This window comes from Phalacrocorax carbo, chromosome 3 (assembly GCF_963921805.1).
Source record: "Phalacrocorax carbo chromosome 3, bPhaCar2.1, whole genome shotgun sequence".
NCBI lineage: Eukaryota > Metazoa > Chordata > Aves > Suliformes > Phalacrocoracidae > Phalacrocorax > Phalacrocorax carbo.
The window spans coordinates 10,644,187-10,705,541 of NC_087515.1; the positions used below are offsets into that span (position 1 = coordinate 10,644,187).

At 41.7% G+C, this 61,355-nt stretch overlaps 2 protein-coding genes across 2 annotated transcripts; both read left to right on the forward strand.

Moving 5' to 3' along the window:
- The first annotated feature begins 356 nt into the window (after positions 1 to 356).
- Positions 357 to 30,111, forward strand: CATSPERE (catsper channel auxiliary subunit epsilon). Its single transcript, XM_064445465.1, is given in 13 exon segments — positions 357 to 452; positions 988 to 1,065; positions 2,146 to 2,252; positions 7,019 to 7,112; positions 7,390 to 7,503; positions 7,892 to 7,936; positions 7,938 to 8,132; positions 8,135 to 8,269; positions 8,271 to 8,333; positions 8,336 to 8,380; positions 22,166 to 22,218; positions 25,416 to 25,515; positions 29,932 to 30,111. Coding segments are annotated over 13 exon segments (1,305 nt in total).
- An 8,384-nt stretch (positions 30,112 to 38,495) lies between these two features.
- On the forward strand, positions 38,496 to 54,520 carry DESI2 (desumoylating isopeptidase 2). Its single transcript, XM_064445812.1, has 5 exons — positions 38,496 to 38,630; positions 46,138 to 46,210; positions 48,095 to 48,188; positions 48,895 to 49,036; positions 50,906 to 54,520. Exons 1-5 carry the CDS (start codon positions 38,592 to 38,594, stop codon positions 51,137 to 51,139), a joined length of 582 nt encoding a protein of 193 aa, XP_064301882.1. The 5' UTR covers positions 38,496 to 38,591; the 3' UTR covers positions 51,140 to 54,520.
- The last annotated feature ends 6,835 nt before the right edge of the window (positions 54,521 to 61,355 follow it).

Consider the following 61,355-nt stretch of genomic DNA (forward strand, 5'->3'; position numbering starts at 1 on the left):
TTCCTTATTTTGTAACATCTGCCATATTTAATAAAAAGAGATGATAACATAAATTATTTTCTACCTCACCCCTTCTTTGACTCTGAGACAGACTGTGATCATGTGGGGAAATATGAAAACTTTAAATAATAAAAAAAGTGCCCTTGCTAACAAACTGAATTCATTAGTAGTTTGCAGCCTGCTAAAAATGATTGAACTTCACAGCTGTGGAAGCAAGCTTATATTCTCCCTGTGCAAGTTCTTGTTCTCAGCCACCACTGAGCAAGCAGCTGTATGATTACTCAGCTTGCCCTATTCTAAGGACGGATTGCAAGACTTTGCATTTTGATTTGAGTAGATGAATAGGAAACTGTAGGATGCGAACTATAGGATGTAAACTTGCAGCACGTCAGCTGTTTTATGGTAACTGCCTCTGTGCACATCCTTACACTGCTGTACTTTGTGAAAAGGTGGTGAGTCTGCCTCACCGAATAGTTATTCCCCTTGCATGTACCATCAGGTGGAAATACCAGGTATTTGCCTTCTTCCCCACTGAAAGAGCAGTCAGCGATGTGCCAGTCATGGAAGCATACATGATGCACATTTAAATAACACCTTTGCAACGTTTCCTTGGCAAGAGGCAAGTTCTGGTTTGTTTTAACAGTGAGTAACCCCTCTTCCTTTGCTGCAGCAGAACAGGCTGTATATAGCTGCAGAGCCCACAAGAATGGAGAGAGACAGAGGAAGGGCTTCTGAGGGAAGTATGATGGCATCAGAAGACAAAAAATTCTTTCCCTGTTTATTTCTGAGAAAAGGAGGTGTTGCTTCCCTCAGTAGTTGTTGCCTGTTCACATCAAAAAGAAACAAAGAATACAAGATCAGCTTGCAGCATTTGCATTGCCTAAGTTAATATTATATGTGTTGTCACAAGAAGAAATGCTATTGCGGTGATAGAATATTAGTGTTTGTTAGAAAGCTATCGACTTGTATCTCTTTTTTACTTGTTAGAAGTTAATTTTGTGGATATATGATCCTGAAAGTGCAGATGCTTCTGAAGTGAACCGCACTGCAATTTTTCCATTACAAGTATATTGAAATGATGCCACTTAAGAAAAAGTTTAAAATGCATGTCTTGTGAAAATTTACCTGTTGAAAGTGGAAGTGTCTTACTGAAATAAACTGCCTGCATACATCTTTACTTATTTCCTTTTATTGTGTTAAGAAAAATAAATTTGCAAGATTTTTCTCTCCTGTTAACACTGCAGTAGTAGCACAGGTATAATAAGCGAGGTGAAACCTATTGTCTATTTCATAGAGATAGAATAATTAGCAAGTTTTAGCGATTCAGTCAGATTTTAGCCTTTGTGAAAATTATATTCAGAAATTGTAGCTGGCAGAAATATGCAACAGTTAAACCAAAGACTCTTTCAGATTTCCTCATGCACCTGCATAGCAAACTGTCAGAAAAAAGTTGATGCAAAAGCATTGTGGAAGTCATGATATGTGATAAACAGGGATGTCAATTTACTGGTTTGATTTACACCTAAAATGTGACAACCTGGTGTACAAGTTGAACAGAGATTCATTCAAGAAATTATCCCACATGGATTAATATGCAGGGATTAATATGTACAAGAAATTCCCTTAAGAGTGAGTTTCTGATCTAAACAAATGGCAGAAAGTAATTGGTCATTGGTACAGTACCTGACATGAGGTATGCATGCACGGCACCACAATTTATTTTAGGGTTTTTTTATTATTACATTGCCATCACTTTATCTTTTAAAATTTTAACATTTGTTTAAAAATTGACATTACTGTCTTCAAGATTAAAATTAAACAGCAGGAAAAGGTAGGAATATTAATTGCAGTGTGAAGGCGTTTTTGTTATTAGATAACTAGATGTTAGGGAAGTGTTTTTATTTTCTGTCTGCTGCTACGGAAAGAATGCAGAGAAAACTGAACTTGGCTCTGAGTGTTGTGTATTCTGAAATGAATAGATTGAGTAAATATGATTTTAATGGTATGTCATTGTTTGAAAATGTATTTTATAATATCAAAGCTTATTCCAACTTCAGAATTTCAAAAGGGAAATGTTGTCATAAACAGCCTTGTACTAGTTGGACAAAAATATAATTAATAATAACTTTTATTTTACTTAAACAGAATTCTCAGATACTCAGAAGGCTGTTTTGGAATTTGGGACAGGAACCTGTTGTTCATACCTATTTGGAAAAAGAAAAGTATTATTCTCAGGAGCATCCAAAATTAAGGTATGGTATTTTAGTTATATTTTTTAAATGGAATGCTATTTAAAATTGTTACACTTGCGACTCTACAAACAGCTGTTGATGAGTAGAGCCGTGATGAGAGCTGTTGACAAGAGGCCCATATCTGGGCTTCTTTTTCCTGCTTTGAGATAACTTTGTGCTTCAGTAATAATTTTGCCATTTTTCCTTTTCTGTGAAGACAGCTTGTCATCTCTTAGGCAGGCTTAGCTGCCCTTTGTTTCATTCACCACAGTACTTAAAGTTAAGTAGACCTTTCTCTCAGTCCTATAAAGCTCACTGCATGTAATTGTTTTACTTCATATGTATAGAAGATCATGGAGTAGAAAGCAAGACTGGACTCAAAACCACTTAAGGAATTTTTGCTGTAAGGAATGGTCTCTGAGTCTTTGAGTCAATTGTCAAGTTGTAGGTATCAGCTCGGAGTTAAACATATCCCCTTCTTCAGGCATGCCATTCTGGAAGTTCAGAACATATGTGAGGTATTGTATCAAACACCTCATTCTCATTTAGAAAAAAATATCGGGCAGATACTCTTCTTCTCCCTGCTTTAGATTTCTAAGTAGGGGTGGCACATTTTTACTTTATGTGCTGATATTTCAAACACAATAAAAAAATAAGGTAGCTCAGGCAGAGTATCATCCAGGGTCAATTAAACTACTTCCAGTGCCTCTGCTAGCTTGTTTAGAATAAAGTTCAGGTGTCTGTGCAAAGTACCACATCTTAGACATTTTCTTTCACCTGTTGCTGAAGAAAATGCTGCTGTTCAGCATTTTCTGTGAATCAAGTCAACTATACCCTTGATGAGCTGTAGAAGGGCAATGGCCATAGTAATATGGTTCTAAACATATGTGATAAAATAATACCCAAAGTATTAATCCTTCCTTTAATGCTTGCTTATATTACAGTGATGCTTTGACAGGGGGTTTGCATGTTCTGGATAGGAAATAGAATAGCAAGGAAGTGGTTGGAAGGTGAGGGAAAAGTAAAAGGGATCCCAGAACCTCCTCATACTACAGCATCCACCATCAGGTGACATTCACAGGAGCTTTTTTTTCTTAGGAACATTGTATAGAATTCCAAAGGATGAATGAGTTTCTTTCTTTTCACAAGCAACTATTGTAAATTTTCTTAGAAATAAATAAAGGGATTGTGGTAAGATTTTGATGAGCCTGGGCAGTCACAAAAATGTAATTAATGAATCCAGACAAACCTGACCTTTGAAGAGCTTCCTGAGGCAGTGCCATCCCCTTCAATTCCTATTTTTAATGTGCTGGAGCCCCTGATGAAACTCTTCTGTGCTGTTATTTCTAGTATTTTTGACCAATAAATATTAGAACTAACATAAGGACTCTCATACTGTCATTTGCTCTACTTTTATCACTGTTTACTGCATTTGAGGGCAATGACTTCCAAGAGTGTGTAGTATTCTCCATATTTTGCAGTGTGCTGTGAAAACACAACAGGACAGCAGTGACAAAAATTTGCAGTTTTTATTTGATTGATTGATTGTGAGTTCATGAGAAAATGGAACAAACCAGTAAATAATGTCATGAGAACAAATGAGGAGTTATGCGTAGCAAAGGTATTTGTCACAAGTTTTGTGATCTGTAAAATTTTATCCTATGTAGGCCTTCAGCGAAGCTAATCCAAATACATCAGAGCTAAATTTTGTCATGGGGTAGTGAGAATGACTCTGGGTTTACATTTTACGAGGGGTTCTCAACTGCAGATGTTTCCTGCAGCATATTTGCCATCTGACCCTAACCCATTTTACAGACTCTCTTAATGCCAATTATAAGAAGTTCACTACTGTTTTGTGACTTCACCTTCTTTTTTAAAGAGTTTACTCTCAGCATGTAATTAATGCTATGTATTACACTGCAAGAAACGAGTATGACTTAATGGGGCGGGTAGTAGTGTTAATGTAGGTTTGGTTTGCTCTCTGTCGTTATCTATTGCACTTTTCTATTTTATCACTAGATGGCAACATAGCAACACTCTATATCAAAGTTGCTCTAACCAGAGATGGGCCTTTTCTATCGCATCATTCACCCCACCCCCTGAAATAGGAACATATGCATTCTGGCAATTTCAGTAAATTGTTTCTTAATGGCCTGAAATCTGGTATTACTTTTTTCTATCGTATTGGCTGCTGCTTTTTTAGACAACTGAAGTGCAGAATAATGAAGTAAAAGAAAATAAAATTGCTTTATAAATTAACAGTCTTTTTTCTTCCAAATAAGGAAGACAGTCTATTGATTCATCTGAATCATCTCACATATTGTTGGTTATTTTGTGGAAACACCTTTTATTTAAGTCAGTGGCACTTATGTTCACATCTACAATGATAGAATTTGCATCATTTTTGCCTTTCTAAATATTTAATTTACTGAGATAAGTCTGGAAGTTAATACATCTGTTGATTAAAAAAAAAAAACCTGAAGTAAGTTAAGGGTGAAACAACCTCTATCCAGTAATCATATGCAAGAGTCTCCTTAACACTGCTCTTGAGAGCACTGAGCCCACAGACTAATTCAAATTCTAGTCAGACTGGACAGGATGACTATCACTAAACAAGGTATAAAAACTGAAATTTTAAACTCAGTTTCTCAGGAGGCATATTTTTCAGTGAAATGAGAGAAAAAGAAACAAGACCAATCTTAACTCAGCTACAAGCTTCTTTTGCTCTTGGAACATTGGACAGACTCACGGTTTTGCTCAGTATTTGGTAGACAGCCACTGAGAGCTCTTAGGCTTCTTAAGTCTCCTCTCAAACTCAGCAGCAGCTTCTCAGGAAACTCAAAACAGTTTGTAAGAATAGGAATAGGCTCTTTCCTGCACCACATTTTCTCTAGAAGCCAAAACTAGAAAGCTTACATATCTCCCAGGTCTGCTTTATACTGAGCTGAATTTTTTTATTTTTAAGTTTCTGTCAGCCCTGCTGTATCTTGATATAGCGAAACAGAACTGTTTGGGCCTTGATATTTGAACAAGTCATCTTCTTCAGTGATGCTGGACTTTTGCACCCCATCAGATCCATCATTATCCTATGTATTTGATGAATGAGTTGTATTATGCCAACTGAAGTTAGGGAAGTAATATTGAAAAGCTGTGCAGCTACTATTAATAGAAATGCAACAAAAATAATTTCTCTGTCCTGATTAACTTGCATTATCCACACCCACTGTCTCCTGGGAATGTTCATCAAGGAAGTATCTTAAACTTCAAACTTTCTCTGGACTTGATGTATTAGAGCTACTACAGCTGTCTTCATATCAATGTATATCCTAATAGAGTGACAGTATGCTAGGTACCTATAATGGGGAGGAGCACACAGATTGCTGATCCCTGTAAGGAACCCATGGATGAATGGATTAGTAGAATTAATTCATAAATCAGTGGAATACACTGAGCATGGGCAAGTGAAGCATATAGTGAGGCCACACCTGGAGTACTGCATCCAGTTCAAGAAAGACAGGACTACTGGAGAGAGTCCAGCGGAGAGCTACAAAGATAATCAGAGGACTGGAGCATCTTTCTCATGAGGAAAGGCTGAGAGACCTGTGTTTGTTTAGCCTGGAGAAGACTGGGGGGGGCGGGATCTCATTAATGCTTATAAATATCTGAAGGGCGGGTGTCAAGACGATGGGACTAGACTCTTTTCAGTGGTGCCCAGTGACAGGACAAGGGGCGATGGGCACAAGGTGCAACACAGGAAAATCTCCTTCCCTGTGCGGGTGCCAGAGCAGTGGCACAGGCTGCCCAGGGAGGCTGTGGAGTCCCTTCCCTGGGGACATTCAAACCCCACCTGGATGCGTTCCTGTGCCCCCTGCTCTGGCTCAAGCAGGAGGTTTGGACAAGATGATCTCCAGAGGTGCCTTCCAACCCCTGCCATTCTGTGATTCTGTGATATAAAATTACATAATAAAATTTATTATTTTTTACCTGATTCTCTAAGTTAGTTGATCACCAAGCATACTAACATTTTCTGCTTCCAGTGCTTAGAATATCTGCATTAGGGGTGCATGTGTAACTGTCAGTGTGATGCATACATACACAGAGTATGTAACAAACTAAGAATTCTTCTTCCCAAAGACTTAGAAATTCCCAAGATTCATTACTATTTCTGCTGTCATGCTTGCTAGTCTGCATGATTTACGATAAGCCTGTTCTTACACATAGGTTATCTCGTTTAAGCTCTATTTTCTCTTATGGCTTAACAACACAACTCTTGCTGAATTATCAGCAGCCCTGAACATCATCTGCAACAGGGTTTGGTATTCTTGTTAATCTGTTTTTCTCTACACATTCCAAGTAGCTCAAAGGAGGCTGTGGGAAAGGTGGGAAGAACGTGTCTTCAGTAATAGTGAAAGCTGTATTATTCCATGGAGTTATAATGCTACAACCATTCATTTTTAACTGCAGATACTGTCTTCTCAGCTGAATCTTTCAGTCAGGTACAGTTTCTAGACAGCACTGAGATAGGAATATGCCTGGTTTTGTAAGTTTAGAAGTTAAAGTCCAGCTGCAGGCAATTATTTTACCTTTTTCTCTCTGATTAAGTTTCATCATCTATCTTCTGGAATTGGAACCGAATTTGGAAATAATTTTGTGCCACTCACTGTCGATGCAGTTGTTCTCAGCCTGTGACATTAATCATGTACCTGAATTTATTTCAGTCAGTTCAACTGACTGAAGTTTTCATCTTTCAAGTGTCTCTCTTTATCTGGTGTTTCTTCTATTTCCAGATTATGGACTGTTGATGCACCTGGAATCTCTGATGACATCATAGCAGAAATACAGGAAAAGCAAACAGTATTTCATGGATGCTTTGTTCTCCTTTTATAATTCCAAGGACCAAACAATAATTTCCTAGCGAGGAAAATTACATCTCACTCTGTTCCCCCCAAAATAGTGACCTCTCCATTAAATGGTCTGCATGTTTTCCAACAACAGCAATTTTTATTACAAAATTTTGGAACTTTCTATAAAAATGATGGATTCAAAGCTTACACAGGAATAAAAGTTCCCTCAGATGCATTGACCCAAGGCCTAAATAACAATGTAACCAATGTGGCTCTAACAGATAATGGAATCACATTTTTAATAAATGGTAATTTTCGTAAACAAGAAGCTAATAATTTTTTTAAAACTTGGAGCAGAACACAAGCTTCCTGAAAGTTAAATAACTGGAATACATTCATGTTGGTGTTCATCTGTCTATCCAGTGCAGGTAAGTTATCTGTAGTTCTCATTTGACATTTAAGATATGGATGGTCGTCATTAAATGTCTGGATGAATCTATTTTAGATCTACTTTTCATTGATGTAATGCTGGGTTTGGAACTAGAAATGACCAGACAGCAACAAGTTTATTTAAAGAACGTTTTGAAATAAGGTCTGCACACTGTCTGTGGCTTTCACTGCATGAGCTCATGCATCCATATGAAATAATTTTTAAGATCACAGCTTAAATTTGTAAATTAACTTCAGTGAAGCTCTCCTAATTACATTGGCTGAAAATGTATCCCAAAACATCTTGATTTCTTAATGTACATCCTTGATGTAAACTGTAAGAGAAGTTACTATTTACCTAATCACTGTGTCATTTACTTTTAATAGAGTGGAAAACAATGAAGTACTTTGGCAGCATGGACACCTACTGAGGTGTCCATTATATCCATTATATCTTGGATATAATGAAACATTTAATAAAACAAGAGATACAGAAAACTTAGTGAAGTTCTTAAATTTTCTAGACACTGCTTCTTTATCTATAGAGGCTGTTAGCTATGACTCAATCCAATCTGAAATTACATTGCTGCTGATCTGCAGTGGCTGCAGCTTCTCCATGCTTTTTTTGTGTGAGTGGCTGTTTATAATGAAGACAGACAATTTTGGGGCTTAAGAAATTTTTACTTACCTGTTCCTCGCCAGTCTGTTATGATGCTGATATACATAAATGCAGCATTATCAGCTGGGCTGCCATGGGATGATGTAAGCATTTACTACACCTACAAAAACCCCACAGATAATGGATATTTTCAAGTACCTGGATCAAAACTTTATCAGAAGTGTGTCATGGGAGCACTATTGAGCAGATTATTCTTTGTTAAGTATATTATATTTTAAGTAGTTATTAAGTTGGGGTTTTTTTATAATTAAGGGATAAAGTAAAAGGAATTTCAAGTAAGGCATCACTGAAGGTACCTGTTTGGAAATAATAGTAGTAGAATAATATTTATTCATTTCATTTGTCTGATAAGACTGAAAATTATTATTTTTAGAAGGACAGACATACCAAGAAGAGAGTTAGCAAACTGTTATTCTTCAGGTATTGTTAACCTGCATCCCTGTCAGTATGATTCTAATAAGAAAAGCCTGGCTTCCAGCCTTAGCATTTGTTACAGGAAGATAACTTGATTATTTTTGTCCAGTTCTGTTTGACTAGAAGTTTAATGGCATGATAGCTGTGATTTTTCTCAGAGAAAGTAACTTGAAAGGGCATAACGACAACTATTTCAGTGCATCAAAGAGAGATTATTTTGCAACTTCATGGCTTTTTGTAGCACACACTTTCAGATTATAATCACAGCATCATATTGGAAATACCTGGAATTCCCTAGTAGGACACAACTGTTATTAAGAAAAACCCTTTTATTAATTATTTCAGCCTCAGGAAACCCCATCAAGTCTTTTCCCAAGGTAGCAGCTCATCTTTAGTTGGCTGTTAAAGTAGAATTCAGCTGAGCAGGTGCCATTCACTCTACAGACAATGGTATGTCTTTGTGACTACTTGAGACACCTGGCAAATATACAAAAGTCCAATCTTAGTCCACCTCTGTAAAATTCCGTGGAGCAGTGCCTGGATACTACGACAGCCATGTGCTGCAAAATTGTTCATGAAACTTGAGAGATCTTCTTCTACAGTTTTGAGCTGTTGTTCCAATCAAAAATGCTCTGAGACTGATGGATCATACGGAAAAGCTCTCTTGGGTAAAATTCACCAGCTCCAAAGGCCATGATAAATATTTGTCGGGACCAGGATTGCAAGATGAAGCTATCAGGCTTATTGGGCACTCAGTCTTACCTGCTGATGCATTTTATGTGACATAGAGGATGGATCCTAACAAGGTAGCCTGGTAATGCCTTGAGAACCAAGCTTATCATTGCAAATTCAGCAGCAGCTGAGATACTACCCTCAAAGAACAAGAAGCAGGTAGGCAGAATATGGCATAACTGCCAGTCCAACTATTGCACAGTGCAGGCAGCCACGCCAAGGGTACTGGCAAGAAGATAAGATTTCCAAAGAGGATTTGATAAATATTTCTGCTAAAAATAACAACATCAAGGTACCATAGAAAGGCATGCTGACAATGCCATGAGAGGAGGTCAAATGATAGTACTGAAGCTGTTTCCTTGGTGGTCCTTTTTAAAGAGGTCAGGCTTATGAAGGCTCACAGAAGACTATACCCAAGTACCATTTACGTACTGACTCAGCAAGGAGAAGCATGAGAAGGAAACCCATTAATAAATCTTCCAGTGCTCTTTGTGAGAGAGAGTTTCTGCCTCATGGCCACTGCAACTTCCCTAGCCTGACTAGAGCTGATCCACAAAAGTCTTGTGTTACTGCCCCTGGCATAGGCAAGAGACAACTCTGTCCAAATGGGAAGACAGGCTGAGCCTCTGGCCTTTTTACTTGGGGGACTGTTGAATGTTTAAAATAGAAGCACTCTTTAATACACTGTAGCAGTAAACAGACCTGCATGACTCAAAATCAGGTCCAGCAACATACCCTACATGAGGTAATGATTGAGCTCAAATGCAAATCCAAAGTGTACAGGAGATGGAAGCAGGGACAAGCTACCAAGGACATGTAGGGACAGAATTGGGAAAACCTGAGCTTGGCTGGAATTTAAACTAGCAAGGGATAAGAAAGGTAACAAGAAAGGCTTCTGTAGGTGCATCAACAGCATAAGGAAGAAGAAGAAAAAGGTGGCCACTGCTGGATCAGGCTGGAGATTTACTGAATAAGGATAAAGAGAAGGCTGAAGTATTCAGTGCCTTACTCCCTCAGTCTTTATTGACAAATTCTGTCTTCGCTCTTTCAAGGTCTCCATTTACATTAGTAAATTTTGTGGGAGAGAGTTACTACGTTAAGTATCGATAGATCTAATTAGGGACTACTTAGATAAGCTGCACATGCACAGTCCACACGATGAGACAGGATACCTTTAAGACTGCTGAGGGAGCTGGCAGATGTCATTGTAAGGCCATTCTTCATGATCTTTGAATAGTTGTGGTGATCAGGGGGAAAAGACAACATCTCAGCCATCTGAAGAAGAAGAGAAGGAAGACAAGGGAGGACTATGGGCCAATCTGTCTAACCTTAGTCCGTAGGAATATTATTGATCAAATCATCCTGGAAGGCATTTCCAGTCACAGAAAGAATGAGAAAGTGATTGGAAACAGTGAGCGTGGTTCTACCAAGAAAAAATCATGCTTGACCAACCTGATCATTTTCAGTGAGAAGATGACTGACTTGGTGGACAAGAGTGTAGATATCATTTACCTTGACTTTAGCAATGTGTTTGTTATACAACGAATGACTGGAGCACAAGGCGGATGGAAAACCGGCTGACCCCAGAGGGTCAACAGTTCAAAGTCTAACTGGCAGAGGTGAGCTGATAGGCTTAACATCGTCATCAGTGGGATGAAATGCACCCTCAGCAACGAATGATGCAAAATTGGTGGAGCAGCAGCTGATAACCTGGAGACATGGAGATATCTCCTCATGACTTTGAAATGAGTAGGTCCATTTTCACAATCCCTTTCAGATTATACAGTTTAAGAGAGCCACAGCTAGTTTTCAGAAGGGAATAATCCATAACATGAAAAACAGCACCCAATACAGGGCATATAAAATGCATCTACATCCATGCTAGATACACAGTCAACAAAAACAGATACACCATTAGCAGATTTGAGAAGTAGTGTTTGAGCTATGTGGTTACGGAGAACAATATAAAAGGTAAATGAGGCTGTATTCAACCATGGATCAAAATAATAATAATGGAATGTCACTACTATTTTCTGCCACATTTTCTATTTTGCTTGCTCAGTCATTGGCTTCACCAGAGGTGACTCTCCAAGAAAAGATGATCTGATACATACCCTCAACAGTTTTGGAGAATTCAAGGCAAAACATAGCAACCATCTGGTTCTTGTGCAGAATGAAACTGTTGCCCGCAGAATAAATATTGGAGCAGTATTGTCTCAGGAGGTTCACTGACAGAAGTGCAGTCCTCAGTACTTGAGTTGGAGAAGGCTTGCTCAACTTCACAGCTCTGAGTAAAATAAATAAATAAATAAAGATCAAGGCACTAATGGTTGTTCTTCTTCCATGTGGAGTGGTCTGGAACTCATTCAAAATTTCAGTCATATCTGAATTTCAGTAGCGTTAGGAAATTAATTAATCTGTGCTCTTTCTAAACTCTCTGTAGTTTCTAGGCTGGGTTGAACAACAGACAGATAAGTGGGACCAAATTATTTAGACAAACATCTGAATGGGTTCAAATTATTTAGACAAGCTCCTTTTTTCATTCTTTCTGTATCAGAGGAATGAAAAGCACAGAAAACTCCTTACAGAGACTATTCAGCTGAATAGCCCCTCTACAGGGTTGAGTGAAAGTGCTTTCAGAGATTAAGGTATAGTAATCAGAACTGAAAAGCTTCAGACATCCACAAGCAGCCCCCTGGAGTTCCACCTACAATGCCATTGTAAAAGCATCTATGAATGATAGTGTTTCTTAGAGCACTCTTACTCTTAGAGCACGCTAACTCCACTTTAGTGCTGGATGTGAAGGGGATGCTTCTTGTTATCACTATTAGTGTGGGGTTTTGTGTATACTGACAAAGAAAAACTAAAGGGCTACTTAGTTCAAAGTTCCTTCAGATGTGTATCCCATATGCCTATTCATTTCCTGTCTCTGGAAGAGGTCCCCATAGTGCTGATTAGATCTAGAATTATGGGGTTGAGGAGACTATAGAATACATGGTGTGGTCTCCTTTATGTCCCTATGTGCAAAAAGCTGAAGCATGAGCATGCCTCATGAATATTGCTCAAACCATATGGTTGCAAGTGCTAACAGCACATGCATCCATAGTGGCAGCGTGCCTATGGGGAGTATTTCCTAAAAACTCTATCAGTGCTGAGTAGCTTATTTTCTCAGAAACGTTCCTGTATCTGAAATTTATACAATTACCACCAGGCATTTCATTATCACACCAAACATCGTGCAGTATGGTTAGTATTTTAGAGCAGATGATCATTTGATGAACTAGTTCAGCCATTGTTTTATTAAAGACACTGGTATCACCCTTCCTCATATGAGATCATACGTGGTAACACTGCCATGTCAGTAGATTGAAGTTTGTACATGTCATTAGAAGAAAATAAAGGAGTTTTCCTTCCTTCTTTAAAATGTGCTCCTTATTTCTGTATAAAGACTCATCTTCTATCCCCATGACATCCAGATTCTCAAGCAAAAGGATTCCAGCTAACAAAGCAAATGATCCTGTAAGATCCTGTGGTTTTTTCCTTTTTTTTTTTTTTTTAAGTGGGAGTGAGATTGAGAGGGCAAAAGATATGCCTGTCAGACACTAGGCAGAGCTTGTCAAAAGATTTCTCTTTAACTTGGGAATGTATATGAATGAAGTACATGTAGATATCGTATAAGAAAGGTGACAATTGTAAGAAAAATTAATTTGAAATAAATACAGTCATAGTCTTTTGTAAATTTAAATTACACAAATGTGTATTCTTTCTGCTTTTCTTCTTACAGACTACTTCGGGAGTATATGGATAAAAATGAAAAATAAAATCTTATTTGCTGCAGGAACTGGCTTGAAAGAATTAGTAAAGCTTCCTGTGTGGGTGAGTGGAAAGAAAAACATGGTCCTTTATTTGAATTCATCTGCTAATGTACATGTTATTAACTGATGGTTCTAGAATATACTGCCAGACCTATCCTTTGGAAATTTAAATATTTAGCTCCACATTTAGCTCTGAAGATTCTTACTCAATTGTAGCTTGTCAGCGTAGCATGGATTTGAATGTCTGCTCTCTGGACATGGGACATGAAGTGACATTTTGGTCTCTGATAGCTTTTGAGGAGACAGTGACTGTAAGTATATCTCTGGAAGTCTACAGGCAGACCTACTATGACTAGAAAAAATCAGCAGTTAAGAAGTTGCTCACAGAATCTGTGTTAAAAATAAGGTAAGGGGTTTTTTAAGGTTTCTTTCAAATATGAGTTTCTTCCTACTGTATTTTGTTATACATTTTCATTTTCTGCTGTATTTAGGCAATATTTGGGATAGTCCTTATGTGCATGTAGCAGTGGAGAAAGGCTTCTTTCCCTGTGCATTCACTGCTATTGAGACCCCACAGCAGAGTATATGCTCACATAGTTCATCCAGATTAATTTTCTACTAATAAAGCTATTATTTAAATTTATTTCCTGGCTTTTAAAATCAATAAAAGAAACCATTATTTAAAACTGTAAATTAAAATAGCATATTAACTAAGCGTCATCCTACCAGGTCAGCACTGTACGTCTGTAAATTAACTACACAGTTCTGCAATATTAAGAAGGCGGATTTCTTAATAAACATGAACAATTAGTTACACAACCTGGAAATCATCTGCCCTGATTTAGGTATATGGAACACTTTAAAGTATCTTTTAAGTGTCACCATTTCATCTTGATTATCTGCCCCTGTCCATTCTGCTGCTGCTTTGCTTCATGGGTGTCAACATCTGGATGTTTAATGATCTATACATATCAAAAGTGCCTCTCTCGTGTTGAACGACCTGCTAATTTAGGTGTCTCTACTGTAATCATAGCATGTTGTGAAGCAACCAGTATTTCTGAAGAGTTTAATCCTGTCACTCTCTACAAGTTCACCCTTTCCTAGGTATTTCAGAAACAGGACTCAGTCAACAAGCCCATAAATGAGGCCCACCCACTACTACAAAAACACTGATTGTTTTGGCAAGGCTTAGGACAGGTCCTGAACTAAAGAGCTAGAAAATACCACAAGTAAATGATGTAGAGGAAAAGGATCTGATGAAAGATCAGCTCTTGTTGCTTGCTGTTCATATGGCACACACCTCATCCTCCTTCTAGATGCAGCATTGTGGTTCTCACAAATGAGATGGAGTGGGTAGAGTGTTTCCAGCTCTATCACAGTGCCATGATGTATCTTTGCAGCCTTCCTTGAGACAGAGTAATTTCCAGTCACATCACAGACACCACTGTTTTCCTCCGATATATGTGAGAATGCCTGGTCATGAAGTGCAAAGTTTGTTCTTATTGTGTGTGGGAATATTGTTGAAGGAAAATTCTTGTGGTAGTCTGAGATGCTATTTCTTTCCCTGTGGTGTGCCCATAAAGAAGAGAGAGTTGAGGATTTACATAGCTATGTAATCCTGCTGTCCAGTGACCTTGGCTCCTTGCTTTTCCTTTTCCTTCCTTTGTCTTCCTCCCTTTCCAGCTCCCACCCACTCTCAGGGAATTCTAATCCTCCTCTCTGTGCTTCTGCCCCACGAGAGGCTGAGAATGGGGAACTGACCACAGTGAGTGCTGGAGTGTTTGAAGTAGTGACTGATTAGAAAAAAGGCTTTCTTTTTTCTGCTGGAGCTGACTGTGGAATGGGATTGGCATTCTGGTAGAGGTGACCAGGTGGCTACCATGCATATGATCATGTCCCCTTAAAGACAGCAAATTGGTTCGCTGCAGCAGTGTCTGCAGTAGAAGCCAGTCATCTCTCTTCTGTGACATGGGGATCTTTGAAGGAAAGCAGAATGTGTGATTCCAAAAATCAATTATGCCGAATCGCTGAGGGTGTCTATGTGACACAAGGAAAACACAGGAGACAGGAATTAGGATGCTGAATTGTGCAGTCCTTGCGAGTGCCTTGCAAGCATGACAGTGCTTTTATTTTCAGATGTTTCAGAGGGAGCTGCATTGCTTAGGATGAGAGTAGACCTCTCGGGTGTCTTTTCCAAAGGAATCTGGACAGTGTAAGAATACCGAGAGGTTGAAAGAGCACAGGCTGAGTTTTTTTGTGCCAGGGCATTTGTCTCAACTAAATGAAGGCTCCTGGTTTATGGGATGTATCTACCTGTAGTTCAGATATCTAATGTAGGGTAGATGAATCCCAGATAGGTTGCTGTTTGGGCAACCTAGAACCACATGAGTAGAAAAAAGATTCAGCCTCTCACCTAACATAGGCACTGTGGAGGATGCATACAAAATAAATGCCAGAAGCATAATTGGACATTCTTTTAGATTCCCCAGATATCACGAAGATATCTTTTTTCTCACTAGAAGCATCATTGTGGTTTAAAGATTTTTATTAATTATTGTTATTCTTTATTCTCTTTTAGACATTTACATCTTACCATCAAACTGATTATACTTTAGAATCCAATTCTGCAAAGGCATTGTGAGTATATAGTAGATGTTAATAATGTAGTTTTGATAAGTAGGAATTAAAAGTTTCTTCAGTACCATGCTAACTGCCCTGACAGTTGTTTACATAAATTAAAAAATACAGTTACTATTGCTAACGGGAAAATACTGCTTGTTGCTTCAAGACAGGCCATATGCAGCCCAAAATGGACATGAGTCGCATTAGGGAAAGCAAGTAAATTATTTATAAAATATAAAATACATAATCCTGTTACAAGGGGTTTATAAGAGTCTTATTGGCAGAAAAACCATGCACATTTTACCTAATACATAAATCTATTCCAAAGTTTCTTTTCAGTCTTTATGTTCCAGCTGACAGGCTCTTCCGCATTTGTATGTTCCTGGATGAAAATACAGCTGTTCAACAAACCTACATGCCCAGGTTATATTCACTGATGAGGATCTGGGGTTGGAGATCAATCCTAACTCTCTTATCCTCACTTTTGTTTTAGATCTGCATACAGGTTTATTCGAATCTTCTCTCCATCTCCAAAAGTGTTATTGATACTCAGGTTACTCAGGAGACAGTTCTGACCTTCTTCCATACTATTAACCAGCCTTTTTAAAAAATGCAAATGTCCCTTTGACAATCAAGATGCTATTGTCTTTTGTATGAGTGAATTCATAACAAATCGATAGCCTACCACAGGCTAAAAAATGTCTTCTCTCATTTGGTAAGCCTTTTTGCAAATATCATTGTAGAGCCTTTCCAGACTCTAAACCTGACACCTAAGAAATCAATTTGTTTCATGTTGATAAAAGAAAGTGGCCACTGCCCTCAACATTGTTGTAATGCTTGCAGCTCTGCACTAGAAAATGACTGTAATGTAATGTCAGGCTTAAGTATTCCATCAGGTATGCTGTAGGAATTCAAAAGGTATGGTTTTCCCAGTACACAATGGCCAAATTACCCTCTGTGAGGTGAAGGTGTGTTTGTTTTCATTCTCCTTTGAAGCATCTGAGTTTGAGCACAGACGAGTATGATACCAGATAGACTAAACCACTGCACTGATGTACTTGGGAGAGTGTTATTCCAGAGATGCATGGGTTGTTGGACCTCATTCTTATGTTTAAAATTAATTACAATTCTCTGTTATTTCAGAGGTTTCAAACCTTCATATGTCACAAAGTAATCACCCAAGAACTGAAATGCTTTAGTTAACTAATTCTACTGTGCTTTATTTAGAAGAATCTGGATATAACTAAAATGTCCTGAGATACTCAGAAAGCAAGAGTAGATGCCTAATAGTCCTACCTACTGTGATTTGTATGCTTTACTATCAGCTTCCCTTTATTTGTTCCCATAATTACACTCATTATATTTTTAGAAGTTATTTTGTCAGTCTCATGTGTCCCCTTAAATTGGTCTGACAACTGGTAATGAGCTCAGATTCTGTGTTGTGTGTTGTTTTGAAAAGCTTCTTTTGCTATTAGCAAAATAGCTTCCTTACATCAAGACAAGATTTTTACATTTTCAGTTAGGTGAAGTATGCATCCAAAGATCTTGGCAAATGATCCATGAAAAAAGGCTAAATACCCCAAATGGTCATTCTTCTTTGACTTTGTCTTTGAATCAGCAGTACTGCAACCCACTTTAAAATCACTGGCATCGGAGCTCTTACACCAGGATTCATTCCTTTCTTTTCATCCAGATACTCATTTGTTTACCAGGAATCATCAGAAATTGGTAATGCCTCCTTCATTTTGTTGAGGAAGCCCACCGTTACTTTAGGATATCAGATGATTTTAAAACCCTCAATAATTAGCACAGACTTTATACTTTGGTGAGCTGTCCTGTAGTCTTCTGGATTCTTCTACTATCACCCATGAGGATCTCACTGCCAAAGAATTAAACAATCTTAAATCTATCAGTAAATCTATCATTGGCAGGGCCCTACATCTTGCACCCCCATCTCCAAAGATACCAAGTCTTGGCAGAGAATACCATATTTCTCTTTATCTACAGTGGTAATCACCGATGCCACTGATAGTAACAGTGATGCATAAAAAAGCAAACACATATATTCAGTTTGCTCTGTGCACTTGGGGAGAAGGACTGTGAGGGACTGGATGCCCAGAATTAGCACACGTATTCCTCTGCCTCCTTCTAACTTGGATTAGCAAATTTATCAAGCCTACTTTATGAGCAGAAATTACTTGTGGTTTCTGAGATAAATCTGCTTGTGTTTTGCTCAAGTACCCCCATGCAGTCAAATCTGGTTGTTTTCAGGCAGGTCACTTCCCTAGTCACTTTTGTGGTGTGAATTCATCTTTGAGCCCTTCATTTAAGTATGTTTGATTATTTCAGACTTCCCTCTCTTTGCTCCCTCCCCTCAGCATGCTGTTCAGTTTCTTTTTCCGTATCAGCTTGTACCTGTACTGGTGGCAGGATCCTCAAAATGTCTATGTGGATAGCCATTCCACCATTTTTTTTCTTCCACACAAATCAGTCAAAAAGGATTGCTTCTTGGCAAGTCTCAGAATTCATGTAGCTATTTTTAGCCCAGGATTCAAGGACAAAGGTCTTTATGTTAATACACTGAAGTATAGAGCCATAAAGACCCCTATATGCATCTGATTATATCATCACTATGCTCTGCATCAAAGGACAATGTAGCCGGTTTATTCTGTTGTCAGAAATGGTTGATCTCTAAAAGTTTTGAGTCAAGCTTCCAATTCAACTCTAATATTCTCCTTCAAGGAGTGCTAAAAATGCTAGCGAACAAACCTTGCCATTTCAGATTCTCAGATCACAGATGGGAAATATGATCAGCTGTCTTCAGTACTGTTTGCAAGGACCAATGATTTTCTGAAATTGATTTCTTTATGGAAAACTACAATAGGAGCAACCAGCTAAGTATTCTGTTTTAGGGCTGCCTGAGTCAACAGTCTCTGACTTACAGAATTCAGCTTCAGTGCTACAGTAGGTTGTCTTATGCCTTCCATCTTATCTCAACACAAGCCAGAGTTCTGCAAAAATTGAATTCAGATAGGATGTCTGTAACTCTATTTCCATCTTCATAATTCCAGATTCTACTGCACCTGTTAATGGGCTCAATAATAAGCCCAAATTTCCCACAAGTGATCAACCTCTGTTTCCAGCAAAAATCGAAAACATAGTCCCATACTAGCTACTGCAAAGAAATTTAACTCTATCTCAGCTGAAACCAGGACAGTATCCACCCCTTATTCCATACCATTTACATCATGCCCAGGTTCCACACTATCCAATACAACCTTATTAACCTCCACCCCCCCTTCCCATCCTTTGATAAAATACACAGATATCATTTAGTCCATGGCTTTGGGCTCCATCTCTTCTGGTGGTCACTCAGGACAGGAGAGGTAGTGTGTTGCGCGGAGTTACTGGGCACCAAAGCCAGCTCAGGTTGGATCACTGCTGTACCTGCACTGCTTCTTGAAAGGCTTGTCCTCCATTGGTTTGGGTGGTTCCTGCTGTAGTAATTCCTATAACGTGCAACTCATATCACAGGTTACAACAATTCAAAGGTAGAACCATTACAGTCTCCACCCCTGGCCCCTTTGGGCCAGGTTATAGGATTTAACATTGCAATGAACTCCTCCCCTTGCTCCCAGCCTGGCTAGCAACAAGGGGTTTCTGCTATAGTAATTTCCATAACATGTAACTCAGATCCTGGGTTAGAACAATTTAAAGATATTTCCATTACTATCTCCACCCCTGGTTCATTTGGACCAAACTATCAGGTTTAACATTGAAATGAACTCCTCCCCTTGCCCCTGCTCTGGCTTGGACTTACCCACAGACTGTAGTCCTTTAGGGTTGTACCTACTCCAAGTGGAGCCTTACCCAGGAGCCACAGTCTCTTCATGGGTACACCTGCTGCAGCATAGACCTATCCAGAGCCACAGTCGCTTTGAGGTGCCCCTGTTCCAGTGTGGCCTTCTCCATGGGCCTCAATGCTTTCAGAGCTATACCTGCTCCAGCATGGCCTTGTCCACAGCTGCAGTCCCTCCAGAAGTAAGCCTGCTCCGTTGTGGGCTTATCCATGGCCATGCACTTTGAGGTGCTCCAGCATGACCTCATGCACAGCCACTGATGCTTCAAGGTGTACCTGCTGCAGCACGGACTTATCTACAGCCGCAGACACTTTGATGTGTACCTTCTCCAACATGGACTTATCCTTGGGCCACAGTTGCCTCAAGGTGTACCTGCTGTGGCACAGACATAACCAAGGCGACAGATGCTTCGAGATATACCTGCTCTGGCATGGGCTTATACACAGGCACGGATGCTTCGGGGTGTCCTGCTCCCACGTGGACTCATCCACAGGTCACAGTCCCTTTGACTTGAGTCCATGCTGGAGTTCCAGCCTGTCCAGTGCAGCAGCACATAAACAGCAGCAGGGCCCTGGCCATCTGCCAGCCCAGGCGCATCGCCATGGCTGTTACCAGAATGTTCCCAGGCCCGGCAGGGTAAGGGGATAAGCAGTACAGCAGTACAGCAAGCAGCGAAAGCAAAAAGCGCCACTAATGAGCACTAGACTTTAAGGCACACGGTGTCTATATACAGTAAGTCAGGCAAGCCCCATAGCAAGCACAGAAGCCTGCCAATTAATAGCTAAACAGCAATAACAGCTATAAATTCCGTCTAGCACATTCCAGTCAAATCTGTCATTATATCAAACCTTTTGTGCCCCACGTTAGGGACCAAAAAGGACTGTCGTGGCTTAGCCCCAGTCAGCAACCAAGCCCCACGCAGCCGCTCGCTCACTCCCCCCTGGTGGGATGGGGGAGAGAATCGGAAGGGTAAAAGTGAGGCAACTCACGGGTTGAGATAAAGACAGTTTAATAGGTAAAGCATAAGCTGCATGTGGAAGCAAAGCAAAACAAGGAATTCATTCACTCCTTCCCACGGGCAGGCAGGAGTTCAGCCATCCCAGGAAAGCAGGGCTCCATCACGTGTAACGGTTACTTGGGAAGACAAACGCCATCACTCCCAATGTCCCCCCTTCCTTCTGCTTCCCCCAGCTCTATACGCTGAGCATGACATCATATGGTGGGGAGTATCCCATGGGTCAGTTGGGGTCAGCTGTCCCGGCTGTGCCCCCTCCCAGCTTCCTGTGCACCCGGCAGAGCAGGGGGAGCTGAAAAAGTCCTGGATCTGTGTAAGCACTACTTAGCAACAGCCAAAACATCTCCACATTATCACCGCTGTTTCCAGCAAAAATCCAAAACATAGTCCCATACTAGCTACTATGAAGAAAATTAACTCTAGCCCAGCTGAAACCAGGACAACCTCCCACCCAAACTTGACTTTTCTTCATTTCACAATATGTTTTGTCCGCAAACTAAAAAAAAAAATCTTTCGTCTGTTCACATTTTCTAGCTGTCTTCACTACCTCACTTTAATTGGACTTATGTTTACCTATAAAGTCCCATTTCACAGCAATCATTAATCCATCCTCCCAAAGCAGAATTTATTCTACCATTCCAAGAGAACTAGTCCTGAAACTAACATTGAAAAATGTAGTCTGTCCTTGAATAGCTGCTATATTACTAAAAAATTAATCAGGAGGTCTAATAAGGTCAAACTTCTTTCTCTGGAATCAATAAGCATTTAAAAATCACTGACTGCTAGGACTGACTCTCATAGTCCCTCAAACATACACCTGTAACACCACAACAATAGCTGTATTAGTATTAGTGTATCACAGTGGGAGTAAAATGGGACGCTGACATTGTAGGTGATGTGATAATAAAATAAGAAATAATAAGTAATAATAATAGGTGCCTCTTGTCTCCAAATGAAATGACCTTGATATTGCTGCATTTCATTTCTTTGGTGTTACTGGTTTATTTCAAGATAAATTCTAACATAAATTCTTGTTTGGGGCAGGGGATTCTTTTGTAGGGAATTAACCAGTGGTGTTATGTCAGCTGAACTGCAGCCTAGCATCTTTGAAAATGCAAGTAAATTACAGCATCAGGTAGGCACTGTAGCTTGATAAGAAAAAAAAAATACAGTAACAATGCTTCTCAGATTCTTGTGAGCAAATCCTGACCCATTGCCAGGAAGGTTCCACTCCAGTTCATATCCTTCCAATTAACTAACATCATGTAAAATAATACAAACAAAGTCTAAGTAGAAATGCGGAAGAGAGGGAGTTCACAGTACAGTATTGATGAAGAAGCGTCCAAGATGAGAAAGATAAGAAACAGTTTGTGGACAAGACAGGAGCCATAGTACTGAACCAGCATGCAGAATTGGTGCAACAGCCGCTACTCCCATTCGTAGTGACCAGACTCCTCAAAGTGCGTGGATGAGGTTCACTTCTGGAAGGTTTCCTGGATAAACTGAAGTTTGTATTTTTTTCAGGTGCCTTACTTTTGTGTTGGCTGCCCTCCAGGAAGACATATCATTCTTGAGAGGTAAGTTTCAATAATTTATTTAGTTCTGGGTAACTAGTTGAAAAAAATGCTAATATAGTTGTATTTTTAGCCTCATATATATCACGTATTATATTTATAAAATGTTTATTTTGCTGCATAAATGCATAAAAATAATTGAAATGTTTATCTTTTGGAATTATGTACAGATTTATATAGCTTATAACTTCTGACAAAAATAACTAGCCATTTTTTAAAAATTAAAATATCCAACTTTCCATAATATTATAAATTCTCATTATCATCCCTGGGAAAGACAGCGTAATGTAGGTATCCTTTATCCTGTCTTGGGGCAGTGGGATAGAGAAGATGATCTGCAGTTTGTTCAGCCTTATTTTCCTATAACTCTCTGAACTGTTTACATTCATGGTTAGAAGTATAGTATTATTACTCCCATAGCCTCCTCACAGGCAAGCTAAGGAAGTGTGGGTTGGATGAGTGGACAGTGAGGTGGCCAGAGAGCTGGCTCAACAACAGAACTCAGAGGGTTGTGATCAATGGGGCAGAGTCTGGATGGAGGCCGGTCACTAGTGGTGTTCCCCAGGGGTCTGTGCTGGGTCCAGTCCTGTTCAACATAGTCATCAGTTACCTGGATGATGGGACAGAGCGTAACCTCAGCAAGTTCGCTGGTGATACCAAGCTGGGAGGGGTGGCTGATACACCAGAAGGCTGGGCTGCCATCCAGCGAGACCTGGACAGGCTGGAGAGCTGGGCCCAGGGGAACCTGATGAAATTCAACAAGAGCAAGTGCAAGGTCCTGCCCCTGGGGAGGAACAACCCCATGCACCAGTACAGGCCGGGGGCTGACCTACTGGGAAGCGGCTCTGTTGAGCAGGACCTGGGAGTGCTGGTGGACAGCAAGGTGACCCTGAGCCAGCAAAGCGCCCTTGTGGCCAAGAAGGCCAATGGTACCCTGGGGTGTATAAAAGGGAGTGTGGCCAGCAGATCAAGAGAGATTATCCTGCCCCTCTACTCTGCCCTGGTGAGACCACATTTGGAGTGATGTGTCCAGTTTTGGGCCCCCCAGTTTAAGAAGGACAGGGAAGTGCTTGAACAAGTCCAGCGGAGAGCTACAAAGATGATCAGGGGACTGGAGCATCTCCCTTATGAGGAAAGGCTGAGAGACCTGGGTTTGTTTAGCCTGGAGAAGACTTGAGGGGGGATTTCATAAATACCTATAAATACCTAAAGGGTGGGTGTCAGGACGATGGGACTAGGCTCTTTTCAGTGGTGCCCAATGACAGGACAGGGGCAATGGGCACAAGTTGGAACATGGGAAGTTCCAGCTAAACATGAGAAAAACCTTCTTTCCTGTGCGGGTGCCAGAGCAGTGGCACAGGCTGCCCAGGGAGGCTGTGGAGTCCCTTCCCTGGAGACATTCAAACCCCGCCTGGACACGTTCCTGTGCCCCCTGCTCTGGGTGTCCCTGCTCAAGCAGGGGGTTGGACAAGATGATCTCCTGAGGTCCCTTCCAACCCCTGCCATTCTGTGATTCTGTGATTAACTCAAAATTCATTCTCATACTGAGAGTTCTGACATATCAAAGAGTTCAGGAAAATAAAAGCATAAGCAATAGATCTCTTTTAGCTTTAGAATTATTTTGAAACTAGCCTAAAATTCATCCCCAAAGCTAGTTTTTCCATATTTTCTTTAAAAATTAATATCCTTAGAAAACTCAGTAACATCCTGAAATTATTGGGAAAGCATATATTTTTTGTGAATAGAGTTCAGAATACCAAAATAATAGATGAAAAATTATTGAACAAATAATGATAATTCTTAAAGCATAGAATAATGAAAAATCATTTACATGCTTGTTCAGTGCTGAAGTATTAAATGAAGCTAAATTATACAGATCTTTTTTCCTTTGTCTTTTAGACCTGTACATGTTGTCTGTGAAAAACATGATTTGACTAGCCACAAAACACCTGGGTAAGACACTGTATTAATGGCCCAAAGAAGACTAGGCATTATGGACATGCTGTCATATGAAACTGAATTGCTATATTTGGATATTTATCACTTAATATAAAATGAGGCTGTTCTGATATTAATGTTCCTGCCACCTTTTTCTTTTGTTACAGTACAGACCCATACTTATGAACTTAAACTGAACTGGTGTTTAAGTATTCTCTACCAGAATAGCCTGACTGAATCAATGCAGAAAACTATTGAAATATTTTTCTCTTTTCTCAGATTACGTCCTGAAATATCTGCAAAAGCATTATCCATACCTGATCCTAACAGGTTAATGAGGATTTGCTGTAGTTCAGCGTTCCACCCGTTGTGCTGTTAAATTAGCAGTGTAAAGAAAGTAGAGACTGCAATTTTTCTGTTACCTAAATTTTCAGTTACTAGTTTTGGGTAATGCTGATTGCAATAGTTGGCTACAAATCTTTATAAACTAGTGCCATTTTTAAATTGATTTTTAATAACATAAGCAAGTTTGAACTATATAGTAGAAAGAAAGACTTGCTGCTTATGTTTTTAAGTCATGGAGAAGAGTGGCAATTTGAATTCTTTCTGTCTAAACAATCAACACTATGCCATATCAAGATAAATAAAACCAAGAGGTTTAATGATTGTTCATTTCATTTCATTAGGAAACTTCTGTAGAACCCAACAGATGAGGACCAGGTAAGAATTACAGGTTTCATTCTAGTTGGGCTGCACATGAAAGAGAGAAACAAAGTGCAACATTCAGTATCTGAATAAGTTTTCTCCTTTTCTGGGTAGCCCATTATGATTGGGATAAATATGGTTGCCTAATGGAACTTCTTTATGAAGAGTATTTCCAACCTGTTATTTCCTTGTAAGTAAACTGCTGATAAGTTGTGAGGCACGAGGAAGACTACTTCTATCAAGGTCATGTAGGGATTGAACCTGCAGAAAGCATCCAAGTCCAATGGCAAGAGTAATGTTATCAAATCTTTATGTTTCTTTTCACATATCGTACAGGATGCTTTGGTTTCCGTGGGTATTGCTGCACCACATCAGTGCTGTAATTGCAAGACACCGTGCCTTAGAGTAAAAAGTCTTGTCAGCGTGCTGCCTACCTCTCTTACCCTCTACAGCGGCAGCAGCTCTACATGCTCACTGATTTGTGCACCGTTCTGAATACAAAGGCTGTTTGTGTCCTTGTGCTGTTTTATTGAGATGTCACATTCCATGTTTTATAGATATGATGGTCATTCATACGTTAGAAATGTTGAAGCAAATTTTATATTATGGGAGATGAAAGGCAGAACTAACTATGGCTACACTTCATTCATGAAAGAAGTAAGCCGTCTACTGAGAATGTAACTCTTAAACGTTTTATGCATAACGGTCTACATGCAAAGTATGGCTGTTCTTAAACTTGCTGAAACCTCTTTAGTCTGAATGGATGTAGGTAGCTGCATAACACTTTAACATTTCATATACTGGATGTAATATAATAGACTATTCAAAGTTATGCATGTGGGAGGTATCAAAACAATACAGTAAACAGAAGAAAAATGTGCCCAATAGAATATGGTGTGGGAAATGAAACTTTGAAATTTCAGACTGCCTTGTCTCCAAAGAGAAAAAAAATGATACGCACTAATCCACATGGTCATCAAAACTAATTCTGTGCAATCTATTTATAATTAAAATTAGTACACTGCTTCCTTTTTCAGTAGGATGACGAAGGATATTTAAGCCAAATCCTCATCTACATATAGTATTACAGGAACTTTGGTAGCCTCCTCTGACAGCTCAATTTGTGAAAGAACTCTTTGACACTCTCCTGTGTATACATACACAGCTACGCTGGAGTTTTGGACATGATCCTACTTATTCATTTGCAGCCCTGACAAACACAATTATCTCTTAAAGATAAGTAAATCAAATATACTAAAGCATGATGCCACCTTTTCATGTACCATACTTTCAAATGATACACATTTAAAACTCACATTTTTAATCTGTTTTTTTTCTTAATTTGTATTTTTAACAGGCAGGTTGTCTGTATAAAGCACAGCCTTGGCTCATGATGCTTAAACAAAGTAAAAACCCTACATAGGATAAAGTATGGGGACCACAGATATGAAAATGCATGTTTAGAAATAGCTGGTGATAGTGTGAATAAAATCTATTGTTATCTTACTTCATATTCTTGCAGTACTGATATCCTTGGAGAAGGGGGGGCATGGTGAAGCATTGATAGGGTAGAATAAAGCTCATCTAATGATACTGCATTGGTCTAACTGTAAAATAATCTAAAAGAATAATTTGGGGCTGAAGATACCTTATCAGCATTTTAAATTATTATATTGCAAGAAAGGCAAAGGTGTCACCTCATACTCAGTAAAGCACTCTTTGTGGTCAACAGTAGGAATAATTGAAACTCCTGTAATACAGAAGAGTGGAACACAAAGAAGAGTGCTAGACAGGAAGCCAGAGGGGGATTATAGAACTAAAAAGAATTCCTCAGATGCAAACACATACCAGGAGGCTGTCAGAAGAGTGGGTTAAAGCCAGCAGAATTAGAATAAGCAATAAAAATTTTGTTCATCCTTTCTAAAAAAGTAAAGGCAAAGAACGAGTTATTTCTTGTGCGCAAGGCTGGAGTATCTGGTTTGAAATTTCTGCAAAATATTGTCTTTGCTGAGTTGTTCAGAGACAGAAATTTGTCTGAAATCCTTTCCACATCAAAGCCAGAGACAGTTTTGTTACCAGTGCCAGACTGGAGAGGATTCCATTGGATATCCTATTTATCAGTAGTTTCCTTGACATTTAGGTCAACTTCACAGCGTTTATTTCCCATCTAAACAAAATTGTTTCACAGAACCCCAAATCTGGGCTTTTGCTCAAAGGAGCAATAATGTCATTACAATTCAGTAAGCATTTTTAGTAGTCTGTCTGTGATCTTGATACTAGAAACACAGCTATAGTTAAATTTAGGCTGAAGTCTATTTCATCACTGCAGTTGTATATGTCTGTTTAAAATACTTCTACTATGACTGTTATCACCGTAAAACAATTCTTTCGTACATCGAGATGAAACCTCTCCTGGTGTAACCCGTAGTCATTGCCTCTTGTCTTGTCCATTTGGCTCCTTGTGAAGAGAGCTCTTTTTGCTCAGTATTGCTCTTTTTGTCTTATGTATCAATAGTATTATTGATACTATGCTCTAGGGGAGGCTTGGCTTTCAGGTCAGCATCAGACTCATTCCCAATCATATGGTTAGAAGAGCTGATGTACACATTTCCCCCACTTTCCTGCCTTCCAGTGATTTTTCAGTGAATGATTTTTCAATGCTTCTGGGAATCTGGAGAGGTCCCAATTGACTGGAAGCTGGCAATTGTCCCAATCTTCAAGAAGGGCGACAGGGATGACCCCGGTAACTACAGGCCCATCAGTCTCACTCCTGTACCTGGCAAAGTTATGGAGAAGATTATTCTGGGAGTTATTGAGAAACACCTGAAAGACAACACAGTCATTGGTCTCAGCCAGCATGGGTTCACAAGGGGAAAGTAGTCCTGGCTAACAAACTTAATTTCCTTCTATGACAAGGTTACCCACCCAGCTGACCAAGGGAAGCCAGCTGATGTGATCTTTTTGGATTTCGGTAAAGCTTTTGACACTGTCTCCCACAGTATCCTCCTGGACAAAATGCCCAGCACACAGCTGGATAAACACGTAATGCAGTGGGTGAGCAACGGGCTGATGGGTCGGGCTCAAAGGGTCATAGTAATGGGGTTACATCAGGCTGGCGGCCAGTTGCTAGCTCAGATAGCTATGACAGCTCATTTCATGCCATTTTTAGCCTCATGCAATTAGGTTAAAGATTATCCTATGTGAAGATTAATCTGCTTTCCCACCCTCTTGATGGTAGACTTTTGAAGAAGCAAAACAGACTCAACTCTCCTGCCAGCAAACTGTTCTCTTAATGGAACCTTAATTAAATTTCTGCATCTTTTAATAAGAAAATCCTTTCAGTATGGGACTATGAACCTCTTCTAAACTGGTCCACTAAGATAACCTTTTCAATCACCATTATCTTAGCCCATTAATGTAGGCGAGAGTCAGTTCCTCATGGGCGGCCTTTTTTCTAGTTTTCTATGAAGATAATGTGACCTGATTTTAGAACACACAAAAAACTCTTACCTAAGACATTTTTAAATTTTATTTAATCAAGGAAGTGCTTGCATGCATCGTTTTTTCCTAAAATGCATTCTCTGCAGAAGCGACCCCTCACATCTTTTATGTTAGTGTATCTTCTCCATCTATATTAACAGGAAGATTTTCTGACTGACAGAGCTTACATACTTGTATCAGAAATACTGTGGCCAGCAGGAGCAGGGAAGTGATAGTGCCCTTAAACTCAGCACTGGTGAGGCCGCACCTTGAATATTGTGTTCAGTTTTGGGCCCCTCACTACAAGAAGGACATCAAGTTGCTGGAGCGTGCCCAGAGAAGGGCAACGAAGCTGGTGAATGGTCTGGAGAGCAGGTCTTACAAGGGGAGGCTGAGGGAGCTGGGGGTGTTTAGCCTGGAGAGGAGGAGGCTGAGGGGAGACCTTACCACTCTCTACAACTACCTGAAAGGAGGTTGTAGCAAGGTGAGTGTTGGTCTCTTCTCCCAGGTCACTAGCGACAGGATGAGAGGAAATGGCCTCAAGTTGCATCAGGGGAGGTTTAGATTGGGTGTTAGGGAAAATTTCTTTACTGAAATTGTGGTCAGACATTGGAACAGGCTGCCCAGAGAGGTGGTGGAGTCGCCATCCCTGGAGGTGTTCAAAAAACATGTAGACGTGGCACTTCAGGGCATGGTTTAGAAGACATGGTGTTGTTGGGTTGACGGTTGGACTTGATGATCCTAGAGGTCTTTTCCAACCTCAATGATTCTATGATTCTGAATTCTATACACATACTAATGGGTATATGTCTATGAATGTAGACATGTACATATAGACAATACATCTTGAGAAAGGCACAGGAAGTAAACATTTTTTATTTTTGCTGTTTGATTGATCAGATTCCCATTGGAAGCCATGCCAGGAACCCATAAGTGTTATGAGGTTGAAAGAACGTAAAGAGAATGTATGAACCGTGACATCTGGGGTTTTTACCTTCACGCAGCCAAGCTGGGTGGGAAAAAAACAGAATATGTTCTGTAATAACCACAGAACTAATGCTTTGCCCTCTCCAGGACCTTCTCATCCAGGACTTTAGCCGTAACTATGAAGCACCTTCACGCCCCTTTCAGATTGAGGAAAATATTTTCTGAAGATTTTCAGAAATAAATTCTGAGGCATCTTCCAAGTTCTCTATCTATTTTATATTCTGTTTCTTCTGTCTAGTAGTAGTCTTGAGATCTGTGCAATAGAGGCTGAATATGATAAACTGAATACAGGCTGCTTAAAAACTAAGATTAAAAAGTTATCTCAGATGATGCCTTTAGGAGAAATGCAGTTACAGTAAGGACTGATATATGGGTTGGGGACATTATTGGCAGTTTCTTAATAGCTCTGTCAAGGGACCGAATTATATAATTTATGTTCATATGGACATTTAATTTATGCTCAATTGAACATTTGCGTAGCAGAATCTATTAATTTTCAGCCGCTACTTGCACATAAAAAACCCACCACATCGAATCTGTGTTTGTGTTCAATTGCTTTTCAAAGCTAGTTCAAAAATAAGTAATTCTTTCATTGTTTCTCTTCAGAATTATAGATCTTGTTTTGTGTTCCATCAGAAGAGTACAAATGAAGGAATGCATGAGCAGCAGCAGATTTTAAATAGCACTTCAAACAGTTATATTGTTTGGGCTACTAGTCATAGTGCCATTTATGTGTTCAGAGTGAGGATATTAGATTGAAACTACAGGTTATTGTCTTTTTTTTAATGTGATAAAATGTAATCATGTGGAGTGAAAATGGATAAAATGCCTACCATTGATATTTAAAAAATATTTTTGCTCAGGACTTCCTTTGGCTTTGGGTGCTACCAATATTTTCACTTCTGCCTAGCTCTAATTTAGAAATGTAAATGACCATAGCTTATCTCAAAATCTTTGAAAATATCCTGTCTTATTACTTTACAAGAACTTACAAGAGTATTGCTTCTGCTCAAAGAATATTTGTCTCCCCTTTACTTCAAATTAACAATTTAATATTTCAGTTTTTTATCCACTCAAAAATTTTAAAAATAAATTGATCTGTAAAATATTCGGTGTACTACCCCACATCCCATATATTTTGGGAGCATAGATAAATTCTGGTAAGTCAACAAAATAAACCGGAATGTTCACATTTCCTGGTGGCTTACTCCTACCAGCCAACCTTACACTTAAAACCAATAAGTGTAAGGTTTCACAATCTGAAAAAGGTCCTGGCACAGGACACAGTTTTGGCTTTTCTTCTCTCCTTCTTTCAAATCTGCTTGCTTGAACCACCAGCACACAGGTCAGATGGAAAACATTGAGGACTGGTGTGGCATTAACGGTAGGAGTCTGAGGAGTGGCTGGGGGGAGACCCTACCATTGAGTCACAAGGTCCAGACAGGACCCCTTTGCTTTCTAAACTCCTTCTCCGAGAGGAGACTAGATGGGGCTAAGTCCGGTCTTAGTCTCAGACTTGGTCAACAGTTTATTTTCTAAGGGTTGTAGAAGTAACCACTCATCAGGGTATTTGTTGTTAGTAACTAGTCTGGCAGCTGCCCAGGCAGGTCACGTTCAATGAGAACGATCACGGCTAGGTTAACGAATAGTACAGTTTATTAAAGCAACAGATACACGGGTTCTTTGGATTACCCGTGATAAGATTGCTGGTTACAAGACACACATAAATACCAAAGATATGAGTACACTGCTAGGCTACAGGTATGCTAAACAAATATGAAGTCACTCTAATATGAAGCAAAGCACACCTAATATGTTAGAGATTTAAAGTGACTCTACAGAGGTTTCCAGTCTTATCCAAAGGCGTCCCAGTGGGGGGGAAGAGAGGCTGAGCCCATTGACTGGTCCCAGAAGTCAGTGTCGTGCGCGATGGTATCTTCCCTAACACCCTCTTTCTCTTCACATATTTTTATTATTATTTACCTTTCAGGTGGAGCTTGAGTGACTCTAGTCATACATACCTTTATGATGATTGGTGTAGAATTTCCTCGCTTTACTTTTAAAAGTGTAGGCTAGAAGAAATTCAAAGCGCATGCCCAGTGAGGGGTGGTCGCACCTTAGAGGTGGGTAACTTTTGGGATGGAGGAGTGTTTTGGTATTATAATGATATTATAATAAGCAAAGTTCACCAGAAGGACAGCATTTTGTCAGAAGTATGACAGACTGTTGGCTCAGGGTAGCAAATATGCAGCGTACCAGCTCCATGGTACCTCGAGTTCCCCATTTATCGCAGAGCCTGGCCACGATGTCTCCACACCACTCCACCCTCCGGACAACCCCTCTTAGAGTCGGTACACCACGTTCTCCTGGCATTGCCGACATCTATGGCTACTAGGGAACTTCCATGGAATGGATTTCTCACATAGCAGCTGCACTTCACCCTGACAGCTTCTTCAGTGCTGTATCTTTTCTAAAAACATGTCACCTCCAGCCACCATTCCACAACTGGTTAACGTACTGCAGTTGCTGCAATGTTCCCTGCTTATACTAAGCCTACAGTAAAGAGAAACGTTCAAACTTTTTCTAACCTCTCTCAAAGCCGTAAATGTTCCCTTGTATCCTGATCTTTGCGAAGACGCGTTACCTCCTGTTTAAACCTCCACAAGCCCTGCTGATACTGCTGGGATGACTCTTGTAGAAAGTGCTTTCTCCAAGACAGAGAAAACATAAAAATGTGTATTTGCACGCCTGATGCCCATAAAAGTTGACCTTACTGCAGAAAAAATAATTGTAACTGCAAATATATTAAAATTTATTATGTACTTCATTTTGGGTGTTAGTTATAACTTTAGAAGGTTTTGAATAATGTGAATAATTTAATAATTCTAATCCACTTATCAAGAACTTAAATTTTCATTAAATATGTAAGGATGGGTGATTCTGGGCACTGGACAGTTTCATAAGATTCTCTGGTTTTGCTCTCAGCTGTGTAAATAACCTAACAGGGCTTTTTTATGTGTTTCAGTTTTTGGGATGTAAAAGCATTCTTTGCAGTCCATACATATGGTGTAATTGAAGCATAACACCTAGTAGACATTTCTAAATATTATAGTTATTTAATATATTAAATTATTCTTCTAGTCTTATTCTACTATTTAATATTTGTGTGAAATAATCTTGATATTACAAAAGCATAAAGACCAGATACCGTGTTCTTGTTCTGTGCAGAAGAGTCACAGATAAAGGCAGATTTATCCACACATTTTTAATGATGCCGTTTCTCCAGAATCTCTATTTGAAGGCAAACAGAAACTTTGCCAGCCTGTCAAACCTCGCTTGCTGTAATGCAAGTGTTATTACAAGATCCACAAAGCTAGACACATCCCTTGCAACTGCTTAGACTCGTTTCTAGCCATTAATATTTGTCTTGCAGAAATCATGCTTCTGCAGCCTCCTGGTAAAGATAGAGGATTTGCGTAGATGGGAATGAAAAAAATGTAACATTATCCCATTAGCACTTCTCCAACATACCCAGAAGCTCCAGAGAATTGCTTTGGCCAGGCTTACAACTTGACTAGGTGAAAAGTCTGCAGAGATATTACTCAGACCCCAACCTGCAGGCCCCAGCCTGGTAAACCAGTGGATACTACCTGCTTCTCATCCCAACTTCTGTGGTATCTTTTACTGTGTTCTGTACAAAAGATACCTGGAGTTGGAAAGCTTTTTAAGCCAGATGAATTCTAAGGACCCCAGTACAGTCACCTCCTGTTAGGAAAAGGCTTTATTCTTGTTCCCTAATCAAAGGAATTGCCACTGACTGAAAAAGTCAATTGCCATTGACAGCAAAAGCAAGTAATTTAGGTATTCCTATTGGATTCTGAATCATGACCATACAGATGAAAAGAAATCCCTAATAATTAACCAAATAAATATTGTCATGGGTGACTGTACTGAGTGAATGTACTGCTGGCATGAAATCTGATATATTCTTGACTAATTAAGGCAGAAATCTAAAAAGTAATTGTATTTTAATCCAATTTCATTTGCATTTCAGGTCAGATACAACTAGAATTCTGCTTTATTCAGTCATCATGCTCTTCATCTTTTGGCCGTCCTCATCATCAGCTACAAATACACTATTACTAATACACAAACACTACTCAGCTTTCAAAAGAACTAGAGCAAGACTTAGTAGACCAGTGTTCTGGTTTCAACTGGGATAGAGTTAATTTTCTTTGCTGTAACTGGTATAGTGCTCTGTTTTGGGTTTAGTATGAGAATAATGTTTATAACACACTGATGTTTTGGCTGTTGCTACACCAGTGCTTACACCAGTCAAGGACTATTCAGCTCCCCATGCTCTGCCGGGTGCACGAGAAGCCGGGATGGGGCACAGCTGGGGCAGCTGACCCCAACTGACCCACGGGACATTCCATAGCATGCAATGTCAGGCTCAGCGTGTAGAGCTGGGGGAGCTGCCCAGGGGCAGCGGTCGCTGCTCAGGGACTGGCTGGGCATCAGTCGGCTGGTGGTGGGCAGTTGCATCACTTGTTTTTCCTGGGTTTTCTTTCTCTCTCTCTCTTGCTCTCTCGTTGTTTTCCTTTTTGTTACTACTACTGCTGCTATTATTATTATTATTAATATTATTCAGTTATTATCTCAACCCACGAATTTTCTTACTTTTGCTCTTCTGATTCTCTCCCCCATCCCACTGGGCTGGGGGGAGTGAGCAAGTGGCTGGGTGGTGCTTAGCTGTTGACTGGGGCTAAACCATAACAACCAGTATCTTACTATCTCTAATACTAACATCCCATAACACAAATTTTCAAAATATGGTGTCATTTTAGACAGCTGTAATATTGTTTATTCATCTTTTTATAAGCATTTTTGTATCTCTATAAAATAATTTATTTAGTTTCAAATACCTAGGACACGCTATTGAATACAACTTTAACTGATCTGTGAGTATAGGTCAGTGGTGGCTAACACCTTTTAGCAGACCCCTTTCAAGGTGAACTAAGTTAAGCTGCAGCTGTGAGCCTCATGCTTGGGTTAGCCTCACCTTACAGCTTTGGCTGCCTTACCCAAGCTATTAGCATAGCTTTTCAGTGTGAAATCTGATAGAAAAATGCTAGTAGAATTTTCACTTTTCCAAGGGGCTACAGCCAATTCAGTTCCCATAATGAGCAGCACAGTCTCTGAAAACATTTTTGTCTTTTGATACTATATGTTTTACTTCCTGTTTAACAAATGTTAATTCTATCTTTAAAGTACATATTTGGATCATATATCCTCTCAAGCTTATTCTCTCCTTCAATATATAAACATAAGGGTTACAATACTTGTTATAACAGTTAAGTCTCTTATTTGAATCTATTTTTTCATTCCAGCTGAAGACATTTTTGCACTTCTAGCCAGAATTTTCCTATTGGCAAGTTAAAATACCTTGTAAAACTTATACTGTTAATGACAATTGTTTTGTTTGTCCTAAAATAAGTTTACTAAAGCTCCATAGGTAAATAAATGGTTGGACTTCTCATAATCACTTTATTTGATATTCACAGGTTTATGAACATTTTCATGAAGATTATAAAAGCTGTAGAAATCTGGCACAAAGAATACATAAGCATTTTTGATGATTTGTTACTGATTCACTTTGCATGATTCATATCGCATCTATTTCAGTACAGTTTGTACCAAGACAGAAATCAGAAATCAACTCTGAAATTTCACCTCCAGTGAAAACAGTCTGTTTCTACTGAATATTAAGTCGGTCCTCCTTTAAGAAAGGATGGTCCCATGGGCTGAAGCATAGGTGAGAGCTCTCCAGTTCCTTCTAGAGCATTTGCACATCTGTGTTCCACCTTCACTGCGCATATGGCAAATGCACAAGACACACAGAAGGTGCGTGGCAACATCAGTGCAGGGTGCTCTGCATGCCTCTGTGAATCTCCGGTGCCGTAGTCTTTTCTCAGTTCTCTTTTAGGGCTGAAAACTGATGCTTCTCTAATCTTGACTATTTCTACACCTTTGAAAACTAAACAGACAATGGCATTTTCCATAAAGACAAGAGACCAGACCGTTCTTTACATGCATTTCTCCCATACAAGGATAGGAAAATGTCATGGCATGAAGTAAATGTAGTACAGGTTGGCAGACAATTAATTTGGTTTGTGTCCTTCTCTGAAATTTTCTGTGTTCCTATTAAGGGCTCAGCAGCTTGGCTTTCAGTTCTACAAGGCTGAAGTCCCTGGGTTCACACACTCTACTTCTTTTGTGGTAACAGTGCTCACTACTTATCTCAGCCCCTTTACCAAATTGCCAAACTGATCTTAGTGGCTATCTTGGCGTATCCCCACACCATACTTTCTCACTCTTCAAACTACTCAGATAAATGCAAACTGCTAGAAAACATAACTTGTGAGGCATAACTTTCTGCAGTATTCATGCATTCTTAACACTGCTTCTGGCATCTAGCTAATCACGGTCTTTTTGCTCAAAAGGATTGTCCTGGTTTTGGCTGGGAGAGTGTTAATTTTCTTCATAGTAGCTAGTACGGGGCTGTTTTGGATTTGTGCTGGAAACAGTGTTGATAATGCAGATATTTTAGTTCTTGCTAAGTAGTCCTTACACTGGCCAAGGACTTTTTCAGCTCCCCGTGCTCTGCCGGGTGCACAAGAATCCGGGAGGGGGCACAGCCGGGACAACTGACCCAAACTGGCCAAAGGGATATTCCATACCATACGACGTCATGCCTAGCATATAGAGCTGGGGGAAGCAGAAGGAAGGGGGGGGGGAACATTTGGAGTGATGGCATTTGTCTTCCCAAGTAACCGTTACGTGTGATGGAGCCCTGCTTTCCTAGAGATGGCTGAACACCTGCCTGCCCGTGGGAAGGAGTGAATGAATTCCTTTTTTTTAATATTTGCTTGTGCATGCAGCTTTTGCTTGTGCATGCAGCTTTTGCTTTATGTATTAAATTGTCTTTATCGCAACCTAGAGTTTTCTCACTTATACTCTTCTGAATCTCTTTCCCATCTCACCGGGGGGGAGTGAGCAAGCAGCTGTGTGGTACTTAGTTGCTAACTGGGGCTAAACCATGACAAGGATTTCCCTGTCTTTTGCAGATAACTGCATGAAAAGATAAACTGCATCGCTGAGGAAGCCAGAACTGTAGTATTGTGTTAGTACTCTATATAGTAAGTCTAATATTTAAATGCCAAAATTCAATTTTTAAGTCACGTAAATGACACTTTGGGGCTTTTTTTCATATAGTATGAATTTTATCTCTCTCTCTCCTGTCACTACAAGCTAGAAGTTACATTTCCCTCTCCTTTTTCTTCATAGTGCATCTTGTAGACAGGCAATGAACAGGAAAGAATGAAGACTAAGTGATTCACTAGAAATCATTCCAGCACTCTGTATTTCTCTCTTCCAGTTAACGCACACTGTTAGTTGGAAATGGAGTCCCTGCCTTGTCAGATATGGTTTTGACCCTTGCAGTTTTTAAGATACAATCACATTTGCCTCAGTATTCCCTGCTACAGACACAACTTTTTCCTACTGAACTTTTTGGTTTAATAACTACCGGCTTGCTTCCTAGCTGGCAGCCAAAGGAGCAGATGAAGAACGTGACCCAGAGGAGTTACAGACATCCTGTCCACAGGTTCACAGTTTCACTAGCAAAGTAAGGCATTAGTGCCAAGAGTCCGCATATGGCCAAGATGAACCACGGGTTCATACACCAGTCTCTTGGGTGTTTGAATTTCTTATTTGACAACCAGTAGCCAAACCTCTGGTAAGTTTTTGCAACAATACTAGTTTCCTCTAACCAAGACCACTCCTCAAAGCAAGAAATAAACTGATGCTTTTTAAACTGCCTGCATCAGCTGTGCTGTAATACGGGAGGGATGGAGCTGTTCTGCACACGAAATGGAGCACAGCGTGCAGAGGTCAGCAGCCCAGAGGAGTTTGCAGAGAAAGAGGGGCTGAACATCTTAACATCTGAACATCTGCAGCCAAAAATGATAGCGGAAACCAGAACACCCCTGGGGTGGTACAACATCCCTCCTGCAGCACCTTTGTCTCAAGGGCGCATTCACAGCCTGTTGTCAACTGCACCTTTTTTGAGGTGCTATGAACGGGCAGTAGTTGTCCTTATAAAATGGAATCTGCTGGAAAAGAGAAAGCTTCTTTCCTCCTGTTGACGCTTTTACCAACTGGAATTTTTCTTTGCTGTTGCTTGACAAGCTTAAATGTAGGGTTACCTTACCACCAGGTTATATGACAAGGTTACTGTCGAAGGTTTGCAGCCTGAGGAGCGGCCACGCATCCACCAGTACCCACGCGTGGGGTATCCGCAGGTCCCAAAGACTCAAACGCTACCTCACGAAGCCACCTCACACTCCCGCTCTTCGCCGACCAGCGACACAAAATGGCGGCGCCGGGGATGCTCCCGCGCGGCCCGAACACAGACCTTCCTGACGCTGGAAACTTCACGTACGCGTGTGTTGGGGCCGACACACCGCAGGGCAGCCCGCCGTGCCGGTCAGCGGGGCTCTCCGCCCGCCTCACTCACCCGGGACGGCGAGGGGAGAAGGCACGGCGAAGCGCCGGGGCAGGAGAGCCGTGCCCCTCCTCCTCGCCCAGCGCCTGCCTTCGCCCTGCAAGTCGGGGCCAGGGCCCCACCGGCCGCCCCGGCGGCGGCGGGCGGGCTCCCGGTGCGGAGCGTCCGGTACGCCGGGAGCCCGCCCGCCGTGCCGTGCCTCGCCGCGCTGGACGCCGGGAGCTGTAGTCTCCGCCGGCCCGCGCCTGGCGGGAGATGGGGGCGGGCTCGCCCGGCTCCATTTTGCGCCCATTGGAGGGGCGGCCCGCTCGTCCCGCGGCCCCGGCGCCGGCGCCAGGCAGGGCGCCAGCCGCTGCCCGCGCCTCTCCCCTGTCCGCGCCTCCTCCCTCCCGTTCGTCCGCTCCTCTCGCCGGCACCGCCATCGCCACCGGGGTGGGGCCCGCGCCCGCGCCCGCTCCCCCCCGCGCCGCCCGGCCCCCGCCGCCGGCCGCGGGCTGAGCGCCTCTCCCGGGGGCGAGGCCCCGTCCCTCCGCGGCGGCGGCTCCATGGTGCCCGCCGCCCCCCCGCGCCCCGCAGCAACAGGCAGGACGAGGAGGAAGCGGCCCCCGGGGGTCCCCACCGCCCCGCCGCCGGCCTGAGCAGCGCCGCCGCCGCAGCGGGAGCGACCGAGCGGGCGGGGGGCGCCCGCGGGCCGCCGGCGATGGCGAACCAGCTGGTCATCCTCAACGTCTACGACATGGTGAGCGCCCGGCCCGGCGCCGGGGGCCCGCCGCGGCGGCCAGGCCCCTCCCGAGGCCCTTAGCAGCACCTCGGCCCCGCAGCCGTGGCGGCGGGCACGGGCGGGGGTCCCGGTACCGGTACCGGCCCCGCTCCCGGGAGGGCCGTGGGGGGTGGGGTGGGGTAGCGGGGAAACTTTTCCTGCCCACCCACGCGTGAGTTGTCTCCGTGGGCTCCCGGCCGCGGCGGGGACGGTGGGAGCAAGGAGAAGTAACGAACTCGGGGCGGGGGGCGATAATTTGGGAGGGTGTGGGCGATTCCTGCGGATCTCTTGTGACCCGCCGCAAAAGTTTGCTGGGGCGGCGGGCCGGGTGTTGCAGCGAGCGGCGGATCCGCTCCCTGCCGCGGGGACAGCGGTTCCCCGGCCCCGCCGCCGGCGAGGGGCGGGACGCGAACGCCCCCCCGCTGAGCCCCTTCCCCTGTCGCTGCGCCGGGGGAGGCCCTGCCGCTCCTGCTCCCCGAGAGCGTCAAAGTGCCCGATTTTCCAACAGGATAGTACCTGGGGATACCCCACCTGCCTCTGCAGGGATGAGAGGTTTTTAGCGCTGTGCCCTTGATGTGGAGGGTTTTTTTTCTATACCGGAATTTTTGGACAGTTTCGGTATGGCTGCGACTTGGTAGAAATAAGGCAGTTGCCCCGGCTTGATTTGCAGTCCCATGAGCTCACCTCCCCTCCCTTCTGGGTGATCTTTCTGTGACACCTACAGCAGCTCCTGTATTGTCTTGCGTTCAGCTGGAAGCTGCTCAAATGCCATGGTAACTAATGAGGTGTAAGTACCTGCATAGAACAGGAGGTGCCCATAAGTAATATTAAGAAAATATTATCCGTTAATGCGTTTCAATCGCTGGAAATCAGAACAGGTAGTACTAGTTATCTGACCACGTTTTGAGTCTACTGATAGTGGGACAGTAAGATTGATGACTGGCGTCAGGTAACATTGCTTGTGTTACTTAGCTTTTTTTGGACTGGCTGTCCCACTGCCACCATTTTAAAGTGAACTGGTGATTTCAAAGGGCAAAGGTGTATGGTGTAGAGTCAGTGACTGCTGGCAGAGAGAAAATGCAGCTTGTTTGCTTGGGAATACTCAGGCTCTAATGCTAGAATACTTAATAGAAATCAATAGGGAGCTATCTGGCTTGAAATGAGAATGGTATATGAGTTTATGTGAACTACCCTGATTCTTGTCATTATTTTCATTCACCCTAATACTTATCATAAAAATCAATGTTCCTGTCAAAGGATTCTTTTTTTGCCCCCTCCGGTGTCTGAGTTCTGTCTCCAGCGACTATAACCTGTTACTTACACTTTGTTTTGTAGAGAACGAGGGGAGGCTAAAGACAGGAGCAGTCTATTCACTGCAATTTTTCGGGGGGGGGGGGGGGGGGGGGATGGGGTCTTTGCTCACCAAGTTGAGCGCATACATGATGCTGATATGACAAAAAAGTCACTGTGCCTTATTTATACTAGACTTAAGGAGGGAAGGATGCTCTGGCGCATGCATATGTATGACTTCTCTGGACTATAGTTAAAAATATACATTGGAGAAACTCTTTTGGCAGGAAAAGAGATGGATTTACATGTATTAACTATAAATATTGGTACAGAGAAAGAAGTAGGACTTCAGTTTCAGGACTCTTACATAAGATAGTATCTTTGAAGTCAAGCCTTGACACACTTCTGACTCACAAAGATGGAAGACCCAGTGTTGTCACAAAGACTTGCTTAGCTGTGCAAAGTGTCACCTGGGCCCAGTTCACAGACAGGCTGTGAAACTTAACAGAATGGACCGTCTCCTGTGTAAGTGCTGTCTGGGAAGTGATGCCATGGCCTCTGCGAGAAACTCCCTTCTCGCTGTGATGGTGGGGTGCGACTTCAGCATGACTTTTCCTTTTTTCTTGTGATAACCTGCTCTTTCATTCACATCGTTCTCCTTCACCTCTTACTCCTTAGATTTCTTTGCTGCAACCTATATCCTACTTTCTTTTTCCTCCAGAGTTGAATTGGTATGATCGGTTTCACTCCAGCCATCCTAGGAAGGCTGACAGTTGACAGAGGGGAAGGGGGGAAGGAAAGGGAACAGAAAGGTCGTGCTCCTAAAAACTGGTATCGTATGTTTCCTTAGGATATGTCGGGGACTGATGGTTGTCCTGTTGTGATTAGTGGGGCCTTGCCTACATCAAAAACTAGCATAGTCTCTAAAGCCACCATCTGTGGAAGGAACCTGTTCTCCAAAAGAAGCCAGAAAGCACATTTATTTGCAGATGCTTGATCACATGTAGGGGTGTGTTTTGTGCATTGGTCTGCAGTTGTGGTATTTGTTGAAGCTGTACATCACCACAAATTATACATAGTGTAGTCTGAGACCACTAAGCAGAATGTTTCTATATCCTACTTCAGCTGCGTTTGTTGTTTTATACCGATGTCTACATTATTTGACCATTAGAGAAACAGATTTCCTTTAAATTGGAAAGAAAACCTGAGGTTCCCACAGTGTCTGAAAGACACTCGTACATCCTGCCTCGAACACTTTCGCAAAACGATGCCTCAGTCCATTTTAAACTTGTTTGAAGCAGGAGCTTAAACTAAAGCCCCACTGTCATGTTGCGTAGCAGTTACGTTACAGCTTGTAGACAACCTGCTGAAATCAATGATACTGCCTTGTCTGGGGGCACTAAGAGTGGGCGGGAGAAGGAAAGTGTCTTTCGTAATAGCTATTTTGAAGTTCTGTTTATTCACCAAGCCCTGCCAACTGTGTTTTGAGGCACTAGCAGGTTTGCTGTTTGCTTCTGACATGTTGTGTCACTTGGGGGTGGGTTTGGGGTTTTTTGTTTCTTGTTGGAACAAGAGGCCACTGTTAGTCACCTGGCTGACAGAATCAACACTACTATAATTGCAACAGTCGTATGAACAGCTTTATTTTAACCTGAGTGCTAACTGTAGCTTCATTTCCCAGACAGCTGCTTAGGTATGCAGAGGAATACTAGGTGACCTTGCTGCTGCTGAAACTCCTTGCAGGACTGAGTGGGTTGGTTTGGGAGCATATAACCTTCCATTGTCCTTCACTGAAGTGCTTGGAAAAGCAAAATTCTCTGATAAAACCAAAGGGCGAGGAGGGGTGCCTGTTTTGTACAAGAAAGTGGACTTTCAAGTACTGGTAACTTTCCAGCAGGAGAGAAGCTTAAGGGCATGTTTATATGCTGCAGTTCATGCATTTGAAAATCTTTTATGATCATTAAAAGGGTAGGGGGGAAAACTTTGATATATGATGTTTTGAGAACCGGAGTACTTCATAGTTCCATTTTAATTAACTGCTATTTTTAGGAGTCTAGCTTTCTTGTGCCCAAAGTAGCATCCTATTTTTTCCCCTTGTCAAATAAGGATATAACAATCAAAAGTATTAACATAAATGAAAGTTCTAAAGAAAGTAATGAAGATATTTTTGAAGCACTAGGATTAGTGTTTTTCTTTCATTTCAGTGACATGACATTATCCTGCACATAGAAAAATACTTCTCTGATATTTTTGTTCTGGCAGTTGCATTAAACATGAATTCCTGTTTTACAAGACTGATTTACTGCAACATATTGAGGATACGGGATTGTGGCTCTATACATTCTACTATGGCAAAATTCATATCAGACTAAATGAAGGGAATCCAGCTTGTGTAATGGAGGCAAGGATGTAGCTTTTGGGATCAGTTTGGGATTCTAGAATTTACAGCATGTTACTGAACCAGCGAGAGATATATATAGATATGTCATTTAATTTACAATCTTTATTGCATAAGCTGTGTATAATTATTTCAGCTGTAGCCAAATTCAGTGTACTTTAAGTTGCATTTGTCTTACATTTCTTTCTTCCATGCGATAAGGCCTTTTGTTCAATGAGAAAATGCGACCAACCTTCCAATAGCTGATCCAGATTAAGTAATCATTAGATATAATTACTGTTCCTAGGGGGGAAGTAATTCTGCGTTATTGAAATTCTTTTATCTTCAATTAACCTACACTGTTCTTACTGGAAATATTAAGTGAAGTGCCAGCTTGCTTTAGGCACTTCTTCCAAAGCTGCTAATGTTTGTTTAATTTGCCACCACTGCTCCTGTTGTGTAGTGTAGTGAGCCCCACGTATTTAGGTGGCACCAGTAAGAAGGAGTGTGTACTTGAATAGCATTGGATGAGCTGAACACTTTGTTAGAGCAGCTTTCCACCCCAGTCGTCTGCTTCTGTATGGATTGATGAGGACGATTGCTGACCTGCTTTTCTGCCCTCTCCCTATACCTTGCATTATGTTTCATAGAGGAGTGTGAATAATTTTTCTCTTTTCCTGCCTAGTGACAAGCTAGGCTTTATTACTTCCACTGTTTATGGGATAGCTTACTTTTGTTCCATTTTCAGAGAGCACCAGTAACCTTGCTTGGCATTAACAGATCCAATGCTTGTGTGATGCGTAGGTTATCTGAAATTCAGAGGCTGGGTGCAGAGTTTTCTGGCAGAATGGGTGTCCAGGAGGGGAAAGGCTAGAGCACCAGGGACCCTGTCTAGCCCAGTTCTAGATTAGGTTCATTTGGATACACCTTTCACTAGGTAAACATACTCTCTTCCTGCACTGACAGACTCTTATGTTGAGTGTGCCTATGAGTTTGACTATAAATATAAACCTAAACCTGTTTTGAAATGGTCAGCTGGTAAAGTGTGGAGTTAGGATTGGCTTCAGAATTGAAACAGGTTTATGTTTAAGTAGCTTTTCCATTTTCCTGGGGCTTTGATTTCACTTTAGTGAACAGAATCAATTTTCTTATGCTCACAAATCCACTAAGTTAGTTGGGAAGTCATAACATCATTCCCCCTCTTTCCCCTCTTGTTTTCTCCCTGCTCTGTCTTTTTATACAGACTAAATCTAACCCAGTATATTTCTGGATGTAGCTTGATCTGAAAAGTCTGGTTAGATTCATGCAGACTAGCTCTGCTCTTTTCTGTGGGGAGGAAGGAAAGAACTTTAAAATAGACTAAGGTGTTGATTTAGTGTAATCATCTATACCCCTCTAGCTAACATCGCAATGCATTAACAAAGCCAGAAATTAAAGTGAAGTATAAAGTTTAGTCTTAAGCAAAATTTATACACAGATCAAAACGATCCTTAGCTTTAAATAAATATAAGGAGCAAAATCTCTCTTCTATTAATTCACATTGACAAAAATTCCCACAACTGGCTTGTCTAAAGAAGAGAACATCAAATCCTCAGCATAGAATCATTAAGGTTGGAAAAGACCTCTAGGATCATCAAGTCCAACCGTCAACCCAACAACATCATGTCTTCTAAACCATGCCCTGAAGTGCCACGTCTACATGTTTTTTGAACACCTCCAGGGATGGCGACTCCACCACCTCTCTGGGCAGCCTGTTCCAGTGGCTGACCACTCTTTCAGTAAATGATTTTTCCCTAATACCCAATCTAAACCTCCCCTGATGCAACTTGAGGCCATTTCCTCTCATCCTATCGCTTGTTACTAGGGAGAAGAGACCAACACTCACCTCGCTACAACCTCCTTTCAGGTAGTTGTAGAGAGTGGTAAGGTCTCCTCTCAGCCTCCTCTTCTCCAGGCTAAACACCCCCAGCTCCCTCAGCCTCCCCTTGCAAGACCTGCTCTCCAGACTCTTCACCAGCTTCGTCACCCTTCTCTGGGCACGCTCCAGCAACTTGATGTCCTTCTTGTAGTGAGGGGCCCAAAACTATTTTATTATCCAGATAGTCATTTCTGTCCCATGTCTGCTAGCACAATGGTGAATCTTCAGCTGGAAAAATGATGTGCTGATGTTTGGCAGCTGCTAGTAGCTGAATTTGAGGGACCGTTTAGTTTAGGTTTGATGATCTTTAGGCTAAGAATGACTGTAAAAGCCAAATACATACACATCTAGTGCCTGAAGATTTGTAACTTTTGGCCTGACTTGCTCTTTTTGCCATTTAACTTGTTTTGATTTTCATAAATAGCTTCTCAGCCCAAAGTTTAGTATATCATTTTTATTAGGAGAAAATGGCTTTCAGAAATGCAGGTTATATGCCATAATGTTTGTAATGGCCCTGTAAATTATGTACTAACTCCAGCTAGTGCATCTTAACAAGTGTGACACCTGTAACCTTTTACATTTTTATCATGTTATGCTGTTTTAATAGTGACTTCACATCAGAAAGCACTTATTATGTCAACAGGTTGTGTAAAGAAGATAGCTTCTTTTTTTTCCTGTTTGCTAAACAAATATTAATTTGCTGGGGCTACTAGCTCAGTCTGTCTCCTGCCTGCCAGCTGGCTTTTTGAAATTTACTTGGTAGAAGCTCGCAGGGGTGCCCTTTGGGACCAAACGGCCTGGGAGGAAAAATCCCACTACTGGAGTAATTGACAAAATAATGTTTTCTGTGTATTTTCAAGAGGCTTTTCTGTTTTAAGGATACAGCTGAGGTGGGGTTTTTTTGTTTTTTTTAGCCTTTGTTTCAGGTTCCTTTTTAAATTATGTGTCACTTGAAAATTTTTCCTGCTTGGAGACTGATATTTTGAGGGTGGTGATGTAGCCAAGGAAAGACAGTAATTTTGAGGTTTTCCCTTTCTGGAACTGTCCATCTTTAAGGTCTTGAGGGTAATCGCTAACTCCTGATAGGCACTTGCTGCTGCTTTTGAAAAAGAAAATAGAAAGCACTAAGGGAAGGTTTTTTTCCTTTCCTCCCCTGCGCCCCACCCTCCCCCCCCATTTTTTTTTTTTAATTTATTTTTTTAAACTATCACTTCCTGCTTTCCTTTTGAAATGCAGCTATTACCTGTTGGCCACAACAGAAGTGATATACTGGAAACAGGTGTTAGACCTATGCAAAAGAGTTACACCTGATGTATGGAGACATACATCAGGAGTCTGGAGAGAGCTTAGTCTCTTCTATGGTGACCGCCAAGGGAGTATTCAAAGGCAAAATATACGGAGGTAATTTCAGTCCATCTTACATACCTCTGGGTGTGTCTCGTGCTCATCTGGTCATAAGCAAAAGTGTGGTCATTGCTGTAAGTGACGGTGTGTGTATGTTACAGACCTGCATTCTGATACTATTAAGAAAAAAAAAAATCCTCCTGCAAAATTACTGCAGTTGATTCTAAAATGTATTCCGCCTTATGGAAAACTTTACAACCTGTAATTTGCTGGAAAATCGGAAGTTGATCTGGATTTCTCCCAGGTATGGTCTCCTTGGTTGACAGACGCTGACAGCACTAAAACACTGGAGTAGAACCTAATGGAATTATTTCACTGTGTACAGTTGGGGAATTTTACTGGCATGTTCTGATCCCATCAAACGGGTTGTGCGGTTTCACTTGTGGTAGGGTTTTATGCTTTTGATGTGGGGGACAAATACATGTCAGTCTGCCGTCAAGAAGACATCTGTATTGGGAGCTAACTAGAGTCTTTTTTGTGTTCTTCTTTCCTTTTAGTATTGGATGAATGAATATACTTCTTCCCTTGGAATTGGAGTGTTCCATTCAGGTATAGAGGTGTATGGCCGAGGTATGTACAAGAAAAACATAACTTAACCCTTTGTTTCAGAAATGCTGTTATTTAAAAAAAAAACACGTTTTCCAGGTAGTAAGGGAAGTCTGGCTCCTGAAACCTGTTCATCAGTTCTCTCTTAAAGTTCTCCTCTCTTCTGCCTCTGGCAAAAGCCTTGGATACAAATAGTCCGGTAGCCATTTTGCATTCTTGTAAAGCTATGCAGCTATGAAAAAGTGTACAAAGTATTCAGCTAGGCGTAGAAATCTTTCTTTCAGGTTTTGAAATACCTGTCGTTAAAACAAATGTATGCTTTATGAAAGCATGGTTGAACGAACTTTCCTCAGTATTCTGCCAGCACTTCATGCAAGGAGTTAATTTTTAACTACAGAAACAATGGTCTGTTGCAGATACACACCTAAAAGTGCATGATGGTCAGGAAAACCTGTCGGTTCCTTATTAGTAGATTGGTTTGTTTTAAAGAGACAGTTTCATTAAAAGGCATCTCATGCATACGGCTTACAAAAGATACACTTGTGATAAATACAGCAATACATTCCGATGTTGGGAAGTAGATCATACTTTGGGGATGCAGCATCCTCAACTGTTCAGGCCACTTGGAATCCCCATTGCTGCCAGAAGGTGTTTCTGAGCGTGCTGTAGCGCAGGGTCAGGTCTGAGGTGTTCCTGCCTAGCAGTATAATGACACTCTGAGGTGATGGTGTTGCTGAAAGTAGTCCATTCAAAGAAGAAAAATCTACTTCAGTTCTTTTCTGGAATGTGCTGGGAGGTGAGGGGAAGCAGCAAAAGGTGTGGCATGCAATCCACGGACCACATTGCCCGAAGTTATCTTGAACTGTAAATGTTTCAGCTACTGTAATGGTCACATTGTAACTAGGTTTGCAAGTGTTACCAAAGCAATTAATTGACAAAATACAATGCTTATTGTTAAACCTTTTTTGTATTTCTTTTAATCGAAACCAGAAGGACCTTGCTCTTAATAGTGCTGTGCCTGAACCCCAGTTCTTGAGCTGTGCCAAATACATGTGCCTCCCTTCCCGTTCAGATTATAACAGCTTTCTCATCTAGCGGGTCATGTGCCTGCTAGAACAATGACTTGCATTTTTCGAAGTACATCAAACTTTATTTATTAACCTGTTGTAAAAAAGATTATCCAAAAAACTGAATGCTAGACTTGGATGATGTGTTACGAGTTTTGAGGAAAGGAAGCGTGAAGTCATGCTTAAAGCTTTTTATTGTGCTCTGGGTGTGGTATGCTGTGTTATCTTGCAGACACAGAAGGAAGCTAAAGCACACCATGATATTTTCATGTACTGTAAGTGCTTACGCTAGCAGATGCTATGCGCAGGCTTCAGATGCATCCACTGGTTTACTTTCTTGTTACAGTAAAGAACTCGTGACAGTTGAACTCTTGCAAATTAAGAAAAAAACCAAAACACCTATTAGGCCACTACTGGCTGCCACACTTATGAGCTGTAGTGCGCACTGAATAGAAGCCCCATCAGACCTTTGAGGATACAGTACTCCCTGATCTATAAATACATAAGGGAACTTTTAAAGACAAGCATGTATAAAGAACACTGGTAGGATTTACAATTTACCTTGTAAATCCTTACTTACACGATGAAAACAATATATACTTACTATAAAGTTACTCAAGTTAAACCTGTACACTGATGTAGATGATTTCCTGTCAGTTTTTACTTAGGTTGACTAGTAATTAACAAAACTATTCATTTACAGCTCCCTGCATTTGTTACCCATGTAAATAACATGTCTGGTTTCTAGTTTTAGATCCTTGTGATCTTCCAGGCAGTGAGGTCTGCTGTTCTTTACTGTTGTTGTATACCGTTTTTGTTAAATCTGAGCTTTCTCTTTCAGAATTTGCCTACGGTGGTCACCCATACCCTTTTTCTGGAATATTTGAAATTTCACCAGGAAATGCTTCTGAGCTAGGAGAAACATTTAAATTTAAGTAAGAAAGATACCTATTTTCTTGCTTTTGAGAAGGCATGTTCAAGAGACAACTTCTTGCTTTTATTTTTGAGGATAGATGTGTTGAATGATGCTACAGGATTTCTGTGTGTTTACTTAGAAATGAAAGATGGACAGGGGTGATGAGGCAGTTAAGTGTCGACAGCAAAGGACATTATTTTTAGCATACCACTACATTCCTTAAATGTGTACAAATTACGTGGACTTGTGGCTAGCTTTTGTTATTCATACAGTGTATACAAAGGGGTAACTTTTTCAAGGTAGTGAAATTTTTATTCAAAGAAAAAAGCTGTAAAATGTTACTTTTCAAGGTTTCCCCATATCTCTTTTCCACTTCCTCAGTGTGACTGCCTTGACCCTTCCCTGCGTTACAAGCTCTTAACCGTTCTCAGCTGTCTCTTAGAAACAATATCCTTTGGAGATATGGGGAAAACTGCATCCAGTGTTTGTCAGAGTTAAGTTGCAAAGAACATAAGTCAACTACAGGTGAACAATTGGCAAGGAAATCATTTTTTATGATAAGGATGATAATGGTGCTGTAAAATGGAACATAAGGAATCTGTGTTGTTCTAGGAGGGCAGAAAGATCTCACCACCCACAGTGGGGTGATCTTTGAGCAATGTGTGAACAGTAATCCACCTATATCATGGAAGCCTGATCACCTACTCTCTCTGTTTCTCTTCTAGAGAGGCTGTGGTTCTAGGCAGTACTGACTTCATGGAAGATGACATAGAAAAAATAGTAGAAGAGCTTGGAAAGGAGTTCAAAGGAAATGCATATCACCTAATGCACAAAAACTGCAATCACTTTTCTTCAGCTTTATCTGAGGTAAACAAACATAAAGGTGTATAGAAAGGTGCTTCCCAAGTGGCTACAGAGCGTCACCTCCATCCTGTCCTTTGGAATGTTTGGCCTAATTTCCAACTTCCTATCTCTGTTGCCTTGGGCAAGTGTCACAGTTTTTCAGGTTTTATTTGTGCTTCTGTCCAAAGCACATGATTTCATTGCTGAAAACGCTAAATATTGTTATCATACATAGTTTCTGTTAGAGCAGGGGTGTATTTCTAATTCAGCAACCTAGTATTAACAGGATTTCAAAAGCATTTCAGATGCTTCAGAGATCACTACTGAGGACAGAACCATGTGTTATTGTTATCAGCATTTCCCCACAAAGCCATCACACCAAAAATAATTTTTAAAGTTATGACCCTACTGTTAAAGAATAACAAAGGCATTGAAGTTTCACAGACAATGTTAATCTTCTGCTTGAGAGGCTTTTGTCAAGTTATGGCTCTGCCAGCACCTGTGTCCTGGTCATGTAGATACCCAGGTGATTGTGCAAAGTATCTGACTATGGAGTTGAATGGGTTTTGCTTTTTCCCCTCAGCTTTATTTTAACGTGATCGGTTTGCCAATATGAATGAATGCCTGATCACTGACTGATGTGTATCAACACAAGGGAAAGGGCAAGTAACCCAGGACAAAGAAGGGCATGACAGCTGTGACTTTTATCAGTAGTTATTGATCTGTGCTCATCAAAATTTATTCTAATGTTTCATTGAAGCACCCCAAAAAAGGGATGGCTATTTTTTTCATGGTGAACTTCCATAAAATTTAATTGTTCTTTTTTTCAAAATAATTAATGGCGCACTTACTGCATAGGCTGTGTTTTGGGTAGACTGTTTCATCTTCAAGTGGCAGTGGCAAATTTTATTGAGATGGTGATTCATGTGCAACGCTGGTTCAAGTAAGTAGGGTGAGACACTGGCAAAGCTGCAGTCGGCATGAAATCTGGCCTACATGGCCAGGTTTTTGCCATACTCTTCAGCCACATGGTCGTGTTGTTTCTCTTTTATGTTGTGTCCTATCCAGTGTTCAAATTGAATATAAAGACAGGAATATAATTACAAGTTAAATCCTGCTCAGTTACAGCAGAGTAATGCTCCCATTAGCTATGATATTTCTCCAGATTGCACTGGAATAAGTGATACCAGAAGTGAATATGCAGGTAGTTAAGTAAAATAGCTCACTTCTTGAATAGTGACAATGAAACCATTTAATGATTGATGTACAGTAAAAACATGTATTTAATGCAGGTTTTATATATTTTTGAGGAGTTGAAACCAGCTCTGCATTGTATAGCTTCTCTTGTCCCAGTGGTCCTACATGTGTGTGCTTGGCCTGTGTGCTGTAAGATAGTGATGTTTTGTGCAAAGCCATCAGAGGCTGTCACAGTGAATAGTCTCAGCTGTACGTGTAACTCCACGTAACCGTAGTATTGACACTATTTTTTTGACCACTTGATTTCAGGGTGCTTTTTTCTTTCTAATAGTGAGATTTCTCCTGCAATTTCTGAGGAATTAGCAGTGAATAGAAAGCATACCTTAACTCATTTCTGTGCCTTTTATAGAAGTTATTAAAAAAGAGTGAGGTGGTTAGGCTTTTTAGGGCTTCTAAAATGGTATAGAACCAAATGTCAAACTCTCACAGTGGAAAACAAGTCTCCGTGTGTGACTTGGGATGCTGCTTGTACTGATGGAGAAAGTTGTCTTAGTGCAGCTGACTTGAGTGCTTCTCAGCTGGCGTTTGTGAATTGTAGGGCTGCTGCAGCCTTTGCATTTTCTTGACAGTACTGTGGTTTTGTTACTGCTGAATCCAGAAGACAAATTAATCCTTTCTTTTCCCTTTCCTCCTTAGATTCTGTGTGGAAAAGAGATTCCGCGATGGGTGAATCGCCTTGCCTACTTCAGCTCCTGTATACCGTTTCTCCAGAGCTGCCTGCCGAAGGAGTGGCTAACTCCGGCAGCCCTCCAGTCTAGCGTTAGCCAGGAGCTACACGATGAGCTGGAGGAAGCTGAGGATGCAGCAGCATCAGCTTCCTTGGCAAGCTCAGCATCTGGGTCTAGAACTGGACGCCACACCAAATTATAAGTCCTCCTCCAAAGTAACAAATGATTTGGAATACTTCAGTTTAATCTCTCCAGCACTTGACTTCCTGACAGAGCATGAGAGCTGACTCTAGAACATTGTTTTTATATGCAAAAAAGGCTCTCATCAACCCCTGTTTCAGCTCAGGATTATTTATGTAGTGAAAAGAATTGCTGGGAGGAAAGGGAAGGATTTTGTGTGAAGCCACCCTTTTCATTTTCACCTGTTTGGTAGACCTGGGTTATCTTAACATCATGTATAAAGCAGAACATAAATTATTTGTTTACAGTATTGTGTACTGCTGTTTACAAGTCCCGTAAGGACTCCTGCCACCATGGAAGACGAGAGAATTCAAGTTTGATTTAACTGTTGGTGTAACTCAAAAGCAGTGGTATGATGCCCTGGATGAACTCTCCCCCTTGTTTTCAAGATTTAAGGCAGGTGAACATTAAATTTCTGAGAAATGCCAGAAACTGCTGAATACTATATATGTGAACAGGGTACTGTGCACTTAAAGTGGCTGATGTAAACAGGTAGATTCCAGGATGTAGAGAGACTGGTTTTGTCTGAGATCTGTTACTAGAAGTATGACCTCTACATTAATGCAACTGTGGATTTTTGCACATATGAAGGGAAATTTCTATCTCATTACAATGCACATTGATCCTTTTTTTTTTTTTTTTTTTAACTCAGCCATGTAGTTTGCATCCTGTCTTCTGTCTGTCTGTCTGGTCTGCTTCAACCAGGATTTAGGCATGTGAATATCATCTGTTAGAAGCTTCAACAAATTTTTCACTGTTTGCTTTACTTGATTTCACACTTCTATATGAAAGTTAGTAGTTGTATTCTTTTTTTTGTTTCATATAGTTTGGAGTAGTCTAATACAAGCCATTTATGGTTGGGGAATGGCCTTGCTTTCTGCTGCTGATTTTGCTTCATTTGAGGTTTGAGTTTGTAAACATTCGTGCCCTTTTTATTTTTTTTTTGCTATAAATTACTGCCCAGTTGTGTGTTTCCGCACAAATTATAGAGAAATCCTAATTTATTTGCCCACAGTCTCTGTCTGTGGCATTAACTTTCTTGTCAGATGTAATGAAGAAAAACCTGAAAGTTGCTTATGCACCTGCGTGTTTACACAGCAGAACCCACTAATCTGCACACATAATTATATCTGAAGGTAAGAGATATTATTTTCTAAAACACAGAAGTATGTTTGCTGGTAGATTATAATTAGAGCTAAATTATAATTAGTGATCAGAATATATAATGGAATGCCTTATTCTTGTTCACTTACCAAGAGAATTAATGGTTCTTCCAGTCATTAGTGTAAATTAGTGAGGTTCTCTTGTGCACATAAGGATACAGTAGCACAAACGTGAGGGAGGTGAGCTTGTGTATTTTGAAAGACTTGCTGCCTTAAACTAACAAAAACCATGCCATCCGTAAACTGATCAGCTCACAGAGAGGCGTGCATTACTAGAAGTATAAGTGATTCGTACAAGCTTTATTTTCAGTCTCTTGCTGCGTTTAGTTTTTCCATTAAGTGAAATACTGACTCTACAGTTTCTGCTGTTCAAAAGGCAAAAAAATCCTCCGAGGAGGTGAGAATGCTTCATGTGACGAATGCTCCTAGTCGTGGGTAGCCAGTGCCATTGAACCCTATGGGAAGGTGCTGTAGGCTGTGTCGTAGTAAGAATTCTTATGATTGCCAATTCCGACTCACGTTAGAAAAGGCCGGAAGTTCTGCTAGCAGTTGGGTTGAATTCTTTGTCAGACAGTCATTAAGTTTTTGCTCATCTTCTGTGATGCAGTGTAGGTACAGAGAGGTGCTCAGCTCTGGGGGGGGAAATCAAGTGAGACTCTTTCTGGAAAGAGTGGATAATAGTAGAAGTCTCTTTAACTGTAGTTTGGTACGTCTTTTCATAATCTCTTCTACCAAGTGGGAAACGCTTAAGACTGACAAGTCTACCACTAACTACGTTCTCTGTTTGCTCTCCAGAAGCTGGACATACTGACTGTCCCTGTTGAGTGTTTTTTCACTTGAATCTCTGAATTTGAGTTTTAGGTTGTTTTTTTTTTTCCCTGTAGTGAAAATGAATATGGTGGTCTCCAGTCAACTCTCAAGCATTACAGAACTGAATCTCACACTACTTACAGCTAAGACAACAGGCCACGGGCAGGCTTTTTTGTCTCTGCTGCGCAGCTGTGGTAGTAACGTGACTAACTCTCTTGGCCAAGGCAGGTCCTTTATTTCAGCTCAGGGTTGAGGCCACTGATCTAGCAATGTACTGTAGCTTTTCCTAGGTTTTAGGAAAAATAAATAGAATGAATTTTCATTGCTACCTAACTTTTATGTACCAAAATCAGCTTTTTAGGCTTCTGATATATCCAGAGCGCTAGGTCACAAATCTCTACACCTTCATTAACACACACAACTACAGCATGTACAATGCAAAAACGTGACAGATCACAGCACAGTTTTTATTTAGAAGTAAAACTGAGACTATTTTTTATAAAGCAGACTGGAAAGTTTGTAACAAAAGCATTCATTTTATCTCTAGCTGTACAGGTGAAAATACTGTCTTACGCTCCATTTTTTTTGTTTGTTTGTTTCAAAACCATCCATTTGTAAATCCAGTGAGGAAACTGACACCTGAACCCTGAAGGCTGTTGGGTATTGTATCAAAGCAGCCAGTACTGTAACTCCAGTCGCATGCTGTCAACTCAGCCTCCACTGGGTGCCTCCGAGAAGTCGCCCTGCCAGTGGTTACTCCAATTTGTTAGCAATAGAGCAAGTTACCTTTCACCAGCATTACTGCCAAGCAGGGATTACTTTAGCTGACTAATGACCACACTGTGCTAGGACTAGAACACTCCAAAATGCTGTGAGAAAGCTGGACACCTGTGGAGTCTTTTCCATCAAAACGGGTAGAAAAATATCACTACTTCAGGGTTCTGCTCTGTTTACTTTCTCATTCTTGTTTAATTTTCTGTCCGATAGTACTTTTGATACATATTATATTCTTTAACTTGAAGTCATTTTATTTAAATGCCATTTTCTGTTCAGCAAGCCAAAAAATCCAATGTACTGTCAGTGTGCACCAGTAACTTCAGAGTCGCTTGGTAAAAACATAGTTGCATTACTTCTAAAATTTGCAATGCAATTCTGATCACTATTGATACATGATAATTTTCACTGTTGGAAGTTGGTTACAAGCTGAATATTCACCGATGCATTTTTTTGTAAACTTGTATTCAAGTTTACTGTGCTACATAGTATTTGTATAAAATTCAAAGAATTTTGACTTTTGTTACCTGTACATGGCAACAAGTTGTCTAGCATCTTAAATCCATCAGTTTATTAAAAATACTTTTATAAAAAAAGACAGTAGGCTCTGTGTGTTATTCCCCTGGTACCTCCAGCTTGTTTTGTCAGTGCCACCCAAGCTGATCTTTGGTTTTGAAAGCATCTTTCAAAGGATAGTAAAACTGTCCAGGGGTTTCCTGTATTAAGCAATCGGCTGTATTCTGACATGGGCATCAGGACCTGCAGTTTGGTTTGAGGCATTATTAAGAGCCACTAGTCTTTAATAGACTAAATTCAAAATGTTTTCAGATTTGGTGCGCCACGCTTTGTGTGCTGAGCCTGGCATCTCTGTGTGCACTGCTGATGAAGACTGGCTATGACATGACTTGCTGGAGAAGATGCCAAGATACAGCTGTGTTCACTTTTCTGACTGCTGCTGGACCCTAATCACTAGCAGAGCTGCAAGAGAGTCTGAGGAACTCATAACCTATTTAAAGGAAACCTGGCAACTTTGAGAGCGTTCATCAGTCTGGAACTGTGAATCCCAGACAAATTCACCTGTGGCGTTCGACAGCCAAGAGTGCCGACCCACTTCTGGGAAGGCAATCAATACACAAAAAATATATATTGCATTGTTTGTTAATGGGCGAGTGGCTGAGTTTAACTGAACTGTTCTTGAAGAAAATAGAAGTGTTTCAAATGAAATTTCAATTTCTAAAGCAGTTTCTTCAGACATGCATGGTTTATGTTGCAAATCTGTCATCAGAGCAGCTTCTCAATAGGCAAAAGCTTTTTTACAGCTAAAGGCACCTTAGTCATATCGCTTCCCCAAATAAATGTTTTCTTTCACAGTGCTTCATATAATACAATGAAAATGGTTATTGGACAGTTCCTGATTTTCTCTGATACCCTTTGGTTTGACCTAAATCAGATCATAAAGAAACTTCAGCAAACTTTTCGATGTAACAACTTGTCAGGGAAGGCTATGGCATTGCTTTGAGAAAGCAGCCAGGTTCCACCACTAACTGCTTTCTGCTGGGTTAGGGTAGGAATCCTGTATTTCTCACATGATCTGGTCCTCTAAATTGAGCATATCACAAACTAAACCAGGACCTAGCCATAAAGAAATGCAAGCCTCCTGCACTGTTGCAGTTTTAGCTTGCTTTGGTAGAGGGCTACACCTATCTCCAGCTCTCCTTAGAGAGGAATATTATTCACACCAGACTGGCTCTCCACCCCTGTCCATCTCTGAGCAGCAGCCCAGGACATGCAGAGCTAAGGCAGCACCGTTCCTTCTGCAGGTGGAGGATGGGTGGCTGGCAGTTCTCAAGTGCTTTTTCAAAGTGGTGTGCCAGTCCTGTAATCCTCAAAGCAGAAAGCCTGCTGCACTTGCTGATTACCTGCTGTGCTGCTTCTCTGAAAGTAGAGAAATTGCTGTTAGTGTCTTCTGAATGAAGCCAACGAAGGTGAGGGAGAGGGGCTTCATGTGTGCCTATTCAGGGCTGTTCAAACTAAGTTCCTGGGTTTCAACTCTTAAGATTTCCTTTCAGGGAGCATTTTTTTACCTCCTTATCCCCTTTCACCTTTATGCAGCCTGAAACAAGGCACCAAATACTGGACTTCAAGAAGCCATGACTGCATTGCTGAACCATTCCACAAGGGCTCACCATAGCTTGGGAAGAGGGTTAGGAAGGGGTTCAAGCCATCTCAGATGAGAAAAGCCTTTCCTGCAGCTGTGATGCTGGTCTTGTCTTCTGCCTCAGGCAACTGCGGGGCAGCAGCGTGGAGGGTTCAAATGCCCCTTTTGTGGGGTTTGGGTCTGGTCCCAGCATGGCTCCTGGCACGGTCCGTAGAGGTCTTCCTTTACAGTGAGATAAAGGACATGAATTGGACACCCCTCCACCCAACAGGCCACAGGCAAGTTTTTACTGGGCTCTAGTGAAACGCGGCCAACCTCCACGGCCAGCAAGGGACGGCAGGGAGCAGGAGACCCTCTGTTCCCAGTGCATGTCTGAGTGACACAGCAAATGTGGTTTCAGCTGGCTCTCTCACGTTTCCCAGGTCTGAATGGTCATTACTGTTAGCTCGGGCAAAACCCGGGCTTTCCTCCCAGAATAAGAATAAAGCCCCATTAAACCCACCTAATGACAACACAAATCATGTTGAACAGAAAATGGCTTATGTTCCCCACTTGGGCTTCTGAGGCTTGCAGGTTTTGTTCTCATTTTCCCATTCCTAATTTGCCTGTGGGAAACGCTGCCTCCCCCCAGCCCTCCCAGCACAAGCACACAATAGCTGCTTGTTTTTTGCCTGGAAGGGATTGCTGAGCCTTTAAATAGCTGGAATTGAGTTTATTTCTCTTCTGTACTTCAGTTCGTTCATTACCCCAGTCATAGCGTCTTAAAAGTGAGGATTTCCAAGAGCACTGGACTTTCCCTCTTTGGTTTATTTTTTCCCCAAAAGATGTTCTGCATCTTAAATTTCATGCACCAGCCCCATGTTAGTAGTCACTAACTAATCCTGCAGTGAAGTGTCAGCTTCCAACAAATTAATTCACATGCCATTAAGCAAATATGAACTGAGTAGTGAGGGTTACCAAGGGCTGATGGCAATGTAGCTGGCCCAAATGCAACTGTAAAGGTCAATTATTTTTTATGTCAGACTTGGAAAGTCTAGTAAAAGCACTGAATGAGAACTGACGATAGTCGGGGTGACTGGCTGCGGGGAGGCTGCTCGCTGGCTCTGACCTCCAGCACTCTGGAGTTGAGGGCAGAGAAACACCTCACGGAGCTCCCCAGCTTTTGAGGATGCTCTCACCTCTGCAGTTGCTTTCTTTAGGCTGCTTTGCCCTTCCAGAAGCCTTCTGGCTTCTGTACACATTAAGAGGTTTAAAAGGACAGCCTCCATGGCCCAGACCGCTGCCTCTATGCCATGGCTCCCTGCACTAACTGTCCTCTGGTGAAATGGCCACGCCACAGCATGTATGCAGGGATGTACTTCTGGAAAGTATGGATCAGCGTGGCGTGGGAAGCTGCAATGCATCCCTCAGAGACAAGCAGTCTCTAGCACCTTTCCAGGTTGCACTGAGCTTCAAAGGTGTAATGGTTGGGGCTAATATTGCTGACATTGTATTCAAATAAGAAAAAAAAAGGCTTTTATACTAAATATACTGACATATAATTATTTATTGATAATATACTAATACTGCAGAATTAAACCAAGTACAATCAGGAATTTGTTCAGAGCTGGGCTAGCCTGTAGCATAACCTATATGTAGCACATCCAGAGCAGTCATCTCCTCAGAGTCACCCCTTCCTCACTCTGTCCTCTACAGACTTTCCACTTCCTAAATGGTCTCTGAGGACCTGCCTTTTACCTGCAGACCAGGTAACCCTACAGGCGATGACACTCTTCCCTGTTTCATGAGTTAATTTATACTTCTTCCTCCTTACCTTCTGGGGAGATTTACTGACAATGTCTTGAAGTAGCAGCAACCCCCCAGAAATGGGCTCTTGTTTAATGTCCACCAGTGGTGGCCTTTGCAGCATATGCCTGCTAGTCTGGAAATGCTCGATTCTGTCCCTCCTTGCAGATTCCAAGGTGACATCCTGCCATCTTTCTGAGCCAGCTGTTGCCTTTAAGCTGTGTCTGCAAGCTGGAGAAAAGTGCTGCAGTAGGTTACTTTTCAGCTGATCACCTTCATAAATTTTAATCTTTCAGTTTTATAGGAAAGAAAAACACACCCTAAAAGTGCACTTCTAGTGACAGTCAGCTTGATTTTGAGAAGCTCAGAAGCTAGTCTTTGAGAAGCATTAGAAATCCCACATCCAGAGGCAGCTGGAGAGGCCAAAGTATTCAATTAACAGCTCTTCTAGTTTTTCTCAACTGTGGAAGCCTGCGCTGACGACATCATCCTTCCATGAGTACCTCAGAATAAGGAAACATTTGCCCTCCTGTCTGAGCAGCCCACAAAAGCTCTCTTGGTGCTCCTTTCCCAACAGCAGCTTGCTTCTGGGTCAAGAGTCATGGGGACAGACTGCAAGGTTAAATCGCTGCCATCGGGGCACTGCAGCAGGTGCAGAGCGTGCCCTGCGAGGGGACCCGAGCCAGCACCACGCCATGCCATGCTACTCAGATGAGCAGGATGGACCTTCAGAGACCCAGCAAGAGAGCCCAAGGGCTCCATCTCAGTTCCACCCTTCCCATACCATCACCTCACTTTCACTTCAGAAGAAGCCCCCGATGCAATTGTTCTAGCATTAAGTGACCTTTCAGCATGAGGGAGGGCTGCCACTCAGACCCAAGAGCTAAAGCTGCTTTAAAATTTAAAACCGTGTTTTTAAGTAACATGCCTCACACTGGTGCCTGCAGCGTTTGAATAAATGCAACCAAAAACCGCAGCTGACCCTGGGCCAGACAAGTCTCCACTCTCTACCCAAATGCACAGACAACCCCTCTAGGAATGGAAACGCATGATGTGGGTTTGTGGCTTCTTAAGAAACACCACCTGCCTTGCGAGGGAGATGGACGTAGGGAGGCTTGGAAAAGCCCAGCCATTGCTCCCCTCTGCAATCCCTGGTGCCAGCATCTCACCCACAGGGCTCCATCATGACAGAAACACTAGGCACAAGCACTCCTGGAGTCTTCTGCAGCAGCTCTGTCCCTCCCTGCGGGAGCAAAGCCATGGGAGGGAAGAGTCTGTCCTTGTCCTAGCACTGCCCTTATTGTCCAGGCAGCTGGCAGGGGGGTGAACACCCCGCTCTCTCCCACCTCCCTGGCATAGGAACTGCCTGCCTTCAGGGATGCTCCCTCCATTCCCATGCTGCAAGACTCATAAGCCAGCCTGAAAAATAACAAAGCTGGGCTCTAAAACTGAAGAGGGAATGAAATGCTGTCCCACCAAACTGTGCCGCAAGCCTGGCTCCTCTAGTACAGTCCCATGCAGGGAAAGGGGTGGGGTGGGATGGGATGGGATCAGGTGTGATGGGTAAGGCTCTACTGCAGGTTTTAGTGCAGGGACATGCTTAAGGCACTCAGTTAATAACTTGGTTCACTTGGACAAGCAGCAAAGAAGTAGATAGGCTGGCTTTTATACTTTGTGAGGAAAGTGAGGGCTTTTCTAATGTTAGCATAACACAATATTACCACTCAAACAAAAAGCTGGGGTTCTGCTCGCATCACCATGCTTATATGAGGCTTGGAACAAGAGTAAAGGTGGAAACTGCTTTTTTTGTGGTAAACTCCTGGCTGTTTTTGCCACTATTGGCATAATGATGAATATGAAGACATAAAATGACTCTGTCACTTTGGCTTGGAGGACCGAACAGCTCTGCTGCCACGGGGCTAAAAGACAGACTGAAGTCACTCCTCACTCTTGTGAGCACAGGGACTGGGCTCAGGAGAATGCAGACATGCTCTTCTTTGCTGGCTGGAAGAGCTCACCTTCAAGGCTAGTTTAAGTCCAAAAAGCACCCAGAGAAAGAGCATCTCATCAACACACAGTTGCTGAAAGCTCAAGCTCTAATTAAGAAAGATGTTGCCTGGTGCCAGGCACTAATTGTCCTGACACAAATCTCGATCGTTGGAAATGCTACAAGTCATCCAAACATGGCCAGTCCTAAGCAAGCATCTGCCCAGCACTGCCATGTTTTGTGCCAGAGTAACAATTCCAGGATACCTCGGCATCACCCCCACAAGACAGCAGCTCTCTGCTCCCTCTTCTTGCCGATCCCTTCAAGGTTTGTGGCTGGAAAAGAGCACTTTCCTGGCAGGATGATTCAGTGAGGACAGAGTGCGGGTACAGACTGATGCTAATGCTGCTTATACCGCTTTGCTCTTCAGAGCTGGCCTCAGAAGGCAAAACGGTGTGTTCGCACCTAGTGCCCTTTAGCCATTTTTGGACATTAGAAACAAAATCTTCACCGAAAGGGTTGTCAGGCATTGGAACAGGCTGCCCAGGGAGGTGGTTGAGTCTCCATCCCTGGAGGTATTTAAAAGAAGGGTAGACATGGTGCTTGAGGATACGGTTTAGTGGTGGACTTGGCAGTGATAGGTTAGTGGTTGGACTCGATGATCTTAAGGGTCTTTTCCAACCTTAACGATTCCATGATTTTGTGATTCTATGATTTAAAGAGAAGTAGGTAACATAACCTTAACTACAAATCCTTCCATCTCTGCTGGGGCCTGGGACTGCCACAGCAGTGGGAGAGGGGTTGAAGACATATCAAGACCTTTCCTCCCCCTGCCCTCCTCCCCTGGCTGCAAGACAAGCTGTCCAGAGAGGCAAGATGAGGCAGGATGAGGAGGACAGGTGGCAGCCAGGAGAGGAGAGGTACTGTACTCAGGCTGCAGCCAGTGGAACAAGCTGAAGCATCTGGGCCTGGGCTTGTCCACCTCATGGCAATGAGCAATGTGTGTGCGTGTGCAAATGGAGGGAAGGCTAGCGGCATGGCACAGGCCAGAGAAGGACAGGAAGGTCATCAGTCTTCTTTCCTGTACTTGCTACAAGTCATTTCTTGGTTTCCATGGAAACCAGCTGCTGCAGAATGATGCTATGAAAACTGCTTCCAAGATTAAAGCTAACAGATTTGCTTTGCTCTAATAAGAGCAGAGGGACTCATCACTGTATTATCCTGCATGTGGTGTAAAAATGGTTTCAGAGAAGTTGCAGGTAGCCCCAAGACAACCTGCTGGCAGTGAGCACTGCATCACCTGCCCCGTGTCACTGAGAGCCAGCACAGCCACAAACCCCAGGCAGGGGAGATAAGGAGGAGGAGGAGGAGAAAGGAACAGGAACTTCCAGGTCCCGTTAGTCCCTTGCAGGTGGGTACAGCTCACACCAGTACAAGAAGAAGTGCTATTGCCATCTCTGAGGGCTGAAATCTATTGTTTGCCCTGCAAAAGCCAAGCCAG

What these genes read in the sequence shown, in the direction of transcription:
- DESI2 (XM_064445812.1), top strand. Translation starts at nt 38,592, where the DNA reads ATGGCGAACCAGCTGGTCATCCTCAACGTCTACGACATG. An exon ending in TATAGAGGTGTATGGCCGAG is followed by an intron (nt 46,211 to 48,094) that starts GTATGTACAAGA and finishes TTTCTCTTTCAG; the next exon opens with AATTTGCCTACGGTGGTCAC. An exon ending in GGAGAAACATTTAAATTTAA is followed by an intron (nt 48,189 to 48,894) that starts GTAAGAAAGATA and finishes TTTCTCTTCTAG; the next exon opens with AGAGGCTGTGGTTCTAGGCA.